The sequence below is a fragment of the Ranitomeya variabilis genome, chromosome 5 (assembly GCF_051348905.1).
Source record: "Ranitomeya variabilis isolate aRanVar5 chromosome 5, aRanVar5.hap1, whole genome shotgun sequence".
In the NCBI taxonomy this organism is placed as follows: Eukaryota; Metazoa; Chordata; class Amphibia; order Anura; family Dendrobatidae; genus Ranitomeya; species Ranitomeya variabilis.
Window position 1 is genome coordinate 464930244 of NC_135236.1, and position 72089 is coordinate 465002332.

The following is a 72089-nucleotide window of genomic DNA, read 5'->3' on the forward strand; positions in this document are numbered from 1 at the left end:
AAAATAAAAAATATTCATATACTCACCTCTCCGACGCAGCCCGATGTAACCGGCAGCTTCGGTACCTCAGAATGAGCGCTTGAAAGACCTTAGATGACGTCGCGGCCTGTGATTGGTCGCGTGGCGGTCACGTGACCGCCACGCGACCAATCAGAAGCCGCGACGTCATCTAAGGTGTTTCAAGCGCTTGAAAGACCTTAGATGACGTCGCGGCTTGTGATTGGTCGCGTGGCGGTCACGTGACCGCCACGCGACCAATCACAGGCCGCGACGTCATCTAAGGTCTTTCAAGCACTCATTCTGAGGTACCGAAGCTGCCGGTTACATCAGGCTGCGTCGGAGAGGTGAGTATATCAATATTTTGTATTTTTATTCTTTATTTTACACTTAAATATGGATCCCAGGGCCTGAAGGAGAGTTTCCTCTCCTTCAGACCCTGGGAACCATAGTATCCCATTGCACTGCATTGGGTTTCGTGTTTCGGCTGACCCCGACCCCGACTGTTTTATAGGATCGGCCGATTTCACTCGACTCGACTTTTGAGAATGTCGGGTTTCGTGAAACCCGACCCGATCCTATAAAAATAAAAGTCTAAAACCCTAGTCACCTGCTTTGCTATCATGAGCCTGAGCATGCTGGTGGTGGTTAGTCTGGTAGTTGTGCTGCCCCTTCTGATGCTGGCATGGCAGATGTTGCAAATAGACTTTTTTGCTTAACTGCACTCAGCATGGTGGGAGGAAGGAGGATCATGGTGAGGCTTATGTGTTCCAGAAGCATGGCTATTGAGACTGAACCGTGCGGAAGACAGGGTAGTGCTGGCAAAGTGACTGTAAGCATTATCTGCTATCATCAACAACCTTTTCATACTGATCTGTCTTCAAGAGAGGTGTTCTGAGCCCCCCTACAAAGTGAGACAGGAAGTTAGGTCAACATGATGTACGTGATTGTTGTGCTCCTGCCGCTGGCACAGTTTTACCTTGCCCGTAGCCTTAGCCTCTGAACTCACCATCAGTACCACATCCATTTCCCTGTCCCTTGCCATGAGCCTTGTCCATTTTAAATTACATATTATATATCGCTGGTGAGAAAACTGTGCAGTTTTGCTATCGCAGGAATATTTCCTCTCCTCAGGTGGACCTCTCACACTGCAGTATCAATATAGTGATGCTATTTCTAACCATCCAAGTCTGTGTTCTTTGTTTTAATGCCCAACTGGAGCAGTATAAATACGTATATTATTTAACTGCTGAAAGAACTTTTCAATGTTACTGTCGCAGGAAAATTTACTCACCTCAGATGGACTTCTTTCACTGCAGCATCAATATAGGGATGCTACTCCTAACCAACCAAGTTTTGCTTTTTTGTTTTCATTCACAACTGGAGCAATGCAAATGCTGACTAATATTTAATTGCTGAAAGAACTTTTCAGTATTACTATCACAGGTAAATTTGCCCACCTCAGATAGACTTCTCAATATTTTTATGCCATTTCTAACCAACCAAGTCTGGCTTTTTGTTTTGATGCAAAAACTGGAGAAGTATAAATGCTGTATAATATTTCCTGTGGAAACAAATTTGCAGCATTACTACTGCAGGAAAATTGGCCCACCCCAGATGGACTTCTTACTCTGCAGTATCAACATAGCAATGCTATTTCTAACCAACTAACTCTGACTTTTTATTTTGATGCACAACTGATGCAGTATAAATGGTGTATAAGATTTTTCTACTGAAAAATATTAGCAAGAATACTAGTACAAGAAAATTTGCCCACCTCACAAGGGCTTGCTACAGTGTCAGAGCAGTATAATGATGTTATTTCAATAAAACATCTCTGTTTTTTATTTTGATACAGAACAGGCAAGTACAAATGGCTTATATTTTTTATCTGCTAACAAAATGACAGTAATACTAGCACAGGAAAATCTGCCCACCTCACATGGACTTGTTACTGTGCCGTAGCAATAAAGCTATTCTTTTTCTAAAAATACAATTCTGGACTTTTTATTTTGATGCCTAACTGGCACAGTATAAACAGAGTATAATATTTGTCTCCTGAAAAAAGTTGTCAGGAATACTAGGACAAACAAATTTGTCCACGTTATATGTTACTTGTTACAGTGCCGGAGCAATACAGCAATGTTATTTCTTACCATCCAAGACTGTCTTTTTTATGCACAACTGATGCAATTTAAATGGCATATAGTATTTGTCTGCTGAAAAACAAATTGGCAGGAATACTAGAACACACAAATTTGTCCACCTTACATTGACTTGCAGTGTCGGAGCAATATACCTGTAGTGATGCTATTTTTTAAAAAAATCAACTCTGGCTTTGTTATTTTGATGCACAGCTGTCACAGTATAAATTATGTATATATTTGTCTGCTAAAAAATGGCAGGAATACTAGAACACGCAAATTTACCCACCTCACATGGATTTGCTACAGTACTGGATCAATATAGCAACTGCTGCAGTATAGATGGTGTATAATATTTGTCAGCTGAAAAAAATTGACATGAGAACTAGCACAGGAAAATTTGCACACCTCAAATATGCTTGATACACTGAAGTATCAATATAGCAATTCTATTGAGATCCAACCAAGTCTGGCTGTATTCTTTTGATGCACAACTGGCAGACTCTAAATGCCGTATGTTTCGCTGTTGAAAAAACTTTGCAGGATTGTGTTGAATAACCTACAGACATTGTCCGGTTGGCACCATTATACTGATTAAAATTATACCTTTGCTAATTAAATCCATCTTGTGATGGTTGTTTAACTTTTATTTTCAATTTTGAGTTAATGATATGCTTGTGCTTTGGGGCAGCCTGGGGGGGGTCTTCATGTGGTCCTCTGCTTAGCTATTCATTTGCCCCATATTTTACATAATGGATATTCTATTTATTGAACAAAAAACACCTTTGGCAGGCAGGCGCCAGTGCTGCTGCTTGATTGCTTGTAAAATGTGCATATACCGTTTTTTTCAGACTATAAGAAGCACTTTTTTTCCAAAAAATTTAAGGGGAGAATGGGGGCGCATCTTATAATCCAAATGTACTTACCAGGAGTGTGGTGGCAGCAGGAGTCGGGCGATTCGACCCTTGGCTGAGAAGAGGGGGTGTTCAAACACTGCAAAGCAATGATCTGACTCCCATCCCAGGCTAGTGTGGCAAGTTCGGCGGTGCTCGATGATGCAGGGGTTCCACCGATATATTGTGAAAGCCTGAAACTCCCGCACTTCCATTGCTGCAATGCAGTGACCTCCAGGAAATTGGCCGCCGAAGGTGGCGCATGTGCAGATTGAGATCTCGGTAATGAGATCTCGTCCGAGATCTTGGTGCCAAAATCTTAATCTGCACATGAGCCACTTTCACAAAATGTCGGCGGAGCCCGCACACCACAGCCAAACCTGCAAAACCAGCCTGGGATGGGTTTCAGATCATAGCTGGACAACTGAACACTTACTGTGACCCCACTCCACCAGTGCTGCCAATTCCCCGCCTCCCCAGTAAGCTGAATTCTTTCTGTAATATGGACCCCGATTTGACACATACATTTTTTGCCCTATTTTCCTTCTGAAAATTTGGTTTGCTTCTTATAGTCTGGTGTGTCTTATAGTCTGAAAATTACAGTAATTATTTTATTTGATGCTATAAATTAATTCATGTAATAAAACTGTCTCAAAATGGCGCCGGTGGCATTAGCAGCTATCGGCGATCAGATAAATGCTACTACACAGGGGACGGCGGCACCAGGAAAACATGAAGCATTCCTGTCTTAGCAGTGGAAACTGCAGACCCTCACACAGCATACTTCCACACAGATCTCCTCTATCCAGATGCCTGATGAAGGCCATGTATTGACTGCAATGTCTCTTAATTTTCTGGAATTTCTTCATTAAATAAATAAAGTTCTTAAATACACCTATATGAGTGCCAAGTAATTCTACATAGCAGCTGATGGATTTGGTTGTACTACTTGAGCACCACCAAAATTCCAGAAGTGCTGTATTTTCCTAATTACTTCAAGTCTGCATTTTAGTGCAGTGAGATTCCCACACTAAGGCATATTGATTGCGCATGTGCTGGTTCATGCATGTAGTTGTCAAATTATTGCAATTTTTGCCTCTACTGAGCTTTTTTTTGCAGATTTGACAAGCAACATGTGATGGGTCATCCTTTGCAGTCTCAAAAAAGACCCAGGCTAGGCAACCCTTGCCACCCTTGTGAACTGCACACTCACTACTGGTGCTGGCCACAGACAGAGTTGGGGCTGAGGATGCAGTACTTGTCATGGTTGCACCACTTTGTGTCTGTGTGGGAAGCTGCAACATAACCTCCTCATCTTCCTCCTCCTCCACCTTCTTTGCTGAGCTATTCAATTGCATACCTCTGGGTTCACACCAAGTGGGATCTACAAACTTATCATCATCCTCTCTGTTCTCATACTCCTTACCCTGAGAGTCCACGTGTGCCTCTGGTCTCTGAGTCTCATGAGGATCACCTCCACCCCTGGTGGTTAACATCTGGTGATGAGTGTCTGAATTCTGCTCAGACCCTATTTGTCCGGCTCTGGATCCAACATGAAAAAATTTTGAAAATCGGCGGAGGTGCTTTCGTTCTATAGATTCTGTGATTGTTTAAAGCAGACATCTGATGCCCATGGAATAGAATATGTGAACATGCAGAATGGCCTAAGTTTCCCCACAGACAGTTGAGCGTTTGGAAATTTTTAACACAGGGGGAACAAGAGTGCCACCTCTGAAGATTCTACTGTGTGTGATGTTAAGATGGAGGAAGAAAAGGAGAGGCATCTTGATGCAGTGCTTGCCATCCACTGTAGCACATTTTTTTTTTTAGCCTCATCTACAAGGCGTACCTCTGTGTGGCTGCCAAAAAAGGTAGTTGAGTTGCCCCGCCAGTAACAGATGTTGTCATTAGTCTTTGGATACAATGAAACAGTGTTTGCTCAGTTGAGCTTTCATTAACATTAACACCTAACCCACGTACACATCGAACACCAAGCCTATTCCCCCTTCCTACCACGACATTGCTTTTTCCCACTCATGTTGTAAGTAGCCTTCCCCCTTATAACCTGCTGTTTCACAACCTTAAGCCCACAGCTGTCAGTCACCTGTCACTAAATTAACAAATACTATTTATTTTCTTAGGTAGTGTGCCTGAACAACACGGTTATGCCTAACGAATTTTAAATGGAAACCTGGCCTTATGATTTGCGACTGAAACACAGTTTTATCACAAATAATTTGGATTAGCTAATTGACCCTCCAGGCTGCATCCAGATATAAAGCCTAATGATTTTGAAGAGCTTATCCGGCCTTATGATTTGTCTCTGAAACACAGTTTTGTCGCAAATGATTTGGAGTACCTAGTTGGGCTTCTTGGCTGCACCCCAATATTAGGCCTAACAATTTTTAAGAGGAAATCTGGCCTTATGATTTGTCTCTGAGACACAGTTTAATCACAAACGATTTGAAGTAGCTAATTGGGCCTCGTGGCTGCACTACAATATTCTTTTAACAGTTTTTAAATGGAGATGATTATGATTTGCCATTGAAACACAGTTTAATCACAAACTATTTGGATTAGTTAATTGGCCCTCCGGCTGCACCCCAATATTTGACGATTTTTAAGTGGAAATCTGGCCTTATGATTTTCTCTTAGACACAGTTTTATCACAAACAATTAAGAGTAACTAATTGGGCCTCGTGGCTGCACCCAATATTAGGCCTACAGCCAAAAAACAAAAATAACCCCTAAAACATAACTTTTATTAGTTAATGATAAAATTACCCATATATCAGGATCATGAATAAATAATAAACCAAACAGTCTTAGCCTTAATAGTAAAGCTTCTCTAGAGGTGGTGGAATGTGTGCTCTCCCTACCTTACCCTGCCTTGCCTTAGAGGCTGGCACCATCATCCCTTTATTTTATCATCAAGCCAGAGTACAGTGGAAGCAGTCATTTGATTGCAGGTAGAAGGCAAATGCACTCCACACTGTCTACGGACAGGTAAGCTTCACCGGAAGTGACGTAATTAAAAGCGGTACCATGATGATGCCACTGAAGTTGTAATGTTTCAGTGGGATGCAAGATGTGTTCCACGAATGCTCATGTGAGATATGGAATGATCTAGGTGAGCATAAGAGGATAGCACTTCACAATAAGTATATATAGAAGGAGTAGAAGGAATACTCTGGTGGGATTATATAAAAGAGAGATGATGGTGTGACCGATCATGCAGCCATTTATCATAAGTGGTCATTATGGGATGTTGCTCATTGTAGTAACTTTCCACTTACAAGCATTTTTGTCCTTTGATGAACCCTGGTCTATTTTCCTGTGGGAAATGCGTCGGGATGGGCTTGTATCACTGTATTGGATGAGTACATTCGCTATTATTTACTGCAATTTTTGATCACTATCATGATTCCTATGGATCATTTTTTTTGCATTGCCTGTATCTATTTAATTGTTTCATTTACATGTTATGTCTTATAATGTATGTCTCTATATGCAATGGCTATTATTAAGGCATTTAATTGATTACCTTATATGCTAAAAAAGTTACTTTCAATTGATGGTGACTCTACTGCTAGATACTTCTGTTCCCTTGTTTGGTCTATTATTGGTGCTTCCTGATCATATAAGCATCAATGGATTTATATTCACTGCTCAAAAAAATAAAGGGAACACTAAAATAAGACAACCTAGATATCACTGAATAAAATATTCCACTTGTAAATCTTTGTTCACTACATAGTGGAAAGCATTTAGAACAATAAAACATAAAAATTATCAATGTAAATTAAAATTAATATCTCACGGAGGCCTGGATTTGGAAAGATACTCAAAATCAAAGTGGAAAATCAAATTACAGGCTTATCCAACTTCGGTGAAAATGCCTCAAAACAAGGAAATGATGCTCAGTAGTGTGTGTGGCCTCCATGTGCCTGTATGACCTCTCTACAATGCCTGGCCATGCTCCTGATGAGGTGGCAGATGGTCTCCTGAGGGATCTCCTCCCAGACCTGGACTAAAGCATCTGCCAACTCCTGGACAGTCTGTGGTGCAATGTGGTGAATGGTGCGAGACATGATGTCCCAGATGTGTTCAACTGGATTCAGGTCTGGGGAATGGGCAGGCCAATCCATAGCTTCAATGCCTTTATCTTGCAGGAACTGCTGACACACTCCAGCCACATGAGGTCTGGCATTGTCCTGCATTAGGAGGAACCCAGGGCCAACCGCACCAGCATATGGTTTCACAAGGGATCTGAGGATCTCATCTTGGTACCTAATGGCAGTCAGACTACCACTGGTGATCACATGGAAGGCTGTGCGTCCCTCCAAAGAAATGCGACCACACACCATTACATACCCACTGCCAAACTGGTCATCCTGAAGGATGTTGCAGGCAGCAGATCACTCTCCATGGCATCTCCATACTCTGTCACGTGCTCAGTGTGAACCTGCTTTCAACTGTGAAGAGCACAGGTTGCTAGTGGCGAATTTGTAAATCCTGGTGTTCTGTGGCAAATGCCAAGCGTCCTGCACGGTATTGGGCTGTGAGCACAACCCCCATCTGTGGACATCAGGCACTCAGACCATCCTCATGGAGTCGGTTTCAAACCATTTGTGCAGACACATGAACATTTGTGCCCTGCTGGAGGTCATTTTGCAGGGCTCTGGCAGGGCTCCTCCTGTTCCTCCTTGCACAAAGGCTGAGATAGCGGTCCAGCTGCTTGGTCATTGCCCTCCTACGGCCCCCTCCATGTCTATTGGTGTACTGGCCTGTCTCCTGGTAGCGCCTCCAGCCTCTGGACACTACGCTGACAGACACAGCAAACCTTCTTGCCACAGCTCGCATTGATGTGATATCCTGGATGAGCTGCACTACCTGAGCCACTTGTGTGGGTTGTAGAGTCCGTCTCATGCTATCACGAGTATGAAAGCACAACTAACATTCAAAAGTGACCAAAACATCAGACAGAAAGCATTGGTACTGAGATGTGGTCTGTGGTCCCCACCTGCAGAACCACTCCTTTATTGAGTGTGTCTTGATAATTGCCAATAATTTCCATCTGTTGTCTATTCCATTTGCACAACAGCATGTGATATTGATTGTCAAACAGTATTGCTTCCTAAGTGGACAGTTGGTTTCATAGAACTTTGATTTACTTGGAGTTATATTCTGTTGTTCAAGTGTTCCCTTCTTTTTTTGAGCAGTGCAGTACCACTGTCTGTCATATACTGAAATTTTTTTTCTAATTGACGAATGCCATAGAAGGCATACCACAGTGAGAACTATTGTCTAATTTATTTCTATATGGTCTCTCTAATAGATATAGGTCATTGCACTATAGCCCTGTTATTGGTGTTGGTGATGGTATTCTGTTAGTTGTACTTTCAGGGTCATAAGGGAGAGTCAACGAACTCCATGGCAAGGCAGGGAAAGTTAGGGAGAGCATACATCCCACCCCCTCTAGAGAATCTTTACTATTAAGGCTAAGACTATTTGGTTTATTATTTCTCCTTGATCCTGATATATGGGTAATTTTACCATTAACTAATAAAAGCTATATTTTAGGGGTTATTTTTGGATTTTTTGGTTATAATCTATACATATACTTCTCTTCCTATATATTTTGGTTCATACAATATTAGGCCTAACAATATTTAAATGGAATTCTGACCTTTTGATTTGTCAGTGAAACACAGTTTCATCACAAAAGAATTGGAGTAGCTAACTGGGCCTCATGGCTGCACCCCAATATGAGGCATAACGATTTTTAAGTGGAAATTTGGCCTTCTGTTTGGCCACTGAAGCACAGTTTTATCCCAAATAATGTGGATTACCTAAGTGGCCCTCCATGCTGCACTCCAATATTAGATCTATCAATTTTGAAGTGGAAATATGCCCTTCTGATTTGTCACTGAAATACAGTTTTATCACAAATGATTTGGAGCAGCATATGGTGCCTCCGGAGACTGCCACACAGTTTTTGCACAATCTACTTCAATGCTGGAAGATCGATTTCAAACAGCACAGGATCCTCTCTATTTAAGTGACAACTTCACTTTTAGAAGCAGCACTAGCGCAGGAGCGACCTTTCTGCACTGTGACACTGAGACAATGGTGCTAGCAAAACAAGATGTCCGCTTTTATATGGACAGGGACATGTGACGTCAGCAGCCAATCACAGCAGACTTTGTGTCATGACATTGTGACCGATTTCTGTGCCCTGATTGGCTGCTGAAATCTATACACATAAAGTTATGGGGAAAAAAAGAGTAACCTCTCAATGTGCACTTCTAACCCTTACATATCCCCTCCACTTATCAAACATGTCCCCCATTCCACCCTGCTCATCATACAGCACCACTATCTTAGGCAAAGTAATCACAAAAGCATTCGTGGAAATGTGATGATTTACCGATCTGTGACCGAATGTTGCCGGCTGAGTAAAAATGCTCGTGAAAGCAAACAGGAAGCCAAATGTGCTACATTTGTGCCGAATTTGAAATTTGAAACGTTTTCCAAGCACATTCTCTCAGTGCTACACACCCACACATCTAGATAAAATCCATGAGGGGTCTAGATTCCACAATGGGGTCACTTGTGGGCGGTTCTACTATTTAGGCACATCAGGGGCTCGTCAAATATGACCTGACACCCACAGACCATCCCATCAAAGTCAAAACATCACTCCTTGCTTCTTTTCCGACCGTGCACCCAAACAGTAGTTTTCTTCCCCCATATTGGGTATCTACTAGTGACGGGTGAGCACTAAAATGCTTGGGTGCTCGTTGCTCGGGTCGAGCATATTGAAATGCTCGGGTGCTCGACCCAAGCAGCGAGCCCAATGTAAGTCTCAGGGAAACTCAATCATTTTTGCGGTGGCCCCACCCTGGGGTCTTTAGAGGGTCTAAAAACTGCAGAAATCAATGGGAACAGTGCTCAAATGACATGGCAATTTAATGGGGAAGACCCCTGGAAGCATTTCTGACTACCAGGTCACTGTTGTGAACAATGTTGTCAGAGTGATACGCCACTTGTACAGACTCACAATAAAACATACAAAAACTAAACCAAAATGGATTTTCCTGGGAAATATGTTAAGGAACATCCTTTCCAGGGTAATGATTTTTGTATAAGGCAAAAAGAAATAACTCCAAGCAAAAATGCTCCTCAACACTTTGGGCTATGTTCACACGTAGCGTTTTTGATGCATTTTTCAACTTTAGCATTGCTTTCAACCAAGAAAAATGCATTCACTGAGAAATGTCATTTTAACGTTTTACAACCTTATTTGGCCATGTGGTGTGTGACACATCATCTGATACATCCTGTTTCATTTATGAAGGAGGGACTCTGAAAGTCACAAATCCTATTTTTATAAGGCCATCAGGCAGCCTTTACTATTCTTAAATGGCCATCAGTCAGCCCTCACGTTTCTTAGAGAGCCATCTGTTGTTCCCATTATTAAACAGTGGGTCTCCTATGATGTTATTGCATATGCAGTGAGCGGCAGGGCTGCCCAAAATTTGGAAGCACCCCAATAACCCTTTGAACACACGTACAGGATGGCCACATGAAACCAAAGTTCCCTTTATTAGTAATCTGCTGAAGCACCGCAAGGGCGGCGGAAGCTATAGCTGACTCTCTAAAATGGACACACAGGCGGCATACTTTCTCAAGCAGATCCGGCAGCTCTGGGTAGCTTTAGAGAAACTGTTGAACAATGAGATTAAGCACATGGGCCAGGCATGGTATGTGTGTGAGCTCTCCTCGCCTCAAAGCCTCCACAAGGTTCTGGCCATTGTCACACATGACGATGGCTGGTTGTAGGTTCAGCGGTGTCAGCCATAGATCTGTCTGCTCTTTCAGAGCTTTCCACAACTCTTCAGCATTGTCATTGTGCAGTTTGTCACCTAAGCAAATCAGCTTCAGCACAGCCTGTTGCTACTTTGCTGAGGCAGTGCTGCAGTCCTTCCAGTGATTGATCTGGTCATTTCAGAGATGGAAGCTGAAGAGGAGGTGGAGGATTAGGTGCAGGAGCAGTAGACTGTGGTGGCAACCCTGATTGACCTAGGGCCTGCAATCCTTGGCATCAGGAGGACATGTTCCATCCCAAGGTTTGACTGGATCCCGGCTTCCACAATGTTAACCCAGTGTGCCATCAGGGAGATGTACCGGCCCTGCCCACAAGCACTTGTCCACATGTCTGTGGTTAGATGGACTTTTCCAGTAACTGCATTGTTGATAGCAAGGCTAATGTTGTGGGACACATGCTTGTGTAATGCGGGAACAGCACACCAGGATAAATAGTGGTGGCTGGGAACCAAGTACCGAGGGACAGCCACCGCCATCAGGTTGCAGAAAGTTTCCATCTCCACGAAAATAAAATGCAACATTTCGAGCACAAGCAGATGAGAAATGTGAAAATTTAGTAGCATGGCCTGTCAGTTGTTGGCTACATTTTTACGCTGGCATTCCAAGGATTGGGGTATGGAAAACTGAACACTGCGCTGGGACAAGGACGCCGTGGATATGCTTGATGATGGTGCTAGTTGAATGTGTGCAACGACAGGTGCAGGGTAGGAGGCATCTTCGACTGCACCATTTACAGGGGATTGGCTTTCATGCACAACAGCAGAAGAAGCAGTGGTGTCACCCGCAGACTCTGTTGGTGGACCCTGTGGTTTGGCTCACAAAGTCGGGTGCTTTGCTGCCATGTGCATGATCATGCTGGTGGTGGTCAAGATGGTAGTTTTGCTACCCCTGCTGATGCTGGCCTGGCAGGTGGTGCAAATGGCCTTTTTGGGGCTATTGGCAGAGTCTTAAAAAACAACCAGACTCAGGAAGAACTAACAGTTGGACTGGCAACATCCGTCGTGTTGGTGTTATGGGTAGTGTTGAGCGATACCTTCCGATATCCAGAAGTATCGTATCGGATTGGATCTGCCAATATCCAAAAAATATCGGATATCGCCGATACCGATACCCGATACCAATGCAAGTTAATGGGACACAAATATTGGAATGTAAATAAGCCCTTTCGGTGCTTCTACATCCTGTTCCAGAGGGGGGAGAGTGTGGGCGGTGCGTGGGCGGACACTGTGCATGTCTGTGTGTGCGGGTGGGGTCAGTGCGAGCCTGCCGGGGCTCTGTGCTCCCTGCTGGGGCTCTGTGCGGGCTGCTGGGGCTCTGTGCGGGCCTGCCGGGGCTCTGTGCTGCCTGCCGGGGCTCTGTGCTGCCTGCCGGGGCTGTGTGTGGGCTGCCAGGGCTCTGTGCGGGCTGCCGGGGCTCTGTGCGGGCTGCCAGGGCTCTGTGCATGTGTGCAGCCATCGTCCGATGGGACTACAAGTCCCATCGGACGATGCCTGCTACAGTGACAGTGATTGACACATTAGCCAATGATGGGACAGTAGTAGTCCCATCATCCGGCTAATGTGTTAAATGTAAAAAAAAATACTACATACATACTACATGCTACATACATGCTACATACATGCTACATACAACATACATACTACATGCTACATACATGCTACATACATGCTACATTCATGTTACATACATAAAACATACATACTACATACATCCTACATACATACTACATACTACATACATACTACATACATGCATACTACATACATACATACAACATACATACTACACACATACATACTACATACATACATACAACATACATACTGCATACGTACATACATACTACATACATACATACTACATGCATACATACTACATACATACTACATACATACTACATACATTACATACATAATGCATACATACATGCTACATACATACATACCACATACATACCTGTTATGACCCCAATGGCGAGGGTCTCAGAGGTACGTGGAAGTCTGCAGAATACAAAAATCCAGCTCATAGGGCAGTGGTAACTGGGTTGACCATATATCTACTCCTAACGCCAACACTAGAAGTAGCCGGGGATCATTCCTACGTTGATTCTAGATGACACGCTCCAGCCGGAGAATCTAGCTACCCCTAGTAGAGGAAAACAAAAGACCTTTCTTGCCTCCAGAGAAGGGGACCCCAAAGCTGGATAGAAGCCCCCCACAAATAATAACGGTGAGGTAAGAGGAAATGACAAACACAGAAATGAACCAGGTTTAGCACAGAGAGGCCCGCTTACTGATAGCAGAATAAAGAAAGGTAACTTATATGGTCAACAAAAACCCTATCAAAATCCACACTGGAAATTCAAGAACCCCCGAACCGTCTAACGGTCCGGGGGGAGAACACCAGCCCCCTAGAGCTTCCAGCAAAGGTCAGGATATAGATTTGGAACAAGCTGGACAAAAATACAAAACCAAAACAAATAGCAAAAAGCAAAAGGCAGACTTAGCTGATATAACTGGAACCAGGATCAGTAGACAAGAGCACAGCAGACTAGCTCTGATAACTACGTTGCCAGGCATTGAACTGAAGGTCTAGGGAGCTTATATAGCAACACCCCTAACTAACGACCCAGGTGCGGATAAAAGGAATGACAGAAAAACCAGAGTCAAAAAACTAGTAACCACTAGAGGGAGCAAAAAGCAAATTCACAACAGTACCCCCCCCTTAGTGAGGGGTCACCGAACCCTCACCACGACCACCAGGGCGATCAGGATGAGCGGCATGAAAGGCACGAACTAAATCGGCCGCATGAACATCAGAGGCGACCACCCAGGAATTATCCTCCTGACCATAGCCCTTCCACTTGACCAGGTACTGAAGCCTCCGCCTGGAGAGGCGAGAATCCAAGATCTTCTCCACCACGTACTCCAACTCGCCCTCAACCAACACCGGAGCAGGAGGCTCAGCAGAAGGAACTACAGGCACAATGTACCGCCGCAACAAGGACCTATGAAATACATTGTGAATAGCAAACGACACAGGAAGATCCAGACGAAAAGATACAGGATTAAGGATTTCCAATATCTTGTAAGGCCCAATAAAACGAGGTTTAAATTTGGGAGAGGAGACCTTCATAGGAACAAAGCGGGAAGAAAGCCATACCAAATCCCCAACGCGTAGTCGGGGACCCACACCGCGGCGGCGGTTGGCAAAGCGCTGAGCCCTCTCCTGTGACAACTTCAAGTTGTCCACCACATGATTCCAGATCCGCTGCAACCTATCTACCACAGAATCCACCCCAGGACAGTCAGAAGGCTCCACATGACCCGAAGAAAAGCGAGGATGGAAACCAGAGTTGCAGAAAAAAGGCGAAACCAAGGTGGCGGAACTAGCCCGATTATTAAGGGCAAACTCAGCCAACGGCAAGAATGTCACCCAATCGTCCTGATCAGCAGAGACAAAACACCTCAAATAAGCCTCCAAAGTCTGATTGGTTCGCTCCGTCTGTCCATTAGTCTGAGGATGGAAAGCAGACGAAAACGACAAATCAATGCCCATCCTACTACAAAAGGATCGCCAGAACCTAGAAACGAACTGGGATCCTCTGTCTGACACAATATTCTCAGGGATGCCGTGCAAACGAACCACGTTCTGGAAAAACACAGGAACCAGATCGGAAGAGGAAGGCAGCTTAGGCAAAGGAACCAAATGGACCATCTTGGAGAAGCGATCACATATCACCCAGATAACGGACATGCCCTGAGATAGCGGAAGATCAGAAATGAAATCCATGGAGATATGTGTCCAAGGTCTCTTCGGGACAGGCAAGGGCAAGAGCAAACCGCTGGCACGAGAACAGCAAGGCTTAGCTCGAGCACAAGTCCCACAGGACTGCACAAATGACCGCACATCCCTTGACAAGGAAGGCCACCAAAAGGACCTGGCCACCAGATCTCTGGTGCCAAAAATTCCCGGGTGACCTGCCAACACCGAGGAATGAACCTCGGAAATGACTCTGCTGGTCCATTTATCCGGGACAAACAGTCTGTCAGGTGGACAAGACTCAGGCCTATCAGCCTGAAATCTCTGCAACACACATCGCAGATCCGGAGAAATAGCTGACAAGATAACTCCATCTTTAAGAATACCAACAGGATCAGCGACTCCAGGAGCATCAGGCACAAAGCTCCTAGAAAGAGCATCGGCCTTCACATTCTTTGAACCTGGTAAATACGAGACAACAAAATCAAAGCGGGAGAAAAACAATGACCAGCGGGCCTGTCTCGGATTAAGGCGTTTAGCAGACTCGAGATACATCAGATTTTTGTGATCAGTCAAGACCACCACACGATGCTTAGCACCCTCGAGCCAATGACGCCACTCCTCAAATGCCCATTTCATGGCCAACAACTCCCGATTGCCCACATCATAATTTCGCTCGGCAGGCGAAAACTTCCTGGAGAAAAAGGCACAAGGTTTCATAACAGAGCAACCAGGGCCTCTCTGCGACAAAACGGCCCCTGCTCCAATCTCTGAAGCATCCACCTCAACCTGAAAGGGAAGTGAGACATCGGGCTGGCACAAAACAGGCGCCGAAGTAAACCGGCGCTTCAACTCCTGGAAAGCCTCCACGGCAGCAGGAGCCCAGTTAGCTACATCGGAGCCCTTCTTGGTCATATCCGTCAACGGTTTCACAATGCTAGAAAAATTAGCGATAAAACGACGGTAGAAGTTAGCGAAACCCAAGAACTTCTGAAGACTCTTAACCGACGAGGGCTGAGTCCAATCAAGAATAGCTCGGACCTTGACTGGGTCCATCTCCACAGCAGAAGGGGAAAAAATGAACCCCAAAAAGGGAACCTTCTGTACACCAAAGAGACACTTTGAGCCCTTGACAAACAAAGAATTTTCACGTAAAATTTTAAAGACCAACCTGACCTGCTCCACATGCGAATCCCAATCATCAGAAAAAACCAAAATATCATCCAGATAAACAATCAAAAATTTATCCAGATACTTCCGGAAAATGTCATGCATAAAGGACTGAAAAACTGAAGGCGCATTGGAGAGCCCAAAAGGCATCACCAAGTACTCAAAATGACCTTCGGGCGTATTGAATGCGGTTTTCCATTCATCACCTTGCTTAATGCGCACAAGGTTGTACGCACCACGAAGGTCTATCTTGGTGAACCACTTGGCACCTTTAATCCGGGCAAACAAGTCAGACAACAGCGGTAAAGGATACTGAAATTTGACAGTGATCTTATTTAAAAGCCGATAATCAATACAAGGTCTCAAAGATCCGTCCTTTTTTGCCACAAAAAAGAATCCCGCACCAAGGGGGGAAGAAGACGGACGAATATGTCCTTTCTCCAGAGACTCCCTGATATATGAACGCATAGCGGTATGTTCAGGTACCGACAGATTAAACAGTCTTCCCTTAGGAAACTTACTGCCTGGGATCAAATCTATAGCACAGTCACAGTCCCTATGAGGAGGCAGTGCACTGGACTCAGACTCACTGAAGACATCCTGATAATCAGACAAATACTCCGGAACTTCCGAAGGCGTAGAAGAAGCAATAGACACAGGCAGGGAATCCCCATGAATACCACGACAGCCCCAACTTGAGACTGACATAGCCTTCCAGTCCAGGACTGGATTATGGGTCTGTAACCATGGCAGCCCTAAAACAACCAAATCATGCATTTTATGTAAAACCAGGAAACGTATCACCTCGCGGTGTTCAGGAGTCATGCACATGATAACCTGTGTCCAATACTGCGGTTTATTTGCTGCCAATGGCGTAGCATCAATACCCCTAAGAGGAATAGGATTTTCTAATGGTTCAAGAGTAAAACCACAGTGCTTAGCAAATGACAGATCCATAAGACTCAGGGCAGCACCTGAATCTACAAACGCCATGACAGGATAAGACGACAGTGAGCAAATCAAAGTTACAGACAGAATAAATTTAGGTTGCAAATTACCAACAGTGACAGGACTAACAACCTTAGCTATACGTTTAGAGCATGCTGAGATAACATGTGTAGAATCACCACAGTAGTAGCACAAGCCATTCCGGCGTCTATGAATTTTCCGCTCATTTCTAGTCAGGATTCTATCACATTGCATTAAATCAGGTGTCTGTTCAGACAACACCATGAGGGAATTTGCGGTTTTTCTATCACATTGCACCGAATTAGGTGTCTGTTCAGACAACACCATGAGGGAATTTGCGGTTTTGCGCTCCCGCAACCGCCGGTCAATTTGAATAGCCAGTGCCATAGTATCATTGAGACCTGTGGGAATGGGAAAACCCACCATAACATTCTTAATGGCTTCAGATAGGCCATTTCTAAAATTAGCGGCCAGTGCACACTCGTTCCAATGTGTCAGCACGGACCATTTCCGAAATTTTTGGCAATACACTTCAGCCTCGTCCTGCCCCTGAGACATAGCCAGCAAGGCCTTTTCTGCCTGAATCTCAAGATTGGGTTCCTCATAAAGTAAACCGAGCGCCAGAAAAAACGCATCAATATCAGCCAATGCCGGATCTCCTGGCGCCAGCGAAAAAGCCCAATCCTGAGGGTCGCCCCGTAAGAACGAAATAACTATTTTTACTTGCTGAGCAGAGTCTCCAGATGAACAGGGTCTCAGGGACAAAAACAATTTACAATTATTCACAAAATTCCTAAACTTAAACCTGTCTCCGGAAAACAGTTCAGGAATCGGTATTTTAGGTTCTGACCTAGGATTTCTGATAACATAGTCTTGTATGCCCTGCACACGAGTAGCCAGCTGGTCCACACTTGTAATCAAGGTCTGGACATTCATGTCTGCAGCAAGCATAGCCACTCTGAGGTAAAGGGGAAGAAGAAAGAAAAAAAAAAAAAAAAACCTCAGAATCTTCTTTCTTATAATCCCTCTTCTGCAACGCATTAAACATTTAATACTGGCCTGGCAAACTGTTATGACCCCAATGGCGAGGGTCTCAGAGGTACGTGGAAGTCTGCAGAATACAAAAATCCAGCTCATAGGGCAGTGGTAACTGGGTTGACCATATATCTACTCCTAACGCCAACACTAGAAGTAGCCGGGGATCATTCCTACGTTGATTCTAGATGACACGCTCCAGCCGGAGAATCTAGCTACCCCTAGTAGAGGAAAACAAAAGACCTTTCTTGCCTCCAGAGAAGGGGACCCCAAAGCTGGATAGAAGCCCCCCACAAATAATAACGGTGAGGTAAGAGGAAATGACAAACACAGAAATGAACCAGGTTTAGCACAGAGAGGCCCGCTTACTGATAGCAGAATAAAGAAAGGTAACTTATATGGTCAACAAAAACCCTATCAAAATCCACACTGGAAATTCAAGAACCCCCGAACCGTCTAACGGTCCGGGGGGAGAACACCAGCCCCCTAGAGCTTCCAGCAAAGGTCAGGATATAGATTTGGAACAAGCTGGACAAAAATACAAAACCAAAACAAATAGCAAAAAGCAAAAGGCAGACTTAGCTGATATAACTGGAACCAGGATCAGTAGACAAGAGCACAGCAGACTAGCTCTGATAACTACGTTGCCAGGCATTGAACTGAAGGTCTAGGGAGCTTATATAGCAACACCCCTAACTAACGACCCAGGTGCGGATAAAAGGAATGACAGAAAAACCAGAGTCAAAAAACTAGTAACCACTAGAGGGAGCAAAAAGCAAATTCACAACACATACCACATACATACTACATACATAAACATACATACATACTACATACATACTACATACATTACATACATACTACATACATACATACTAGATACATACTACATACATTACATACATACTACATGCATACTGCATACATTACATACATACTACATACATACATATTACATACATACATACATACTACATACATACATACTAGATACATACTACAATCAATATATTCATACACTACATACAATACATACATATAGACATACATTACATTAAACATAGAGTTCATACTCACATTACTTGTCATTTTGTTCCCTGAAGCCAGTGTCATCTCTAAAAAAGATTAAAATAGCAAACAACCAATAAACTCCCTGTGCGCAGAAATCCACGAGTGTCCCATGACGATCTCCCGTGGAGAACGGCAGCATCAGCTGATGCGACAGCTCTCCAGGGGCTGCAGGAACACAATGACAGGAGGAAGGTATCCTTCCACACTGTATTCCTCTGCCACTGTAAAAAAAATAGTCCCTAGTCTCACTTTATGCCATTGCTGTGTGAGAAATTTTCCCACGCAGCAAATGCCATAAAGTGAGACTCAGAGGTTACTATAGTTCAGTGATGCACTGCAGGAGCCATTGTCTCCTGTCAGTGTGTCACTGAAGGTCCTATAGAGCAGTGACATCACCTGATGTCACTGTTCTACAGGGGAGATCATCGTGGGACACTTGCTACTAATTGGACTACGGCAGACAGGTAGTATACGGTTTATTATTTTACGTTTTTTGCAGGCACTGAAGTATGGTAAGTATGGTGAAATGAAGAATATTAGATACTTTTTTCCTAATGTGTGTGTGTTTTATTAACCCTTTATTACTATTGGATTAATAATGGATAGGTGTCTTATTGATGCCTCTCCATTATTAACCCGGTTTAATGTCACCTTACAATAGCAAGGTGACATTAACCCCTTATTACTTCATATCCCACAGCTACACGGGAGTGGGAAGAGAGGGGCTAAGTGCCGGAATTGGCGCATCTTACAGATGCGCTATTTCCGGTGTGGCTGTGGACTGGTATTTGTAGCTGGGGGGGCAATATCCATGGCCCCTCTCTAGGCTATGAATATCATCCCGCTGCTGTCTGCGTAGACTTTCTGGCTATAAAATATAGGGGGACCCCACGTCATTTTTTTGGGGGGTCCCCCTATTTTAATAGCCAGTAAAGGCTACGCAGACAGCTGCAGGCTGATATTCATAGCAGGCTACAAATATTGGTCCCCAGCCATCGGCTTTCCCCCTCTGGCGCAGAAAATTGTGTTGGGAGCCCACGCCGTTTTTTTCCATTTTTTTTTTCAATTAAACGCTCATTAAGGCCTATTTCATACTTGCATCGGTACGGGTCGTCGCTATGCGTCGGGCAGACGTACCGATGCATGTTGTGAAATTTGTGCACCACGTGGCAAGCGGATTCTGTTTTTCAACGCATCCGCTGCCCATTCTGAAGTCCAGTGCACGGTAGAAAATGGCAGACGCGACGGACAATAAAATGTTCACTTGAACATTTTTTTGTGCCGACGGTCCGCCAAAACACGACGGATCCATTGCACGATGGACGCGACGTGTGGCCATCCGTCGCGATCCGTCGCTACTACAAGTCTATGGGTAAAAAAACGCATCCTGCGATCACATTTGCAGGATCCGTTCTTTCCGCCGGATCCGTTTTTTTCTCATAGAGTTGTATTATCGCCAAATTGCGCCTGATGGCCGCACATTTCATCGGTTTTTTGCAGGATCCGTAAAAAAAAGCTGTTTCCGCTGGACGGAAAACACATACAAAAAAACGAACAGCGACGGATCCGGCAAAAAACGTATGAAACTGAGATGTGAAATGATGAATCCGGTCTCCGAATCCGTTTTTTCATGCATGTTTCCATTCAAATCATGCACATTTTCCATTTATTTATTTATTTCCAAAAGCTGCATCGAAACCGTGCAAAAACCACACCAAAAACTGCATCAAAACCTGCATAAAAAACTGCACTAAAAACTGCATCAAAAACCGCGCCAAAAACCTGCACCAAAAACTGCATCAAAAACAGCATCAAAAAACGTATCAAAAACCTGCATCAGGCCTTGTTCACACTATCCTTTTTTTGCTGCGGATTTTTCAGCTGCGGATTTGGAAAAACCGCAGTGCAAAACCGCGGTGGTTTTCACTGCGGTTTTTTGTGCGGTTTCTACTGCGGATTCCACTGCGGGTTTCCAACTGCACTTTCCTATTGGTGCAGGTGGAAAACCGCTGCGGAATCCGCAGAAAGAATTGACATGCTACTTCTTTTTTTCCGCAGAAAATCCGCACTGATTTTCAAGCGGAAAAACGCAAAGTGGGCACAGCGGTTTTTGTTTTCCATAGGGTAACATTGTACTGTACCCTGCATGGAAAACGGCTGCGGATCCGCAGCTGCAAATCCGCTGCGGATCCGCAGCAAAAACCGCAAAGTGTGAACATAGCCTCAAAACTAAACCAAAAACTGCATCAAAAACCGCATCAAAAGCCGCACCAAAAACCTGCAACAAAAATTGCATCAAAAACAGCATCAAAAACCGCACCAAAAACCTGCACCAAAAACTGCATCAAAAACAGCATCAAAAATTGCACCAAAAACTGCACCAAAACTGCATCAAAAACGCATCAGAGGCACCAAAAACTGCACCAAAAACTGCATCAAAACCCACATCAAAAACTGGTGCAGTTTTGATGCAGATTTTGATGCAGTTTTTGATGCTGTTTTATATACAGTTTTTGGTGCAGTTTTTGGTGTAGGTTTTTAGTGCGGTTTTTGATGCAGTTTTTGGTGCAGATTTTTATGCAGATTTTGATGCAGTTTTTGGTGCGGTTTTTGATGCTGTTTTTGATGCTGTTTTGATGCATTTTTTGGTGCAGGTTTTTGGTGCGGTTTTTGATGCAGGTTTTTGGTGCAGTTTTTGATGCAGTTTTTGGTGCAGGTTTTTGGTGCGGTTTTTGATGCGGTTTTTGATGCAGTTTTTGGTGCAGTTTTTGATGCAGTTTTTGGTGCAGGTTTTTGGTGCGGTTTTTGATGCAGGTTTTAGGTGCGGTTTTTAAAGCGGTTTTTGATGCAGTTTTTGGTGCGGTTTTTTATGCGGTTTTTTATGCAGTTTTTAGTGCAGTTTTGATGCAGTTTTTGGTGTAGTAATGATGCAGTTTTTGATGCAGTTTTGATGCAGTTTTTGGTGCGGTTTTTGCACGGTTTTGATGCAGTTTTTGGAAATAAATAAATCATCATTTCACATCTCAGTTTCATACATTTTTTGCCGGACAGACAAAGCGTTCCTCTGTATGTGCTTTCCGTCCGGCAGAAACAGCTTTTTTGATGGATCCTGCTAAAAACGGATGAAACGTGTGGCCATCAGGCGCAATCTGGTGCTAATGCAACTCTGAGAAAAAACGGATCCGGCGGTAAAAAACAGATCCGGCAGAAAAAAACGGATCCGGCGGAATAAAAAAAGGATCCGGCGGAAAAAAAACTTATCCAGCGGAAAAAAACGGATCCTGCAAATGTGCTCACAAGATGCGTTTTTTTAACCCATAGACTTGTACTAGCAACGGATCGCGACAGATGGCCACACGTCGCGTCTGTCATGTAATGGATCCGTCATGTTTTGGCAGACCGTCGGCACGAAAAAACGTTCAAGTGAACCTTTTTTGTCCGTCGTGTCCGCCATTTTCTACCACGCATGCGCGGACGAAACTCCGCCCCCTCCTCCCCGGACTTCAGAATGGGCAGCGGATGCATTGAAAAACTATATCCGCTGCCCACGTGGTGCACAAATTTCACAACGTGCATTGGTACGTCAGCCCGACGCATAGCGACGGACCCGTACTGACGCAAGTATGAAAGAGGCCTTAATGAGCATTTAATTGAAAAAAACACGGAAAAAAACGGCATGGGCTCCCGTTCAATTTTCTGCACCAGAGGGGGAAAGCCGATGGCCAGGGGCCAATATTTGTAGCCTGCTATGAATATCAGCCTGCAGCTGTCTGCGTAGTCTTTACTGGCTATTAAAATAAGGGGACCCCCCCAAAAAATGACGTGGGGTCCCCCTATATTTTATAGCCAGAAAGGCTATGCAGACAGCTGCAGGCTGATATTCATAGCCTAGAGAGGGGCCATGTATATTGGCCCCCCCGGCTACAAATACCAGTCCGCAGCCACCCCGGAAATGGCACATCTGTAAGATGCGCCAATTCCGGCACTTAGCCCCTCTCTTCCCACTCCCGTGTAGCGGTGGGATATGGGGTAATAAGGGGTTAATGTCACCTTGCTATCGTAAGGTGACATTAAGCCGGGTTAATAACGGAGAGGTGTCAATAAGTCGCCTATCCATTATTAATCCAATACTAGTAAATGGTTAATAAAACAAACACACATTAGGAAAAAGTATAATAATATTCTTCATTTCACCATACTTACCATATTCAGCGCCTGCAAAAAACATAAAATAATAAACCGTATACTACCTGTCTGCCGTAGTCCAATTAATAACGAGTGTCCTATGACGATCTCCCCTATAGAACACTGATATCTGGTGATGTCACTGCTCTATAGGACCTTCAGTGACACACTGACAGGAGACAATGGCTCCTGCAGTGTGTCACCGAACTATAGTAACCTCTCAGTCTCACTTTATGGCAATTGCTGCTTTGGAAAATTTCTTACACAGCAATGGCATAAAGTGAGACTAGGAACAATTTTTTTTACAGCGGCGGAGGAATACAGTGCGGAAGGATACCTTCCTCCTGTCATTGTGTTCCTGCAGCCCCTGGAGAGCGGTCGTATCAGCTGATGCTGCCGTTCTTTACAGGAGATCGTCGTGGGACACTCGTGGATTTCTGCGCACAGGGAGTACATTGGTTGTTTGTAATTTTAATCTTTTTTACAGATGACACTGGCTTCGGGGAGCAAAGTAATAAGTAATGGTGAGAATGAACTTTATGTTTAATGTACTGTATGTCTATATGTATGTCTTGTATGTAATGTATGAATGTATTGTATGTAGTATGTATGTATGTAGTTTGTATATAGTATGTATGTATGTATGTACAGTAGTATGTATGTTGTATGTATGTATGTAGTATGTATGTAGTGTGTAGTATGTAGTATGTATGTAGTATGTATGCAGCATGTTGCATGTATGTAGCATGTATGTAGCATGTATGATGTAGGTGTAGCATGTATGTAGCATGTATGTGGCATGTAGTATGTATGTAGCATGTATGTAGCATGTAATATGTATGTAGTATGTAGCATGTATGTAACATGTATGTAGCATGTATGTAGTATGCATGTAGTATGTAGCATGTATGTAGCATGTATGTATCATGTAGTATGTATGTAGCATGTATGTAGCACGTATGTAGCATGTATGCAGTATGTATGTAGTGTGTATGTAGCATGTATGTAGCATGTAGTATGTATGTAGCATGTATGTAGCATGTAAGTAGCATGTTTGTAGCATGTAGTATGTATGTAGCATGTCTGTAGTATGTATGTAGCATGTAGGTAGCATGTAGGTAGCATCTATGTAGTATGTATGTAGTATGTAGCATGTATGTAGCATGTATGTAGTATTTTTTCTTTACGTTCAACACATTAGCCGAATGATGGGACTACTACTGTCCCATCATTGGCTAATGTGTCAATCACTGTTATTGTAGCAAGCATAACCCGATGGGACTTGTAGTCCCATCAGACGATGCCTGCACAGACACAAAGACCCCCCGGCAGCCCGCACAGACCCCAGAGAAGCCACACAGACTCCTGGCAGGCCACACAGACCCCCCAGCAGGCCGCACAGACCCCCGAGAGGCCGCACAGACCCCCAGCAGGCCCGTACAGACCCCCGGCAGGCACGCACAGACCCCACCCACACAGAGACACGCAGTCTCTGCCCACGCATTACCCACACTCCATTATAGTGCATTATTTCACTATGGGAACTTCCGATTCGGTATTTGATTTCGCAAAAATATCGGAACTCGGTATTGAAATTCCGATACAGCGAATATCGGCGATACCCGATATTTGCAGTATCGGAATGCTCAACACTAGTTACGTGGAATGGTTGTCTGCCTTATGTTTGCGGCCACCACATTGTTTCTTCTTGCCTGTTGTTGTGCTACTGTTGTGTATCCACTTTTTGGGCTCCCCTGGTGGTTGCTGGTGGTACTGGTGACTTGTTTGCACTTTGCTGCTTCTGTTCACCTGCTTCCATCAGCGTTTGGGAGTTTCCTATTTAGCCTTGCTCTCCAGTCATTTCCTTGCCGGTCATCATTGTAACCAGAGCCTTCGGTTGCATGTTCCTGCTACTAGTCTGCTGATCAGCTAAGTGGACTTTGTCCTTTTGTTTTGTATCTTTAGTCCATTTTGCAGTTTTTGTAATTCTCTGTAGCTGGAAGCTCTTGCGGGCTGAAATTGCCACTCCTGTGTCATGAGTTGACACAGGAGTCTTAAAGTAATTTCAGGATGGTTTTTTGAAAGGGTTTTCAGTTGACCGTGAAGTCCTCTTTTGTATCCTTCTGCTATCTAGTAAGTGGACCTCTCTTTGCTAAATCTACTTTCATACTGTGTATGTCTTTTCCTCTTATTTCACCGTTATTACATGTGGGGGGCTGCTATCATCTTTTGGGGTATTTCCCTAGAGGTAAGCCAGGTCTGTTTCTTCCTCTACCAGGCTTAGTTAGTCCTCCGGCTGGCGCGTGGCATTTAGGAAGCCGTAGGTATGCTCCCTGGCTACTATTAGTTGTGTGGTAGATTTAGCTCACGGTCAACTCGAGTTTCCATCACCCGAGAGCTCGTTCGTTATTTATATGTTTCTTACGTTCCCTTGCCATTGGGAACCATGACAGTATGACCGGCCATGTGTTAAACTTATTGGCAGAAGAAAGGAGAGAAAAAGGAAGTCTGTAAATTTTTTTTTTTTCTTTTTCCCTATGCTTGCTCCATAGTTGGATCAGTTGTATTTCAGCTCTAATTACTGCCTTTGCCTTTCTCTCCTTATAATCCTTGAATGGCTCTGAGCTCACCTGTTTAAAGATGGATCCTCAGAGTTTGGCTGCAGGTTTAAATAATCTTGCTACGAAGGTTCAAAATTTACAAGATTTTGTTATGCATACTCCTATTTCTGAACCTAAAATCCCTACACCAGAGGTGTTTTCCGGAGATAGATCTCGGTTTCTGAATTTCAAATATAATTGTAAATTATTCCTTTCTCTCAGACCTCACTCCTCAGGAGATCCTGTCCAGCAGGTTAAGATTGTAATTTCTTTGCTGCGAGGTGACCCTCAAAATTGGGCATTTTCATTGGCACCAGGGGATCCTGCGTTGCTCAATGTGGATGCGTTTTTCCTGGCTTTAGGGTTGCTTTATGAGGAACCTAATTTGGAGATTCAAGCTGAAAAAGCTTTGATAGCCCTATCTCAAGGGCAAGATGAAGCTGAGATATACTGCCAAAAATTTCGTAAATGGTCTGTGCTTACTCAGTGGAATGAGTGCGCCTTAGCGGCAAATTTCAGAGAGGGCCTTTCTGATGCCATTAAAGATGTTATGGTCGGGTTCCCTGCGCCTACAGGTCTGAATGAGTCCATGACAATGGCAATTCAGATTGATCGGCGTTTGCGGGAGCGCAAACCCGTGCACCATTTGGCGGTATCTTCTGAAGAGACGCCAGAGAAAATGCAATGTGACAGAATTATGTCCAGAAGCGAGCGGCAGAATTATAGGCGTAAAAATGGGTTATGCTTCTATTGTGGTGATTCTGCTCATGTTATATCGGCATGCTCTAAACGTACTAGGAAGGTTGACAAGTCTATTTCAATTGGCACTTTACAGTCCAAATTTATTTTGTCTGTAACCTTGATTTGTTCATTATCAGTTATTACCGTGGATGCCTATGTGGACTCTGGCGCCGCTCTGAGTCTTATGGACTGGTCCTTTGCCAGGCGCTGTGGGTTTGATTTAGAGCCTCTGGAAGTCCCTATACCTCTGAAGGGTATTGATTCTACACCTTTGGCTTGTAATAAACCACAGTTCTGGTCGCAAGTGACTATGCGTATGACTCCAGACCATCAGGAGGTGATTCGCTTCCTTGTGTTGTACAATTTACATGATGTTTTGGTGCTTGGATTACCATGGTTACAGTCTCATAACCCAGTCCTTGACTGGAAAGCTATGTCTGTGTTAAGCTGGGGATGTCGGGGGGCTCATGGGGACACTCCTATGGTGCCCATTTCGTCATCTATTCCATCTGAGATTCCGGCATTTTTGTCTGATTATCGTGATATTTTTGAAGAGCCTAAGATTGGTTCACTCCCTCCTCACAGTGATTGTGATTGCGCCATAGATCTGATTCCTGGCAGTAAATTTCCAAAGGGTCGTTTGTTTAACCTATCTGTACCTGAACATGCTGCTATGCGCGAGTATATTAAGGAGTCCCTGGAAAAGGGACATATTCGTCCTTCTTCATCACCTTTAGGAGCCGGTTTTTTCTTTGTCTCTAAAAAGGATGGCTCTCTGAGGCCTTGTATTGATTATCGACTCCTGAATAAAATTATAGTCAAATATCAGTATCCGTTGCCTTTGCTGACTGATTTGTTTGCTCGCATAAGGGGGGCTAAGTGGTTCTCTAAGATTGATCTTCGTGGGGCGTATAATTTGGTGCGAATTAAGCAGGGGGATGAGTGGAAAACCGCATTTAATACGCCTGAGGGCCATTTTGAGTATTTGGTAATGCCTTTCGGCCTTTCTAATGCACCTTCTGTCTTTCAGTCCTTAATGCATGATATTTTCCGTGAATATTTGGATAAATTTATGATAGTGTACTTGGATGATATTTTGATTTTTTCTGATGACTGGGAGTCTCATGTTCAGCAGGTCAGGAGGGTTTTTCAGGTTTTGCGGGAGAATTCTTTGTGTGTAAAGGGTTCAAAGTGTGTTTTTGGGGTTCAAAAAATTTCCTTTTTGGGGTACATTTTTTCCCCTTCTTCTATTGAGATGGACCCTGTCAAGGTTCGGGCTATTTACGACTGGACGCAGCCTACTTCTCTGAAGAGTCTCCAGAAATTCTTGGGCTTTGCTAATTTTTATCGTCGATTTATAGCTGGTTTTTCTGGCGTTGCTAAACCTCTGACGGATTTGACTAAAAAGGGTGCTGATGTTGCCAATTGGTCCCCTGCTGCCGTGGAGGCCTTTCGGGAGCTTAAGCGCCGCTTTTTGTCTGCCCCTGTGTTGCGCCAGCCTGATGTTTCCCTTCCCTTTCAGGTTGAGGTCGATGCTTCCGAGATTGGAGCGGGGGCGGTTTTGTCGCAGAAAAGTCCCGACTGCTCAGTGATGAGACCTTGTGCGTTCTTTTCGCGAAAATTTTCGGCCGCCGAGCGAAACTATGATGTTGGTAATCGGGAGCTTTTGGCCATGAAGAGGGCATTTGAGGAGTGGCGTCATTGGCTTGAGGGTGCCAAACATCAGGTGGTAGTTTTGACTGATCACAAGAATTTAATTTATTTGGAGTCTTCCAGGCGCCTGAATCCTAGACAGGCACGTTGGTCGCTGTTCTTTTCCTGGTTTAATTTTGTGGTCTCGTACTTACCGGGTTCTAGGAATGTGAAGGCAGATGCTCTTTCTAGGAGTTTTGAGCCTGACTCTCCTGGGAATTCTGAACCTGCTGGTGTCCTTAAGGATGGAGTGGTTTTGTCTGCTGTCTCTCCTGATTTGCGACGTGCTTTGCAAGAATTTCAGGCGGATAGACCTGATCGTTGTCCGTCTGGTAGACTGTTTGTTCCTGACGAGTGGACCACTAGAGTCATCTCAGAAGTTCATTCTTCTACTCTGGCAGGTCATCCGGGAATTTTTGGCACCAGAGATTTGGTGGCTAGATCCTTCTGGTGGCCTTCCCTGTCTCGAGATGTGCGTGTTTTTGTGCAGTCTTGCGATGTGTGTGCTCGGGCCAAGCCTTGTTGTTCTAGGGCTAGTGGGTTGTTGTTGCCCTTGCCTATTCCGAAGAGGCCTTGGACGCACATCTCTATGGACTTTATCTCGGACCTCCCTGTTTCTCAGAAGATGTCTGTCATCTGGGTGGTGTGTGACCGTTTTTCTAAAATGGTTCATTTGGTGCCATTGCCTAAGTTGCCTTCCTCATCTGAGTTGGTCCCTCTGTTTTTTCAAAATGTGGTTCGCCTGCATGGTATTCCGGAAAACATCGTTTCTGACAGGGGTACCCAGTTTGTGTCTAGATTTTGGCGGGCAGTCTGTGCCAGGTTGGGCATTGATTTGTCTTTTTCGTCTGCATTCCATCCTCAGACCAATGGCCAGACGGAACGAACTAATCAAACTTTGGAGACTTATTTGAGGTGTTTTGTGTCTGCGGATCAGGATGATTGGGTTGCCTTTCTGCCGTTGGCGGAGTTTGCTCTTAAAAATCGGGCTAGTTCTGCCACTTTGGTTTCTCCTTTCTTTTGCAATTCAGGGTTTCATCCGCGTTTTTCATCTGGTCAGGTTGAATCTTTGGATTGTCCTGGAGTGGATGCGGTAGTGGATCAGTTGCATCAGATTTGGGGACAAGTGGTGGATAATTTGGAATTGTCCCAGGAGAGGACTCAGCAGTTTGCTAACTGCCGTCGTCGTGTTGGCCCCCACCTTCGTGTTGGGGACTTGGTGTGGTTGTCTTCCCGTTTTGTCCCTATGAGGGTTTCTTCTCCTAAATTTAAGCCTCGGTTCATCGGTCCTTATAGGATTTTGGAGATTCTTAACCCTGTCTCCTTTCGTTTGGACCTCCCGGCATCTTTCGCTATCCATAATGTGTTCCATCGGTCGCTGTTGCGGAGATATGAGGTACTGGTGGTTCCTTCTACTGAACCTCCTGCTCCTGTGCTGGTGGAGGGTGAATTGGAGTACGTGGTAGAAAAGATCTTGGACTCCCGTATTTCCAGACGGAGACTTCAATATCTGGTTAAATGGAAGGGCTATGGTCAGGAAGATAATTCTTGGGTAACTGCCTCTGATGTTCATGCCTCGGATTTGGTTCGTGCCTTTCATAGGGCTCATCCAGATCGCCCTGGCGGTTCTTGTGAGGGTTCGGTGCCCCCTCCTTAAGGGGAGGGTACTGTTGTGTATCCGCTTTTTGGGCTCCCCTGGTGGTTGCTGGTGGTACTGGTGACTTGTTTGCACTTTGCTGCTTCTGTTCACCTGCTTCCATCAGCGTTTGGGAGTTTCCTATTTAGCCTTGCTCTCCAGTCATTTCCTTGCCGGTCATCATTGTAACCAGAGCCTTCGGTTGCATGTTCCTGCTACTAGTCTGCTGATCAGCTAAGTGGACTTTGTCCTTTTGTTTTGTATCTTTAGTCCAGTTTGCAGTTTTTGTAATTCTCTGTAGCTGGAAGCTCTTGCGGGCTGAAATTGCCACTCCTGTGTCATGAGTTGACACAGGAGTCTTAAAGTAATTTCAGGATGGTTTTTTGAAAGGGTTTTCAGTTGACCGTGAAGTCCTCTTTTGTATCCTTCTGCTATCTAGTAAGTGGACCTCTCTTTGCTAAATCTACTTTCATACTGTGTATGTCTTTTCCTCTTATTTCACCGTTATTACATGTGGGGGGCTGCTATCATCTTTTGGGGTATTTCCCTAGAGGTAAGCCAGGTCTGTTTCTTCCTCTACCAGGCTTAGTTAGTCCTCCGGCTGGCGCGTGGCATTTAGGAAGCCGTAGGTATGCTCCCTGGCTACTATTAGTTATGTGGTAGATTTAGCTCACTGTCAACTCGAGTTTCCATCACCCGAGAGCTCGTTCGTTATTTATATGTTTCTTACGTTCCCTTGCCATTGGGAACCATGACAGCTACGTCTCCTTCCCTCTGTGTGCTGCTGTCCTCGCTCTGCATGTCCTCCTGCCAGCTTGGGTCAGTTATTATATCAGCTACCACCTTGTCTTCCACTTCCACACCATGGTCCTCCTCCTGACTTTCTGACAATTGTGTCTCATCATCGTCCACCTCTTGTGACACGTTCCCACCGTCACCTTCGTGTGAGCGTGGCTGCTCAAATTTTGGGGCATCGCTATGTGCTATCTCCTCTTGCCCTGCTTCAAATGGACCAAGCAAGAGTCCCGAATCTATAAATGGAAAAGTGAACAGATCTTCAGCGTGTCCAAGTGTGGGATCAGTTGTCTCTGGGCACTTGGCATGGTGGGAGGAAGGCGGATCAGGGTGAGGAATATGCGGTCCAGACTCACGGCTACTCAGACTTGACCGTGTGGAAGAAGGGTGGTGGTGGTGGTGGCAGCAAAGTGACTGCAAGCATTATCCGCTATCCAACCAACAACCTTTTCACACTGCTTTGGGTTCAACAGTGGTGTGCTTCAGAGGTCCCCTAGTAATTGGGACAGGAAGGTCTTGCGAGAATATGTGGGTGTTTGTTGTGGCACAATTTCAGCATTCCCACAGCCTCAGCCTCTGCATGCACCATCACCATCACGTCCAGTTCCCCGTCCCTTGCCATGCGCCTTGCCGGTTATATTTTTTGAATGGTCACTACAAATGGCTGAGTTTAAAATAGCTGGCCTGTAGGTATTTTTGTTTCAGCAAACAGGTGTCAATAATTAGTATGACACTCCAACAAAATTTTACAGTAGCCCAGAAAAGGCAGAATTTTCAACACACTCAGATGTGAACCATGTGACTGCCAAACCCCTGTTTAAAATAGCTGGCCTGTAAATAACTACCATTTTTTTCAGCAAACTGGTGTCAATAATTTGTATAAGACACTCCAACAAAATGTTACAGTAGCCCAGAAATGACAGAACTTTCTGTGCACTCAGATGTGAACCCTGTGACGGCCAAATCCCTGTTTAAAATAGCTGGCCTGTAGGTAACTTTTTTCAGCAAACTGGTGCCAATAACTTGTATAAGACACTCCAAAAATTTTTTACAGTAGCCCAGAAATGGCAGAATTTTATGCCACTCAGATGTGAACCCTGTGACGGCCAAACCCCTGTTTAAAATAGCTGGCCTGTAGGTAACTATTTTTTTCAGCAAACTGGTGTCAATAACTTGTATAACTAACTCCAACAAAATTTTACAGTAACCCAGAAATGACAGGACTTTCTGCGCACTCAGATGTGAAACCTGTGACGGCCAAACCCCTGTTTAAAATAGCTGGCCTGTAGGTGACTTTTTTCAGCAAACTAGTGTCAATAACTTGTATAAGACACTACCAACAAAATTTTCCAGTAGCACAGAAATGGCAGAATTTTCTGCACACTCAGATGTGAACCCTGTGATGGCCAAACCCCTGTTTAAAATGCCTGGCCTGTAGGTAACTAGTTTTTTTTTTCAGAGAACTGGTGTCAATAACTTGCATAAGACACTACAACATTTTACAGTGGCCCAGAAATGGCAGAATTATCTGAGCACTCAGATGTGAACCCTGTGATGGTCAAACCCCTGTTTAAAATAAATGCCCTGTAGGTAACTATTATTTTTACTCTGTGCTGTAAATAAGTAATAATTGAAAAAAAAGAACGGCTTGTGTTCCCCTGTATTTTTGAAAAGCAGCCAGTCAAAACTCACAGCTGGGGACTGCAAGCCTGAGCTGTCAGTGTTAACAAGGCTGGTTATCAAGATTATATGGGCCCCCACACCATATTTTTTAATTTAAATAATATTATTTAATTAAAAAAACAGCGTGGGGTCCCCCTTATTTTTTGACAACCAACCAAGCTAAAGCAGACAGCTGGGGGCTGGTATTCTCAGGCTACTAAAGGGCCATGGATATTTCCCCCGCAGCCTAAAAATAGCAGCCCACAGCCACCCAGCAAAGGCCCCAAGCATAAATATAGCAGTCCGCAGTTGCCCAGAAAAGGCACATCTATTAGATGCACCAATTCTGGAGCTTTGTCCGTCTCTTCCCAATTGCTCTGTAGCGGGTGCAATTGGAGTTCATATTTGTGGGGTTGATGTCTTCTTTGAATTGTCAGATGACACCAAGCCCACGGATTAGTAATGGAGAGGCATTTATAAGACACCTATCCATAACTAATCCTAAAGTTATAAATAAAGTCACAGCCAGAATAAAGTCTTTTATTTGAAATAAAACAAAACACACTTTTACCTTTTTATTTAAAAATAACAAACACAGTTATACTCACCTAACACCCATTCCACCAAAGTCCTCATCTTCTGAAATAAAACAAACATAAAAAAAACAGCAATTTCCCTCATCTATCCATCGTTATGTCCCACACCGGAATCCATGTCTGGGGATAAACTATTTTCAACCAGAATGGTGCCAAGATGCGAACAGCCAGGCTGAGAACCACTGATAAATGAGCTGCTGCGAGCGCAGCATCAGTGACTAGCGGTCTAGCGGTGACGTCATCGAGGTTACTGCCGGTCACCGAGACTGCGCTCCCAGCGTGGCTGAACTGTGGTGACCTCAATGAGATCCCTGCGAGATTTTCTCATGGTGCACAAGCGAGTTCACATCAGTTCAAATTCACCGCAGTTAAATTTTCCACGTGAACTGCGGTTAATTTCACCTCTGCACTGTGAGACTTTTTCACTGTGCTAATGGGGATCTCATTAAGGTCATGGTAGTTCAGTCCAGCTGGGAACACAGCCCCAGTGACCGGCAGTAACCTTGATGTTGCATCTTGGCACCGTCTAGGTTGAAAACTGTTTATCGCCCAGACATCGATTACGGCGTGGAACAGAATGGCGGATAAGTGAGGAATATCTTTGTTCTTTATTTTGGCTTTATTGCAGGAGACGAGGGATTCATTGGAATCGGTGTTAGGTGAGAAAAAGTGTGTTCCATTTTATTTCAAATAAAATACTTTATTCTGGCTGTAAAATTATTAAAGTTATTTATCATATAACTATAGGATTAGTAGTGTCTTATAGACACCTCTCCTTTAGTAATCCTTTTCTGGGCAACTGCGGGCTGCTATTTTTAAGCTTGGGGCCAATATCCAATATCATGACCACTTATCAGCCTGAGTATACCAGCCCCCAGCTGTCTGTTTTAACTTGGCTGGTTGTCAAACATGGTGGGACCCCGAGCCATTTTTTTAAATTATTTATTTAAATAATTTTAAAAAATACTGCATGGAAACCCTTCTATTCTTGATAACCAAACTTGCTGAAACTTGCAGAACCCCACTGGAAGTTTTGCCTGGCTGCTTATCAAAAATACAGGGGAACACATGCTAGTTATTTTTCTAAGGCCGGCCTCACACTCAGCGTATGTAAATACCGTCCGTTTTTTACGGCAGTAATACGCAGAAAAGTCCCCAAAATAGTGATCCGTATGTCATCCGTAGGCAGGGTGTGTCAGCGTATTTTGCGCATGGCATCCTCCGTATGTAATCCGTATGGCATCCGTACTGCGATATTTTCTCGCAGGCTTGCAAAACCGACATCTAATGGATTTATGTGCTCAAATGTTCGTTAAAACATATATACAGTATATATATATATTTGTCATTGAGACACACATATATATATATATATATATATATATATATATATATATATATATATATATATATATTCTGTATTTATATTTAATTCAGCGCGATATATGTGAAAAGCCGGTAATTCAATTGCCGGCTTTTCATTTCTCCTTCCCAAACCTGACATGATATGAGACATGGTTTACATACAGTAAACCATCTCAATTCTCTTTTTTTTTGCATATTCCACACTAATAATGTTAGTAGTGTGTATGTGCAAAATTTGGGCACTGTAGCTTGTAAAATAAAGGGTTAAATCTCGGAAAAAATTGGCGTGAGCTCCCACGCAATTTTCTCCGCCAGAGTGGTAAAGCCAGTGACTGAGGGCAGATATTAATAGCCTAGAGAGGGTCCGTGGTTATTGGTCCCCCTGGCTACAAACATCTGCCCCCAGCCACCCCAGAAAAGGCACATCTGGAAGATGCGCCAATTCTGGCATTTGGCCACTCTCTTCCCACTCCCGTGTAGCGGTGGGATATGGGGTAATGAAGGGTTAATGTCACCTTGCAATTGTAAGGTGACATTAAGCCAGATTAATAATGGCGAGGCGTCAATTATGACACCTATCCATTATTAATCCAATAGTACTAAATGGTTAATAAAACACACACATTATTTACAAGTATTTTAATGAAATAAAGACACATGTTGTTGTAATATTTTATTAGACTCTTAATCCACCTAAAGACCATCGTCCTGAAACAAAGTTAAAAAAACAAACAACAATATTCCATACCTTCCATCGTTATGTCCCACGATGTAAATCCATCTGAAGGGGGTAAATCATTTTACAGCTAGGAGCTGTGCTAAAACACTCGCTCCTGCCTGTAAAACCCCGGGTACTGAATGGAAAGCAGTTTGATCTGTAGTTACCTTGAGTCGCGGTGATGCGCCCTCTGCTGGATGTCCTCATATGATCTCGAGCGTGGGAACTTTTCCAAGGCTCCAGTTCATGAGGACTTCCAGCAGAGGGCGCATCACCGCAACTCAAGGTAACTGCAGATCACCCTGATTTCCATTCAGTACCCGGGGTTTTACAGGCAGGAATGAGTGCTTTAGCACAGCTCCTGGCTGTAAAATGATTTAACCCCTTCAGATGGATTTACTTCATGGGACGTGACTGATCATCGGAGGGTATGAGATATTGTTGATTTGTTATTTTTACTTTTTCACAGAACGAGGGTCTTCAGCTGGATTAAGAGAATAATAAAATATTACAACACCCTGTGTCTTTATTTCATTAAAGGACTTTGTAATAATGTGTGTGTGTTTTATTAACCATTTAGTACTATTGGATTAATAATGGATAGGTGTCATAATTGACGCCTCTCCGTTATTAATCTGGCTTAATGTCACCTTACAATAGCAAGGTGACATTAACCCTTCTTTACCCCATATCCCACCGCTACACGGGAGTGGGAAGAGAGTGGCCAAGTGCCAGAATAGGCGCATCTTCCAGATGTGCCTTTTCTGGGGTGGCTGGGGGCAGATGTTTGTAGCCAGGGGGGGCCAATAACCATGGACCCTCTCTAGGCTATTAATATCTGCCCTCAGTCACTGGCTTTACCACTCTGGGGGAGAAAATTGCTCGGGAGCCCATGCCAATTTTTTCCGCCATTTAACCCTTTATTTTAGCAGCTACAGCACCCAAATTTTGCACATACACACTACTAACATTAGTAGTGTGGAATATGCAAAAAAAATGGGATAGGAGATGGTTTACTGTATGTAAACCATGTCTCATATCCTGTCGGGTTTGGGAAGGAGAAATGAGAAGCCGGCAATTGAATTACCGGCTTTTCTCACTAACACCGGTGCATATTTCTCGCAGGTCACACTGCTGGTCCGTGTGTAATCCGTATTTTTCTCACCCCATAGACTTTCATTGGCGATTTTTTTGCGCAATACGGTGACAAACGCAGCATGCTGCGATTTTGTACGGCCGTACAAGACCGTATAATATGGATCAGTAAAATACGGCTGATAGGAGCTGGGACATAGGGAATCATTGGGCTGTGTGTTATGCATATTTTACGGACGTAGTTTATGCGCTCATACGTCAAACTCGCTAGTGCGAGGCCGGCCTAAATGATTTATTTTATGAATTATTTATTTACAGCGCAGGAGCCAGCTGATGTACACTCCCATCAGCCGCACCTGCTGTCACTGTTATGAGGGGCAGCAGTTGTCGGCTGATGGGAGAAGTAGTCACATTAGCCGACACCAGTGACCAAAGGTAAAGTTTATACCTCCGATCACAGCTGTGTGACAGCATGGGAACTGCATCTGTCTGACTGGCGGTGATGATTTTACCACCGATCAGAAGCAGTGTCTGCCGTGCTGTCATGCACATCTCTACTCACATCTTATTCAGCCAATCACTACACCATGTTCCAAATTATTATGCAAATTACATTTTTCTCAGATTTTCCTAAATGGTCGGTGCAAATGACAGTCAGTCTAATAAAAGTCATCACCCGCTAGAGTATACATCAAATTTTATTGAAGAAACCTCCCAATGCTAACAGTATAATCTCCAAAATGAATAAAAACTCAAAATGCACTGTTCCAAATTATTAGGCACAGTACAATTTCTAAACGTTTGATATGTTTTAAAAAACTGAAAATGCTCATTTGTGGAACTTGCAGCATTAGGAGGTCACATTCAGTGAACAAGAAAGCTATTTAACTCCAAAACATCCTAACAGGCCAAGTTACATGTTTACATAGGACTAGGGTTGAGCGACCATTAGTTTTTTAGGGTCGAGTCGGGTTTTGTGAAACCCGACTGTCTTAAAAGTCGAGTCGAGTGAAATCGGCCGACCACCGTTAAAAGTCGGGTTTCGGCCGAAACACGAAACCCAATGAAGGAATTTATATATATTTTTTTTCCTCCTCCTCCTCCTCCTCCTCCTCCGTCCCAGCACAGAAAATTTCGTATTGCACATTCCAAATCCCTACTGCGCACAAGTGATAACATGACGATAGGCGTTCACTCCCCTAACACCTATGTCATCACTCTGCCCACGCTCATTCATTGGCTGAAAAAATGGCGCTAATCGCGTCATACGAAACGCGACTTTCGCGCCATGATCGCGTACCGCATGGCCGACCCCGCACAGGGATCGGGTCGGGTTTCATGAGACGCCGACTTTGCCAAAAGTCGGCGACTTATGAAAATGAACGACCCGTTTCGCTCAACCCTACATAGGACCCCTTCTTTGACATCATCTTCACAATTCTTGCATCCATTGAACTTGTGAGTTTTTGGAGAGTTTCTGCTTTCATTTCTTTGCATGAAGTCAGAATAGCCTCCCAGAGCTACTGTTTTGATGTGATCTGCCTCCCACTCTCATAGACCTTTTGCTTGAAGATACTCCAAAGGTTCTCTATAGGGTTGAGGTCAGGGGAAGATGGTGGCCACATCATGATTTTATCTCTTTTATGCCCATAGCTGTCAATGACTCAGAGGTATTCTTTGCAGCAAGACATGGTGCATGAAGATGATTTTGCTAGTGGAGGCACATTTCTGCTTTTTAGACCATGGAAGAAAGTTGTCAGTCAGAAACTCTGTTTACTTTGCAGAGGTCATTTTCACACCTTCAGTGACCTTAAAGGGCCCTACCAGTTGTTTCCCCATGATTCCGGCCCAAAATATGTTTCCTCCACCTCCTTGCTGACGTTGCAGCCTTGTTGGGACATGGTGGCCATCCACCAACCATCCACTACTCCATCTGGACCATCCAGGGTTGCGCGACACTCATCAGTAAACAAGACTGTTTGAAGATTAGTCTTCATCTATGTCTGGGACCACTGCAACCATTTATACTTGTGAACACTGTTTAGAGGTGGCCGAATAGTAGTTTTATGGACCACAGCAAGCCTATGAAGGATCCTACACCTTGAGGTTCAAGGGACTCCAGAGGCACCAGCAGCTTCAAATAACTGTTCGCTGCATTGTAATGGTATTTTGGCAGCTGCTCTCTTAATCCAATGAAATTGTCTGGCAGAAACTTCCTCATTATGCCTTTATCTGCATGAACTCTGTCTGTGCTTTGTTTCAGTCACAAATCTCTTGACAGTATGATGATCACTCTTAAGCTTTCATGAAATATCTAATTTTTTCATACCTTGTCAAAGGCATTGCACTATTTAATGCTTTCCAGCAGCAGAGAGATCCTTTTTATTTCCTATATTGCTTGAAACCTGTGGCCTGCTTAATAATGTGGAACATCATTTTTAAGTAGTTTTCCTTTAATTAGAATCACCTGGAAAAATAATTATCACATGTGTTTAAGATTGATTTAAGTGATCCATTGAGCCCTGAGACACAATACTATCTGCGAGTTTATTTCAAAAACAAAACAATTAAAACTTTATGACACTTAAATCCAATTTGCATAATAATTTGGAACACAGTATATTTCCCTCACTTTTCAATACATATGCATGCTTAATCAGACAAGAATTTACAGAAAATGTTTTTGCCATGGGAAGAGGAGGTTGAGTTGTTGCCAGATGTTTTTTGACATTTTAGGTTGTTTAAATTTATTTTTTTGTCTTTAGCAGGAATAGAGATAACTCATGTGTCTCTTTTTTCGTTCTCTCTATTTGACATGTTTATCAAGTTTTCCAGTCACCATGTGATTGCGGTCTCTACAGCTGCAAATCCCAAATTTCAGTAAGAAAACAAAGGGAAAAAAAGAAAGAGGATGACACCTTGTTTAATGCATTTAGGTTATCTTTCCACAATGACTATTTGGTGAGTTTTTGATGTTTCAGGTTTTCATCAGCATCAGTGCACCTATTAGCTAAATTAGGTTACTTGCATTTCTCTTTCACTATATTTTTTGCAGCGCTTTTTACATGTTTTTTTCACTTTTTTGACTAAGTGTTTGTGGAGTGCCCCCGTAGGGCAGTGGGGTACTCGGTACCGGGTCCTTCGGTTCTCAAAGGGGGATGTCACGGTGGCTGACCCGGTCCTTGGCCCTCGGAGGTCCGTTGTAAATGGGGGAAAGGTCTTTAAAGGGGTAATCTGTGTGACGCCACCTGTGGTATTCGGTCAGGGTGACCGACGCTGCTTATGGGTCCGCTGGGGTGATGTTATGGCAGCTAGATGGTATACCTTCCCACAGGTGAAGTGCATCCCCAGGGCTTCCCAGAGTGTAGATGGTGGATGGTGAGAGGCGCAGTGAAGAACGAGGACACAAGGTTGCAGTCTCTTTACCTTTTTTATTGTAGACTTCAGCATCCACAGTCCAGAGCACCAGATCACAGGGCGGGCAGAGTCCGGCCGGTCTGAAGGCAAATCCAGAGTCCCCTTATCCAGGTGGAAATCAGTAGCCTTCCTCTAGCGCAGTGTTCCCCAAGTTCGGTCCTCAAGAGCCACCAACGGGTCACGTTTTCAGGATTTCCTTACTATTGCCCAGGTGAGAATTCCATCATATAGACAGGCAACAATTCCACCACCTGGGCCATACTAAGGAAATCGTGAAAACACGACCTGTTGGTGGCTCTTGAGGACTGGAGTTGGGGAACACTGCTCTAGCGCTTGGGTGTTGTAGTCCCTTCCTGCTGAGCTTCTTCTCCTCCCAACTGTTGTAGATGTTATAGATGTCATGTCTCTCTCTCTCTGTCCCCCTGATGGTAAGGATAGGACAAGCCCTTATGACTGATGGCCTGAGGCTTTTTTCAGGGACTCTAGCAGGCCCCAACCCCCACAAGTTGCCACCATGCATCCTGGATATAGGTCGGGCAGGTAACATGGAGTTAGCTGTCCTGCCGGTCTCTGGAGCAAGGCTTGGAGACAATTGCTCCCTCGGTGATCCGGCTACCGGATCCTGCGCCTCAGAGGAGGCAGCCTGTCTAGGGCAGAACTCCTTCTGGTTTCCTCTCCTTTTGCTATGACTTTGTTTCTCACCCTCTACAATACAATTCGCTGTTCGTGTCTCTTTCTTAGGATGCTGCAACATCGGTAGGCAGTCGCAGCTCTGTATCCTTCTGTCTAGGTCTCTGACAGGATCCCACCCCTGTCAGCAACCAACTACCTGAGAGGAGCTCAGATAGCAGCTAACTGGGTGAAGCCCAGCCAGCTTCTGTCTAACTTCCTATCCAGACCACCAGTTTTGCCTAATTGTGAAGAGTGCCCTAATAAATAGGAGCATAGCTCCCCCTGGTGGACTGGAGTGTGAAGTATGTTGTGTGGTATGTGATACCTAGTAAAGTGATCTCTTTTATTGCCTTCAAATGTAACATCACTCCCCCTAGTGGAAGAATGACATTACTGCAATGACCAGGACCCTGGGGCGCTGCACTTGTTTGTCTCTTTTTGGTATGTTATATTTTAAATAAAGTTGCTTTATTTTTTATGCTTTCTGATATCTGTCTGTGACAAAATTTATTGATACAGTCATCTAAGGTCTATACGTGTTTTTGTGTGTTTTCGCAGGGGAAATGCACAAAAATGCTTATGCATTTTTGTCTTCCAGATTTTCTGCATTTAGTGCAATTTTGGGGGAATTTTGCCACACATAAAACTTAGCATACCTGGAAGGGAGATTAACATGTTACAGGTTTCAAATATGCATCACAGGTTCATTTACTTAGCGTAAATTAAAAAAAAACTGTTGACTCAAAACTTCTACAAATCCCATTCTTCATAAATGAAACAGGATGTGTCTGATGATGTGTCACACACCACATGGCCAGAAAAGGTTGTAAAATGTTAAAATGACATTTCCCAGTGAATGCATTTGTCTTGGTTGAAAGCAATGCTAAAGTTGAAAAATGCATAAAAAATGGTACGTGTGAACATAGCCCAAGGTGTTGAGGAGCATTTTTGTTTTGGTTATTTATTTTGCCTTATATACAAGTCATTACTCTGGAAGGGATGTTCCTTAACATATTTCCCAGAAAAATCTGTTTTAGTTTCGTTTTTGTATGTTTTATTGTGAGTCTGTAAAAGTGGTGTAAGACTCTGACAACATTGTTCACAGCATTGACCTGGGAGTCAGAAATGCTTCCAGGGGTCTTTCCTATGATGTTCCCATGTCATTTGAGCACTGATACCATCAAATTTTGCAATTTCTAGTCCATCTGCAGACCGTCGGAAAAATGCTCGAGTTTCCCATAGATTTACATTGGGCTCGTTGCTCAGGTTGAGCACCCGAGCACCCCAATTTGCTGCACCTGAGCAACGAGCACCCGAGCATTTTAGTGTTCGCCCATCACTAGTGAATACCTCTCTTCATCGATCACTATTTGAAATCATTAGTGAAAATACTGTCCTCCCATGTCAGAGACACTATGGACGCCCTTAGGAAGATTGATGGTATCACTTCAGATTCTGACATGTTCCCGGCCACAACAGACGTCGAGTCTTTATGCACTTTATTAGGAACTTAGATGGTTTGACAGCGGTTGAATTCTTTCTCATCACAAGCGATCTTGATCCTGTGCTACGCTCAGTGATCCTGGAACTATGACATTTTGTGTTGATGCACAATTTTTAACTTTTAACCCCTTTCTGACATTAGACGTACTATCCCGTTGAGGTCGGGTGGGCCCGTATGACCACCGACGGGATAGTACGTCATATGCGCTCATTGGGGGAGCACGGCCGATCGCGGCCCGGTGTCAGCTGACTATCGCAGCTGACATCCGGCACTATGTGCCAGGAGCAGTCACGGACCGCCCCCGGCACATTAACCCCCAGCACACTGCGATCAAACATGATCACAGTGTTCCGGCGGTATAGGGAAGCATCGCGCAGGGAGGGGGCTCCCTGCATGCTTCCCTGAGACCCCCATAGCAACGCGATGTGATCACGTTGCTTCGAGGGTCTCTTACCTCCTTCTCCCTGCAGCAGGCCCAGATTCAAAATGGCTGCTACATCCGGGTCCTGTAAGCCTGGAGCTGTGCACGTCAGATCGCTGATCTGACAGGGTTCACAGCAAAGTGTCAGATCGGCGATCTTACACTATAACATGATGCCCCCCCCCGGGGCAATGTTGTAGTGTAAGAAAAATAAAATATTAACATGTGTAAATAAAATTAAAAAAAATTCCCCCCAAACAATAAATATATATACAGTTAGGTCCATATATATTTGGACAGAGACAACATTTTTCTAATTTTGGTTACAGACATTACCACAATGAATTTTAAACAAAACAATTCAGATGCAGTTGAAGTTCAGACTTTCAGCTTTCATTTGAGGGTATCCACATTAAAATCGGATGAAGGGTTTAGGAGTTTCAACTCCTTAACATGTGCCACCCTGTTTTTAAAGGGACCAAAAGTAATTGGACAATTGACTCCAAGGCTATTTCATGGGCAGGTGTGGGCAATCCCTTCGTTATGTCATTCTCAATTAAGCAGATAAAGGGCCTGGAGTTGATTTGAGATGTGGTGCTTGCATTTGGAAGGTTTTGCTGTGAAGTAAACATCAAAGTCAAAGGAGCTCTCCTTGCAGGTGAATCAAGCCATCCTTAAGCTGCGATAACAGAAAAAACCCATCCGAGAAATTGCTACAATATTAGAAGTGGCAAAATCTACAGTTTGGTACATCCTGAGAAAGAAAGAAAGCACTGGTGAACTCATCAATGCAAAAAGACCTGGGCACCCACGGAAGACAACAGTGGTGGATGATCGCAGAATAATCTCCATGGTGAGGAGAAATCCATTCACAACAGCCAACCAAGTGACCAACACTCTCCAGGAGGTCGGCGTATCAATATCCAAATCTACCATAAAGAGAAGACTGCATGAAAGTAAATACAGAGGGTTCACTGCACGGTGCAAGCCACTCATAAGCATCAAGAAGAAAAAGGCTAGACTGGACTTTGCTAAAAAACATCTAAAAAAGCCAGCACAGTTCAGGAAGAACATTCTTTGGACAGATGAAACCAAGATCAACCTCTACCAGAATGATGGAAAGAGAAAAGCATGGCAAAGGCGTGGTACAGCTCATGACCCAAAGCATACCACATCATCTGTAAAACACGGCGGAGGCAGTGTGATGGCTTGGGCATGCATGGCTGCCAGTGGCACTGGGTCACTCGTGTTTATTGATGATGTGACACAGGACAGAAGCAGCCAAATGAATTCTGAGGTCTTCAGAGCCATACTGTGTGCTCAGATCCAGCCAAATGCAGCCAAACTGATTGGTCGTCGTTTCATACTACAGATGGACAATGACCCAAAACATAAAGCCAAAGCAACCCAGGAGTTTATTAAATCAAAGAAGTGGAATATTCTTGAATGGCCAAGTCAGTCACCTGATCTCAACCCAATTGAGCATGCATTTCACTTGTTAAAGACTAAACTTCAGACAGAAAGGCCCACAAACAAACAGCAACTGAAAACCACCGCAGTGAAGGCCTGGCAGAGCATCAAAAAGGAGGAAACACAGCGTCTGGTGATGTCCATGAGTTCAAGACTTCAGGCAGTCATTGCCAACAGAGGGTTTTCAACCAAGTACTAGAAATGAACATTTTATTTAAAATTATTGAATCTGTCCAATTACTTTTGGTCCCTTTAAAAACAGGGTGGCACATGTTAAGGAGTTGAAACTCCTAAACTCTTCATCCAATTTTAATGTGGATACCCTCAAATGAAAGCTGAAAGTCTGAACTTCAACTGCATCTGAATTGTTTTGTTTAAAATTCATTGTGGTAATGTTTATAACCAAAATTGGAAAAATGTTGTCTCTGTCCAAATATATATGGACCTAACTGTATATATATATATATTGTTCCTATAAATACATTTCTTTATCTAAATAAAAAAAAACAATAAAAGTACACATATTTAGCATTGCCGCGTCCGTAAGAACCCGACCTATAAAACTGTCAAACTAGTTAACCCCTACAGTGAACACCGTAAAAAAAAAAAAAAAACGAGGCAAAAAACAACGCTTTATTATCATACCACCAAACATAAAGTGGAATAACACGCGATCAAAAAGACAGATATAAATAATCATGGTACCGCTGAAAACGTCATCTTGTCCTGCAAAAAACGAGCACCATACAGCATCATCAAAGAAAAAATAAAAAAGTTATAGACCTTAGAATAAAGCGATGCAAAAATAATTATTTTTTCTATAAAATAGTTTTTATCTTATAAAAGCGCCAAAACATAAAAAAAGATATAAATGAGGTATCGCTGTAATTGTACTGACCTGAAGAATAAAACTGTTTTATCCATTTTACCAAACACGGAACGGTATAAACGCCTCCCCCAAAAGAAATTCATGAATAGCTGGTTTTTGGTCATTCTGCCTCACAAAAATCGGGATAAAAAGCGATCAAAAAATGTCACGTGCCCGAAAATGTTACCAATAAAAATGTCAACTCGTCCCGCAAAAAACAAGACCTCACATGACTCTGTGGACCAAAATATGGAAAAATTATAGCTCTCAAAATGTGCTAACGCAAAAAATATTTTTTTTGCAATAAAAAGCATCTTTTAGTGTGTGACGGCTGCCAATCATAAAAATCTGCTAAAAAACCCGCTATAAAAGTAAATCAAACCCCCCTTCATCACCCCCTTGGTTAGGGAAAAATTAAAAAATTTCAAAAATGGATTTATTTCCATTTTCCCATTAGGGTTAGGGTTAGGGCTAGGGTTAGGGTTAGGGTTAGGGCTAGGGTTAGGGTTAGGGCTAGGGTTAGGGTTAGTGTTAGGGTTAGGGTTAGGGCTAGGATTAGGGTTAGGGTTAGGGCTAGGGTTGGGGCTAAAGTTAGGGTTAGGGTTTGGATTACATTTACATTAGGGAATAAGGTTGGGATTAGGGTTACGGCTGTGTCAGAGCTAGGGGTGTGGTTAGGGTTACCATTGGGATTAGGTTTAGGGATGTATTTGGAATAGGGTTTCAGTTATAATTGGGGCTTTCCACTGTTTAGGCACATCAGGGGCTCTCCAAACGCGACATGGCGTCCGATCTCAATTCCAGCCAATTCTGCGTTGAAAAAGTAAAACAGTGCTCCTTCCCTTCTGAGCTCTCCCGTGCGCCCAAACAGGGGTTTACCCCAACATATGGGGTATCAGCGTACTCAGGACACATTGGACAACAACTTTTGGGGTCCAATTTCTCCTGATACCCTTGGGAAAATAAAAAAATAAATTTTTTGTTGAAAAAAAAAGATTTTTTTTTTCACTGCTCTGCGTTATAAACTGTAGTGAACACTTGGGGGTTCAAAGTTCTCACAACACCTCTAGATAAGTTCCTTCGGGGGTCTAGTTTCCAATATGGGGTCACTTGTGGGGGGTTTCTACTGTTTAGGTAAATTAGGGGCTCTGCAAACGCAATGTGACGCCTGCAGACCAATCTATCTAAATCTGCATTCCAAATGACGCTCCTTCCCTTCTGAGCTCTGCCATGCACTCAAACGGTGGTTTCCCCCCACATATGGCGTATCAGCCTACTCAGGACAAGTTGGACAACAACGTTTGGGGTCCAATTTCAACTGTTACCCTTGGAAAAATACAAAACTGGTGGCTAAAAAACAATTTTTGTGGAAAAGAAAAAGATTTTTTATTTTCACGGCTCTGCGTTATAAACTATAGTGAAACACTTGGGGGTTCAAAATTCTCAAAACACATCTAGATAAGTTCCTTGGGGGGTCTAGTTTCCAATATGGGGTTACTTGTGGGGGGTTTCTACTGTTTAGGTACATTAGGGGCTCTGCAAACGGAATGTGACGCCTGCAGACTAATCCATCTAAGTCTGCATTCCAAATGACGCTCCTTCCCTTCCGAGCTCTGCATGCGCTCAAATGGTGGTTCTCCCCCACATATGGAGTATCAGCGTACTCAGGACAAATTACACAACTTTTGGGGTCCAATTTCAACTGTTACCCTTGGAAAAATACAAAACTGGGGGCTAAAAAATTTTTGTGGAAAAAAAAATAATTTTTATTTTCAAGGCTCTGCGTTATAAACTGTAGTGAAACACTTGGGGATTCAAAGCTCTCACAACACATCTAGATGAGTTCCTTAGGGGGTCTACTTTCCAAAATGGTGTCACTTGTAGGGGGTTTCAATGTTTAGGCACATCAGTGGCTCTCCAAACACAACATGGCGTACCATCTCAATTCCTGTCAATTTTGCATTGAAAAGTCAAACGGCGCTCCTTCGCTTCCAAGCTCTCCCATGTGCCCAAACAGTGGTTTAACCCCACATATTGGGTATCAGCATACTCAGGACAAATTTTACAACAACTTTTGGGGTCCATTTTCTCCTGTTACCTTTGGTAAAATAAAACTAATTGGAGCTGAAGTAAATTTTTTGTGAAAAAAAGTTAAATGTTCATTTTTATTTAAACATTCCAAAAATTCCCGTGAAACACCTGAAGGGTTAATAAGCTTCTTGAATGTGGTTTTGAGCACCTTGAGGCGTGCAGTTTTTAGAATGGTGTCACACTTGGTTATTTTCTATCATATAGACCCCTCAAAATGACTTCAAATGAGATGTGGTCCCTAAAAACAAATGGTGTTGTAAAAATGAGAAATTGCTGGTCAACTTTTAACCCTTATAACTCCCTAACAAAAAAAATTTTGGTTCCAAAATTTGTAAATTAGACATGTGGGAAATGTTACTTATTAAGTATTTTGTGTGACATATCTCTGTGATTTAATTGCATAAAAATTCAAAGTTGGAAAATTGCAAAATTTTCTAAATTTTCGCCAAACTTCAGTTTTTTTCACAAATAAACGCAGGTAATATCAAAGAAATTTTACCACTACCATGAAGTAAAATATGTCACGAGAAAACAGTGTCAGAATCACCGGGATCCGTTGAAGCGTTCCAGAGTCATAACCTCAAAAAAGGGACAGTGGTCAGAATTGTAAAAATTGGCCTGGTCATTAACGTGCAAACCACCCTTGGGTGTAAAGGGTTTAAGATCTTTTTTTTTCAACAACACGGCACTGCGGTGGGTGTGGCGTGCATGCAGTCATATGCAAATCTCTTTCTCAGTTATTGGAAGAGGGAGGTTTTCGGGGGGCGGCTCACTTGCGGCTTCCCAGGCACAGTGCTGGTATAGGTATATTGATGACTTTTTATTATTTGGCAGGGCTCTGAGCCCGATTTTCTGGAGTTCATCCCTGAGTTTAATCAGAATAATCACAATATAAACCTGACTTACAAAATTCCTGCTAAGGAAATTGATTTTTTAGATGTGAAAATCATAGTAGATACGGTGGGGAGAATACAGACTGATGTATTCAGAAAACAGACATCAGTAAATGCATTGTTACATGCTACTTCTGCCCACACTCCAACTACTATACAGGCGGTCCCCCATGGGACAGTTTCCATGAATGAAAAGAGTAAGCTCACTGGATGTATCTTTTGAGAACCAGGCTCGGGACCTTAGTTCCAGGTTTCGTGAGCATGGCTACAGTAATAGATGCATTAGGTGGGGGTATCAATGTGCTCGTAGACTCCCTCATAACCAGTTAGTTTGCGGATCTACGCATGTCACTAATAAGGATCCGCCATTAAGATTTATTGCAGCTTACAATAACCAGTGGCACAATACGCGTCAGATCCAGCAGAGACACTGGTCCGTTTTAAAAATAGAACCGTCTCTGGGTCAGATTCTACCTGACCATCCGCTTTTGACTGCAAGAGGAGGTAGAAACTTAAGGGACCTTCTGGTTAAAAGCCACTGTGTGGCAAACCCCCCTAATCTTTTTGGGACCACAGGACAAAGATGGAGATGCTACCCGTGCAGCTCTTGTCGTGCATGCAGCAATATCATGAGTACAATGTCTTTTATATCAGCGGATGGGAGCAGGGACTATCGGATTCTGTCTTACATCTCATGCAGCACAAGATATGTTGTGTACTACTCTACATGCCCTTGCAATCTTATTTATGTGGGTATTACATCTCGTGAAGTCTGTGTTAGGACAAGGGAGCCATGAGGGACATCATGGTGGCCATGGAATCAACTGATGTTTCGGATCTTAAAACTATACCAAGGCACTTCAGGCTGTGCCATGACTGCAATCCCGCAGCACTAAAAGTGCACGTTATAGATAGAGTCCACTGTGGTATTTGAGGAGGGGACCTCAAGCGTGTTCTGGCACAGCTTGAGTGCTGTTGGATTGTCAATCTTGGCACAATGTCCCCTTATGGCCTCAATGAAAAACTGTCCTTTACACCATTCCTATAGTCGCTTATTTCGCTCTGAGGCCCCCTCAGTTTTCTCTCCTTTTTTAGTTTTTATTATTTTAGGTCTCATTTAATTGTTTTTATCTCCTTTTATTTTGTACTGTGCCTTTATGTTTGGGAAAGTCGCTGAAGGTCAAAAAAGGCTTCTTCATCTTTTTTTGTCACGTTATTATATTCCCAGCTGGAAAATCAAGTCACCAATTTGGGACATAAACAATTGTCATATTAGTTGAAGAGTATATGTCTATTTAGATGTAGGTGTTTGTCTGCTGGTGTCACTGTGTTTCATGTCTGACATAATGGTTTTCTGTTATTGGTACAGTTATATACTCACTACTATATTACGGTGTGGTGCCCATATTCTTCCTTTGAGTAAAATGGTCGCCGAATCGCACACATGCGTGGTGGCAGCGTGCTCTGCTCGCACCCCAAAGGCATCCATTTGAGTCCAGTGCGGGTCAGTGACGTCACAGGAAGTATTCCCTTGACCAGCGTCTAGCCCCGGGATTGCCAGAAGTGGCACGATGGCGGCCGCGCATCCACCGCGCATGTGCTGACAAGATTGCGGCGCCCATGGGATACATCCAGGAGAACCTCAATATAAGATCGGCCAGCATAACTTGATCCACACAGCCCCCCGAGGAAGCCCATCATGCGAAACGTGCATCGGGGCTATAGCAGGAAGGCACTGAGCTCCCCACATGGGTAAGCACCATGCTGTAGCACTATTTGTGACGCTTTACTTATGTCTGACCTTTTGGGCCTGTTCCCTTTCCCAGCCTGATAGGGGTAGTTGGACTAGCATCCCTGGGTATATATTTTCTTACATCTGTGTAAGGGATTGATTTATGGATCCATTATTATTCTATAGATATGTCGCTTTTGCCCTGCAGTGTGTCTTGTGTGCATGCCATTGGACACTGATGCTATCTTTTCCCTGAGGAAGCTGCAACTTCTGCGGCGATACGCGTGGGAGCATATCCCACATCCTCTTTCTTTCCCCCATTGCATATATGGCGATAGGCTGAATTCTGGGACTTTGAGCATAGGGATACACTGGACTCTGGGCATAGGGACTCATTGCTCTTATTATCAGGTCTGTTCATTTGAGCTCTCTTTTCCCTTGTTCCTTCCCCATTACGGGTTTGCTGCATGTATTCTTCTATCACTGGTCTGCTGCATTTATGCTAAATTTGTGAGGTCTTTTTTCTGCAGTTTTTCTGCAGATGGCATAGATTTTGTGCCAGGACAAAACTCTGGTCCTTTTTCTGGGTCTATATGGTACTGTGATATTGGTGTGGCTATATATGTATATTGTTTTCTTGCTCTGTCTTGGATATTTAATGCCATCAAATTGTTTATAGAAGCCATATTATATGATATCCTATTGCATTGTACTATATTGTTGCTTTGATGGATTCTGGATGTGGGATGTAATTGCCCCCATATCAGGGCATGACTTATGCATAGGTCTGCGTCACATGTTGCATTTTTAGTGTTTTTAATCCATTTGAGTGTTATGTGTCCGTCATATATATATTTTGTATTTTGTTGATACTGACCAATAAAATTATATATCTTATATATGTTGAGGTGCTCCCATTCATGTGGGCATGATCTCTTCTTCTTTTTGGTTGTCATGCCATTGGCCACCTGCTGCTGCTCAGTGTTCCTGTGTTTTGTTGTCACCTTATCCACTCATTTCGCTTCAGTTGCGTTATATATCTTTATTTACTTTTTTATGTTATATGTGTATGCGGGCAATAAACTTTTTGATACATTTATAATGAGACAGTATTTGTCCATTTTATATATAGTCAGTCATTTAGGTATACACAGCAATATTTCCTTTAGGGCATTTAATTCAGGTTTTGCTGTAGCTTCTCATTAATCAAGAGTTGCCCCCTCTTATTATTATTTTTGTTAGTAGCAATTTGGTGGTCTCGTTATGATATTCCTTGTTAAACTTGAATACCTCTCTTCCGGGACTATCTTATGCTGTTCCATCCATGGCTCCCTCTTCTGAGCTGGGATTTGGTGACTATATTTGGTACCTTATAGCTATTTAAGCTAGTATTATGCTTTTTCTCGCAAAATTCTACCTTGGGTATCAGGTCACACATTGGGAGTTCTCCTCTTCTTCCTGAAATGGATTCAGACACCAGGAAGGACTTTAGACTTATTGTTCCATTCTGACTATAGATCCTATCAGAAGGAATATATATTGGCAGTGATATAACTCGTGTTTATCTAAATCTGGCTCTCTTGTGGGACACATATTTATGCATGTTTTTGACACTATTCAGCTTTTTTAGGCTACGTTCACATTTGCGTTGTGCACCGCAGCGTCGGCGCCGCAACGCACAACGCAAACAAAAACGCAGCAAAACGCATGCACAACGCCGCGTTTTGCGCCGCATGCGTCCTTTTTTTAATTGATTTTGGACGCAGCAAAAATGCAACTTGCTGCGTCCTCTGCGCCCGGACGCGTGGGCCGCAGGGACGCATGCGGCGCAAAACGCAAGTGCAACGCATGTCCATGTGCCCCCATGTTAAATATAGGGGCGCATGACGCATGCGGCGACGCTGCGGCGCCCGATGCTGCGGCGCAGACCGCAAATGTGAAAGTAGCCTTAATGTTTTCTGATTGTTATGATATATACTATTTATGATTGCTGTGGTGCACGCTGCATATGCTGTGGATTTAGTTCCCCACATTTGTGGTTTTATATGAATATTTGGACTTTACAATAGGTCCATTTAGTCCTCATTTGGGTGTGGAGGTGATGCTTATTGGGTTGTGTGTTGTATTTTAAATGTTTTTAAACTGATTGTCCAGGGTTAAATAAAGGTTGTTTCTATTTTTACAATTGGATGTGCTCATCATTATCAGTCTTGTCTTTTTTTCTCCCCTTTCTTATGATTACTATGGTACGGACTAGATATAGCACTCCAGTCTTATGAATATATTTATCTGACAGTTGTGCACCCTTCCTACAATTTCTCAGTTGTAATATGTGCAACATGTAGGCTTTATCTGCAGGAAAAAAAACAGCCTTAATAATATATTGACCTCTCAAAAGACAAACCGATTTCTTCATATTGACAAAAATATATAAAGCACACACATTTTCCCCTTCTTCTACTATTATAAAAAATGTTCCACCACAAATATGTGAAAATGTGTACTGTCCATGGGGAGAAAATGGGCTGATAAGCTAAAACTCATTTCATTATTCTAGCCAAGGCTCGTTATTGATCCTACTCTATTTATTTGTAATTTGCTGCCAGTGATTGAGTCGGCGTCTAAATCTCAGGACAGCTTACATGTTGTTAGGAAGCAGCATTGTCATACAAAGCACAAGCTGGCAATGTTCCCATCGTAAGATCTAATTTAGTCTGATTTCTGGCAAATTAAGGTGCTAGAAGAAATGTTGTCACTTGCATGTGATGGAACTTTTTTGATGCTTGTAAAGGATATAAGAAAATATGATGGACTAATTTATGAACATGCACAACAACATGTAGTTTCTCCATTCTAAAGAAAGGTTATTAATTCTAATTTAGTCTTACCTATGACAGTCAAGATGACATAACAGTTTATACCATAATTAGTTATTCATATTTGAAAAATTAATATTTCATGTGTCTGCGTAATGAGTATGGGAAACATCATAGCAGCAAGTCTCAACCCACTAGTTCATTGACAACTGAAAATCCGCAAAGTACAATGTCAGGGTTTTTGTCAGAATCACCTCGTAAAAAACATATTCCCATAGGAACCCAGACAGAGCGTTAATGGTGCAATTAACTTCAATAAAGCCAATGGAATCACTTTAGATATCGGCAGGTCTCCATAATGGCAGTATCTGTCTTTTTTCATACTTTCACAGATAGATAATTTGCCAAATTTTTATTTGAATGTGCACCAGGTAGATTCCGATTAAAGGTGTCAAAACCACGAAGGAACATATGACAAAAAGAGTAATGAAACACATGACATAAACTAGAATATGTGTTAAACCTTAAATTCAAAGTACCACCATTTTACTCTGATATCTTTACAACCTTGACATTCACTTAAACAGCTTCATCGGGAAGTCAACTTTAATTACTTTCCAATAGTCTTGAAGGCAGTCTCAAAGGTACTGAGCAATTATTGTGTTATTTGCCTCCTCTCTAAGGTCCAACTCTACTTAGAACATCTGAATTGCTGGAAGTCAGGTGATTGTGGAGGCCATGTTTTCAGGTGTAGCATGCCATCACTCTCGATCTTGGTCACTTGGCACTTACATAGTCTGGAGGTGTGTTTTTTCAACACAATCACCCCTCCTCTTCTATACTTCAACAAGAGCACCATATATTTAGAAACCATATGATTAAAATTTCTGAATCTCACAAAAGTATGGAGTTGGATATGGAGCGCCCACCCAGGGCAGAGGGGTACTTGGTACCGGGTCGGTCTTAAAGGGGATGCCACGGTGGCTGTGACCCGGTCCGTGGCCCTGGGCACCCAATTAAAGGGGAAAGGTCTTTAAGGGATATTGTGAATAAAGTCTATTGTTGGTGACGACACCTGTGGTTCTCGGTCAGTAGGGACCGACGCCGCTTAACCTCTCTCTGACCTCGGACGGGATAGAACATCCGAGGTCAGATCTCCTGCTTTGATGTGGGCTCCGGCGGAGAGCCCGCATCAAAGCCGGGACATGTCAGCTGTTTTGAACAGCTGACATGTGCCCGCAATAGCGAAGGGTGGAATCGCCATCCACCCGCCGCTATTAACTAGTGAAATGCTGCTGTCAAACCCTGACAGCGGCATTTAACTACCGCTTCCAGCCATCGGGCTGGAAATGAGCGCATCGTCGACCCCCGTCACATGATTGGGGGTCAGCGATTCGTCGGCATAGTAACCAGAGGTCTCCTTGAGACCTCTATGGTTGCTGATGCCGGCTTGCTGTGAGCACCACCCTGTGGTCGGCGCTCATAGCAAGCCTGTAATTAAGCTACATAGGAGCGGTCTGATGATCAAAAAATGGAGACGCTACAGGTTTTGGAAAATGGCAAATGGCACAATTTTTTTTTTTAGCAAAGTTTGGAATTTTTTTTCACCACTTAGATAAAAAAGAACCTAGACATATTTGGTGTCTATGAACTCGTGATGACCTGGAGAATAAAATGGGCAGGTCAGTTTTAGCATTTAGTGAACCTAGCAAAAAAGCCAAAAAAAACAAGTGTGGCTTTGCACTTTTTTTGCAATTTCACCGCACTTGGAGTTTTTTCCCATTTTCTAGTACATGACAAGGTAAAACCAATGATGTTGTTCAAAAGTAAAACTAGTCCCGCAAAAAATAAGCCCTCACATAGCCATATTGATGGAAAAATAAAACAGTTATGGCTCTGGGAAGGAGGGGAGTGAAAAATAAACATGGAAAAACGGAAAATCCCAAGGTCATGAAGGGGTTAAAGGGGTCCTCTGGGGTGATGGTAGGGTGGCTAGATGGTGACGCTTCCCGCAGGTGAAACTGGGTCCCCAGGGCTTCCCAAGTGGAAGGCACCGATGATGTGGTGGATGGTATAGTAAAGAACAAGGACACAGGCTTGCAGTCTTTACCTGGTTTACTGATGTAGTAGTAGTCATCAGTCCAGGTAACTAAGTGCAGGGTACCTGTGGTCCAGCCGGCTTGGAGGCAATAGGAGATTTGTCTCCCAGGTGAGGTCCGTAAGCCTTTCCTACTTGCGCTGTTTAGTTGATTAGGTCCCTGCTGCTTGGAGCATATTGCAAGTTCCCTCTCTCATGTCCTAAGACAGATGTCAGTACGATAGGCAGTTCGAGCCTGATAATAGGGTCTCTATCATGACCCGGGCTCTAAAGTTACTGCTTCACCAAAGACTTGATGCAGGCAATTGACATACAGTCCTATGCTAAGTGTCCTAGAGTCCCACTATAGCCTTGGGCTTCCGGTTCCCGGTTCCTGCGCTCTGGTTCCCAGAATGTCCTTCCGCTGTTCCCCTGATGAGCCTGATGAGCCTCTTCCTCCTCTGTGCTTCTTCCCTCTAAGCTCCCCCACAATTCAACTGCTTCAGTAATCCTCTTTCCAGGGGTTGAATATCCCTTGTGGCTGCTCGGCCCCTACATTTGCTCCAGATGTCCTTCTGCTCTCCTCTCCCCTCTCAGACTCCCTCAGACTGACTGGCTCCTCCTCCTGACCAGGATACATAAAGTGTAAGGAAGCTCCCCTCAATCCAGGTCCTGAGCTCCCCCTCCTGGCCTAGATTCAGATCAGTGAATCTGTGAATGTGAGTGCCTTACCTGATAGGGAGAATCTCCCTTGCCTCCAAGTGTGACATCACCCTCCCCAAAAGGATGGCAACACCACTGCAACAACCGGTTACCTGGGGTCTTGCACTCCCCCCGTTAACTCCAGTACTCCCGGACTGGGAAAAGAAAACATAAACAACAGATCACAATAAGACATGAAAAAAGGATTTTTGGTATGCTTAAGAACAGGTAAAACAAATTAATATGAACCTTGACTTCCCTTTTCGGGAGGAATTAATATTTGAACATTTTAACTATTCACAGTCACTTTAACATTCAGAAATTCTCTATTTGCTCTTATGCTTGTCGGGCCAGGAATTGCTGTCTTTCCTGCTCCTCCCGATGTCTACAATTCTCCCTTCAAGTTATCATGGGGATCTCCCCATGGAGCACGATCATATCTGCCCCTGCAGATCCCTCTTCAAACACCACAGGTTCGGTATAATTAACCCAGGGCCCATAGGTTGAAATTAGCAGGGATGCCATCTGAAACAAGCTGTCGTCTCCCTGGTCCCAGTATAGTTGACGGTCTGCTCTTCCAGGCCTGGGTGTCGGTGGGGTAGGTAGGGGGCCCACCAGGGTGTCATCTAGCGCAGGGGTTGCAGCGGGACTGGCGGTCGGGGTACCCTCGGCATACGGTTACATTTCACCGAGGAGCCCAAAACCCTTGACGGGGGTGTACAGGGGTAGTGGTGACTCGGTCCTATCTGTTGGGCCTTCCGCTCGCGGGGTCAGGGTCATGTCCCTTACCTCTGCTTCCGGAGCGCCACATCTTCTTTCTTGCTCCGGGCCAGACAAGGTTGTTGATGGTCATCCGGTATGGCTCCTGATGACGGCCTCCTTCCACCCAGCCACAGCTTCCATCTGCATCCACATGAGCAGCCGGGTAAGTCCTTCTACTTCTCTCCACATAAAGTGTAAGGAAGCTCCCCTAAATCCGGGTCCTGAGCTCCCCCTCCTGGCCTAGATTCAGATCTGTTAAATGTGAGTGCCTTACCTGATAGAGAGAATCTCCCTTGCCTCCAAGCGTGACATCACCCTCCCCAAAAGGAAGGCAACATCGCTGCAACAACTGGTTACCTGGGGTGTTGCAGATACCAAATATGTCAAATTTTATCAGGCCATAGTACAGATTTATTTCCACTGGTATAATATGTAGTCCTTGTGTTGCTTGGCGCAATCATGTCTCTTTGTTTTAGGTCCTCAATACTGGTTGTTTTGCAGCAATTCAACCTTAAAAAACCTAATGCCTGCATTTAGCAATCTTCTAGAAACAGCCTGTCTCCTGTCTTTTTCAGGCATCTTGGTCCATGGTATACTATTGCTCAGCACCGTTGCTGCATTTTTTGGCACTTCTTTTGTGTTCTAACCTATTTCCATGAGTGTACTGGGCTTTATTTGCATCAGATTCTTTCTTTTCACCCTGGGTGACTAGTGCATGCCTGGTTGAGGTCTTTTGATACACGGCCGTAGCCCAGACTAGGACGTCACATTGATACCATCGCTGTCCTGGGTAGTGAGCATGCTCATTTAACACTTTAGACTTCCATACTTAGCATATAGAACTGTAGCAATTTTAATATTTAATTATTGGTCAGCGCATGATTATTGGTTACCATGTTTTTGTTCAGTTCTCTTATATATTCATGTATGTAATATCGAGTTATCATTTGCATAGACAGGATACATTGTATATTTACTATTAAGCACTTTATTCATGTGTTTTTGTTATTTCATGTAACGTGTTCAGGGGTGGTGGTTTATGGTTCTGTATTCAGGCCTTTTTAAATGGTTTTAATATGTACTTGTCGTCTTGAGGTGTCATTAAAGATTTTTGATATTTTTGCATATTTCATGGGTGTGCATACCGTTATGGGTCCAGCCTTTTTTTCTTGTGCTTATTTAGTTTATCTTTCTGGCCAGGTTTTGCACCCCATTTTCATAACTTGTGCAAGGGTGCACCACTTATACATATTACTACCTCATACCTATGCGTTATTTATGAGGGTTGTTATTTGAGGTACTGTCAATTTACGTTTTCCTGAAACACGCAACTCTGATCTCATTCTCTGCAGGTATTTCTGGGGTGGTCTTCATAATAGCCAATTTCTTCTTAGTAATTGATGGTTTTGATGACTGAACTTGATAATACTTTCAAGGTTCTACCAATATTCTGGATTGACTGACGCACTGTCATTTTTCTTTAGTTACTTAGTGGTTCTTTCCATACTTTGGCTTAAAAGACTTGTGGAATAGGGTTCAGCATTGTATGGAACTTTGTACTAACACTGCCTCTGAAAATCATACCTAATGGTCTCAAAGACTTTATGAAAGCAAGTGGTTCAGAAATTAACTGTTGATGAGGTATATTTGTTCATTGGAAGCAATTTAAAATTACTGCATGCTGAAGTTGCCTAAGACTAGAGATGAGCAAACCTTTCAAGGTTCGATTTACCGAATAATTAGATGTTCGCTGAACATGTTCGCCAAACGGTTCGACGATCATACCTGAATCACATTAGATTCAATGAGAGACCAAACCAAATGTATAAACAACACCTTAAGGGGTGACAGAAAGCTCCCCAAACACCTAAAATTAAGGGTAGGCACCATGAAAACTGGCATCATTTGACCCACAGTTGAAATTTGCAAATGACACAGTAGCAGTCAGCCATGGGCCATGCATGAGGTATCAGGGTCTGTCCCAGCATTTAGAGCTTAAAATTGGAGTTTCAATGAGAACCTGGTGGTTAAGGGAGCATTGTAAGCTCTCTCAGTTGGGAGACCTCATATTACATGCAATACTTCCACATTTTTTTTTATTCCTTCCACACTCAGATGACATAAACATCAGTTTTATAGACTACTATTGGTGGAAAAATTTAAGAATAGTAGCACAGGTAGTTGACTGCTCAATTGACCCACAGTAGAATCTTTTATAATTTCCAAGAGGCAATCAGCCATGGCCCATGAATGAGGTATCAGGGTCTTGTCAAGCATTTACAGCTTGGATTTGAAGTTTTAATGAGGACCTGGTGGTTAAGGGAGCAGTGTAAGCCTTCTTAGCTCGGAGCCCAGATACCTTATGCAACAGCTCAATTTTTTTTAGGTACCCAGTGTTAGGGTTGGCGGAATGCACTGAATATATATATATATGAGACAGTTGGTGCATTCGCAACCCATGTCCACCGTGCAGGCGAGAACCCTGCTGCTAGTTATAGGCGGTACTATATGGCTGTATTAGCGAACTCTGTTACTTCACAGATTCGCTAGAATAACAAGATGCTGTGCCCTGTTAACCTCATAGAGGAGCACAGTTACCAAACAGAGCAAAACTGTGGTCATGCAGTTAGAATAGCAGACAAACAACTCCTCACCGGAGGTGCCAGTATTCCAGGGGCTTATTTCAGCCAAGGCCCTGAATCCAAACATACAAACTCCTCACCGGAGGTGCCGGTATTCTAGGGGCTTATTTCAGCCAAACCCTGACCACATTCAAGCATGACCACACTGGCGCTGAGCTCTTTAACATTGGTCTGATACTAGCGCATGGCCATGCGGCCATGCAAACCTTCTATAGTTTTAGCACTCAAGGACCTTCCTAGTGGTCCAACAGGAACCGCTTCAGGACCTGTGCATGTGACCCCCAACCTCCAGTGGGAGGTCATCCTGTGGGCATGCCCAGTATGGGAAAAGCAGGACTTAGTCCCAGAAAGATCTGCTCGCTGCTGATCAGCACTGGCTACAAAGGCAGAGCCTGGAAGAACAGTAGTAACCAGTCACCCAGTATCAGCCTGAATCAGACGCTGGGACCGACCTCTCTGCTGAGCAGGCTCCACTGCGGCTGGAGAAGAATGGGAGACCGCAGCGGAGATGGTTTGAGATTCCCCTTGTGCAGAGGAGGGAACTCGCCACCTAATACCCAGTCACACTCAGGTGGCACAAACATCAGTTTCATAGACTACTCTTGGTAGAAAAATGTAAAAATAGTAACACAGGTAGATGAGTGATCAAATGACCCACAGTAGAACCTTTTCTATCAGCACAGCAGCAGTCAGCAATAGGTCATTCAATTTGTATCAGAGTCTGGGCCAGCATTTAGAGCTTTGAATTTAAGTTTAAATTCAGACAAGTACGGTGAGGGACCAGTGTAGGTTGACTGGGCTGGGAGCCCTGATACCTCATGCAACAGCTCAATTTTTTTTTTCCCAGCCAGACTTAGGTGGCACAAATTTCAGCTTGGTAGTGCACTAATGTTAGAAAAATGTGAGGATAGTAACACTGGTAGTTGACTAAAACTTATTGCAGGCCTTCCAGTCTGGGAGTTATACTGCAACAGGCACCACACATGAAAAAGACCCAACTTGGAATACAAATATTTCTCAAAATTAGGTACAGAACACAGGAAACGTGGAATCAATTTAACTACAGTAGAATTTTGATAATGGCACAGCAGAAGTTTGCCATGTGCCACGAATGAGGTATCAGGGTCTGGACCAGCATTTAGAGCTTTGAATTGAAGTTTCAATTAAGACGTGGTCGATATAGGAGAGGTGTAAGTCTTCTTATCTGGGAGACCTGATATCTCAGGCAACATCTCCAATTTTTCCAGCCACGCTCAGATGGCACAAACATCAGTTTAATTCAGTATTATTGGTAGAAAAATGTAAAAGTAACTCAGTTAGTTGAGTGAAAGTAAGTGCAGGCCTGCCTGCACTTACACCGGCAACTCACCAGATGGAGACCCAACTTGGAATCTCCACATTTCCAAAAAATAATTGTCACACAGCACTAAAGTGGCATCAATTTCCACAGAGAAGAAGCAGTAAAATAGGCCTCTGAAACACCTACTACAGGCAATCCACCAGATGCAGAGTCAAATTGGAGTCTCCACATTTCAAAAAATTATTGTTACACACCACTGAAGTGGCATCAATTTCCACAGAGTAGAAATAGTATAATGGCCCTCTGACTTACTCCCACTACAGACAACTCAATAGATAGAGAACCAACGTGGATTCTTCACATTTCAAAAAATTGTTTGCAGCATCAGCAGCAGTAGAAACAGCAGGCACAGAAGCCACGACAAAGGTGACACAGACTGCAATAATGCAAGATCAATGCATGGCACTAAAAATTACACCATCTCCTAGTCTGCCCAGTCTGTGACTGTGGTGAAAAAAACATTGTAGATACATGACTTCTAAATATTAATGAAAGTTAGGGGGTCTGCACTTTTAGGGGACAGCTGGATGCTCTTATCTATCAGGACACCACCAGCACTGCTGAAGACACATTCAGAGAGAATGGGCATGACAAAACCTGCACCTTCACTAACAGTTTGACTGGTACCATGAGCCCCCTCGATCGCTGTAATTCACTCTCCCATTGCACCCACCTGTGTGATTACATTACGCAACTAAGAGATATTGTTATCCCTTCAGCATCCTACTATGCTTCTACCTCTTCTTCTGGCACCACCATTGCTTCATGCAGACTATTTAAAGTGTGCTCCTGCATGTAGATGACCGGAATAGTGATGCTGATGATGGGATCGTCAGTGCTAACCATATTAGTAGCCATTGTGAAACTGTGTAGAAGGGTGCAGAGATTCTTCATCTGTGCCCACTCCACAAGCGTGATTTGCACCTCGTCCATATTGCGTTGGCCAGGCTATGAAAAAGAACATACTGCACCAGGGCTCATCACTGCTGCCACTGTCGCTGCAACATATGCAGAGTGGAATTCCACTATGTCGGCACATCGCATATCAAGAGGTTAACCAGTAGGCCAAAAGACCTCTGTAGTGATGCAAGTGGATTACCTGCAGGGTGCAAACAGCAGAAGTCAGCACACAGCAACCGTGCTTTCTGCAGCAGCGCATTTAGGCCAAAAATAATGGCAGAGAAATTGCTGTACAATCAGGATGAGGATGTGAGCCATGCATGGTTCATGTGTGAGGTTGCCCCGGCATAGAGCCGCCACCTGGTTTGCATCATTATCGCACACGGGCTCACTAACTCCAGATTCAGTGGAAACTGCCATTGCTCAAACTCTACCTGGATAGCTGTCCACAACACTTAAGCTGTGTGAGTGCATTCTCCAAGGCATATTAATTTAAACACTGCTGTCTAGTGACACCTTGGTGTCTATTACTTTAGTTCACCATCACTTGATGTGTAGTGGTTTAGTTCTCCAAGACTAGTTGTTTAGTAGTTTACTTCTCCAAGCCCTGTTGTCTAGGAGTTTAGTTTTCCTTGTTATGGTGTGTAGTGGTTTAGTTGTCCATCCCCAAGTACTCTGCAAGCTTTGGGGATTCAAAGACTGGTGGAGCAGCCCCTGACACGTCTACCCCCACAGCCACAAGAGTCTCTCAGTGACCAGTCAGCGAGATGTAACACCCCTGGCTATGCTTGCTTGTACAGGTGTCAGTGGAGAAGTTCACCATGTCAGACCTAGATGTTCCCCCAAGGAATGGGTGATGTTGTCTGAAACATGCTGGTGCAGCCCAGACACATCTTTCTTAGAGAAGTAATGGCGACTGGGCAACTATTACTGGGGGGCTGTGAAGGCCATCAGCTTTCGGAACCCATCTGTATCAATAAGATAGAAAGGCTGCATTTCCATTGCCAACAGATTGGATTGGCCAACCAATTTGTCAAGGATTTCATCCCATAATCACAGAGATCACAGGCCGGAAGTAACGCAGGACCACCCCCTGTCATCTTTGGAATGAAGAATTCTCAGCTGGCCCCTATTGTCCAGACAATTACACAATCTGGTGACGATCAATCAAGGAGGCTGCAAGGCTGTTCTCAATAATTAGTTATCAGAAAGCTAACAGTGAGTGTGCATCATATACACCTCCAGATTACAACATGATACATGTATCTATCAAATTACATCTTTCAAAGTATGCTTTATATCTACTCAGCTTTCCCTGGCATCTGACTGTCTATGTGAAGCGCATATAATCTTTTTCTGGTACTCTTTATATTTACTCAGCTTTCCCTGGCATCTGACTGTCTATGTGCAGCGCATATAACCTTTTTCTGGTACGCTTTATATCTACTGAGCTTTCCCTGGCATCTGACTGCCTATGTACAGCGCATATAATCTTTTTCTGATACGCTTTATATCTACTCAGCTTTCCATGGAATCTGACTGTCTATGTGCAGTGAATATAACCTTTTTCTGGTACGCTTTACATCTACTCAGCTTTGCCTGCATCTGACTGTCTATGTGCAGCACATATAATCTTTTTTCTGGTATGCTTTATATCTACTCAGCTTTCCCTTCATCTGACTATGTGCAGCACATATAATCTTTCTCTGGTACGCTTTATATCTACTCAGCTTTCCCTGGTATCAGACTGTCTATGTGCAGCGCATATAATCTCTTTCTGGTATGCTTTATATCTACTCAGCTTTCCACGACATCTGACTGTCTATGTGCAGCGCATATAATATTTTTCTGTTACGCTTTATATCAACTCAGCTTTCCCTGCATCAGACTGTCTATGTGCAGCGCAAATAATCTTTTTCTGGTATGCTTTATATCTACTCAGCTTTCCCTGCATCTGACTGTCTATGTGCAATGTATATATTCTTTTTCTGGTATGCTTTCATCTACTCAGCTTTCTCTGGCATCTGACTGTCTATGTGCAGCGTATATAATCTTTTTCTGGCACCCTTTATATCTACTCAGCTTTCTCTGGCATCTGAGTGTCTATGTGCAGCGCATATAATCTTTTCTGGTATGCTTTACATCTACTCAGCTTTCCCTGGCATCTGACTGTCTATGTGCAGCGCATATAATCTTTTTCTGAGACGCTTTATATCTACTCAGCTTTCCCTAGTATCAGACTGTCTATGTGCAGCGCAAATAATCTTTTTCTGGTTTGATTTATATCTACTTAGCTTTCCCTAGCATCTGACTGCCTATGTACAGCGCATGTAATCTTTTTCTGGTACGCTTTACATCTAGTCAGCTTTGCCTGCATCAGACTGTCTATGTGCAATGCATATAATCTTTTTCTGACACCCTTTATATCTACTCAGGTTTATCTGACATCTGACAGTCTATGTGCAGCGCATATAATCTTTTCGGGTACACTTTATTTCTACTCAGCTTTCCCTGGCATCTGACTATATATGTGCAGCGCATGTAATCTTTTTCTGGTATGCTTTATATCTACTCAGCTTTTCCTGGCATCTGACTGTCTATATGCAGCACATATAATCTTTTTCTGGTTTGCTTTATATCTGCTCAGCTTTCCCTTGCATCTGACTGCCTATGTACAGCGCATATAATCATTTTCTGGTACGCTTTATATCTACTTAGCTTTCCCTAGCATCTGACTGCCTATGTACAGTGCATATAATCTTTTTCTGGTATGCTTTACATCTACTCAGCTTTCCCTGGCATCTGACTGTTTATGTGCTGCGCATATAATCTTTTTCTGGTACGCTTTATATCTGCTCAGCTTTCCCTAGTATCAGACTGTCTATGTGCAGCGCATATAATCTTTTTCTAGTATGCTTTATATCTACTCAGCTTTCCCTGCATCTGACTGTCTATGTGCAACGCATATAATCTTTTTCTGGTATGCTTTCATCTACTCAGCTTTCCCTGGCATCTGACTGTCTATGTGCAGCGTATATAATCTTTTTCTGGCACCCTTTATATCTACTCAGCTTTCTCTGGCATCTGACTGTCTATGTGCAGCGCATATAATCTTTTTCTGGTATGCTTTATATCTACTCAGCTTTCCCTGGCATCTGACTGTCTATGTGCAGCGCATATAATCTTTTTCTTGTTTGCTTTATATCTACTCAGCTTTCCCTTGCATCTGACTGCCTATGTACAGCACATATAATCTTTTTCTGGTACGCTTTACATCTACTTAGCTTTCCCTAGCATCTGACTGCCTATGTACAGCGCATATAATCTTTTTCTGGTACTCTTTATATCTACTCAGCTTTCCCTAACATCTGACTATCCATGTGCAGTGCAATATATGCCGGTATCTACACGTATTAGAAACTACTCAGAATTGGAACCAGTTAATTCTGTGAAAGAAGGGGAATTTCCACACACTTCCCATAGCCAAGAAGTGGCCCCTGTGGTACCAAATTTGAATCAGGTTAACACTACTATGATTCCCACTGCAAACAAATACTCTCATTTATCCCAATTAGTCGAAGAACCGGATAACACAGAAGGTTGGGAAGAATCCACCCCCAGGAGCAGTACTAGTAATAATTTAATCATTAGAAACACATTAATCAGACAAGGGCAACTATGTTCAAATGTAGCCAGGCAACCGGTTTCTATGATCAAACAGACACAGGCCAATACCTATAGGAAACTTACCGTATATACTCGAGTATAAGCCGACCCGAGTATAAGCTGACCCCCCTAATTTTGCCACAAAAAAATGGGAAAACTTATTGACTCAAGTATAAGACTAGGGTGGAAAATACAGCAGCTACCGGTGAATTTCAAAAATAAAAATAGATGCTCCATACCATTCATTATTGCCCCAAAGGAGGTTCCATATAAAGCTGTGCCATATATAATGCTCCATACCGTTGATTATTGCCCCATTGATGCTCCATATATAGCTGTGCCATATAGAATGCTCTGCACCGTTCATTATGGCCCCATAGATGCTCCTTATAAAGCTGTGCCATATATGCTCTGCACCGTTCATTATGGCCCCATAGATGCTCCTTATAAAGCTGTGCCATATATAATGCTCTGCACCATTCATTATGGCCCCATAGATGCCCCATATATAATGCTCTGCACCGTTCATTATGGCCCCATAGATGCTCCATATAAAGCAGTGCCATATATGCTCTGCACTGTTCATTATGGCCCCATAGATGCTCCTTATTAAGCTGTGCCTTATATGCTCTGCACTGTTCATTATTGCCCCATAGATGCTCCTTATAAAGCAGTGCCATATATGCTCTGCACTGTTCATTATGGCCCCATAGATGCTCCTTATTAAGCTGTGCCATATATGCTCTGCACTGTTCATTATTGCCCCATAGATGCTCCTTATACAGCTGTGCCTTATATGCTCTGCACTGTTCATTATTGCCCCATAGATGCTCCTTATACAGCTGTGCCATATATGCTCTGCACTGTTCATTATTGCCCCATAGATGCTCCTTATTAAGCTGTGCCTTATATGCTCTGCACTGTTCATTATTGCCCCATAGATGCTCCTTATACAGCTGTGCCTTATATGCTCTGCACTGTTCATTATTGCCCCATAGATGCTCCTTATACAGCTGTGCCATATAGAATGCTCTGCACTGTTCATTATGGCCCCATAGATGCTCCATATAAAGCAGTGCCATATATGCTCTGCACTGTTCATTATGGCCCCATAGATGCTCCATATAAAGCTGTGCCATATATGCTCTGCACTGTTCATTGTTGCCCCATAGATGTGCCATATAAATCTGTGCCATATATAATGCTCTGCACCATTGCCCCATAGATGTGCCATATAAATCTGTGCCATATATAGTGCTCTGCACCGTTGCCCCATAGATGTGCCATATAAATCTGTGCCATATATAGTGCTCTGCACCGTTGCCCCATAGATGTGCCATATAAATCTGTGCCATATATAGTGCTCTGCACCGTTGCCCCATAGATGTGCCATATAAATCTGTGCCATATATAGTGCTCTGCACCGTTGCCCCATAGATACTCCACATAAATCTGTGCCATATATAGTGCTCTGCACCGTTGCCCCATAGATGTGCCATATAAATCTGTGCCATATATAATGCTCTGCACCGTTGCCCCATAGATGTGCCATATAAATCTGTGCCATATATAGTGCTCTGCACCGTTGCCCCATAGATGTGCCATATAAATCTGTGCCATATATAGTGCTCTGCACCGTTGCCCCATAGATGTGCCATATAAATCTGTGCCATATATAATGCTCTGCACCGTTGCCCCATAGATACTCCACATAAATCTGTGCCATATATAACGCTGCTGCTGCAATAAAAAAAAAAAAACACATACTCACCTCTCTTGCTTGCAGCTCCCCAGCATCCCATCCCGGCGTCTCTCCGCACTGACTGATCAGGCAGAGGGCGCCACGCACACTATATGCATCATCGCGCCCTCTGACCTGAACAGTCAGAACAAGAGGACGCGAAGACAGAGCGGCGCCCGGCGGGTGTATCGTGGACAGGTGAATATAAAATACTCACCTAGTCCCGGCGATCCTGGCGCTCCCCCTGCCTGTTACACTGTCTTCGGGTGCCGCAGCTCTTCCTCTGTCAGCGGTCACCGGCACCACTGATTAGAGAAATGAATATGCGGCTCCACCCCTATGGGAGTGGAGTCCATAATCATTTCTCTAATGAGCGGTCCCACGTGACCGCTGAACAGGGGAAGAGCTGCGGCACCCGAAGACAGTGTGACAGGCAGGGGGAGCGCCAGGAGCGCCGGGACTAGGTGAGTATGCGACACGCTCTCTCCCCCTCACCCGCTGACCGTGACTCGAGTATAAGCCGAGAGGGGCACTTTCAGCCCAAAAATTTGGGCTGAAAATCTCGGCTTATACTCGAGTATATACGGTATGAATAAAACTAGCAGCACCACCACAAATAACAAAAAGAAAATAGGTCATAAAGCATACCCATCCATCAATAAGGATTTTTTTCAGCAAAAAGGCCTAAAACCAAATGAGGTAAAAGGGGTGGGGCACTCACCAAAAAGAAAGTAAAAACTAATTTAGAATCCATAGTTACAACAAAAATTTTTTTTTATTTAAGTACTTATCAACTTTCTCAAAATGAAGAATTACTTCTGAAAAGAGGCCTTAAATTCGCACCAACAACAATGGTTAGACCCTTCAATCTATATATGAGTGTTCAAAAAATACCTATGTAATCTAGCATTAAAAAAGTACTTCCTAAAAAAATGCGGCGGTAACCCCATGACCCAGTATACGATTCTAAATGCAACAAACTCAGAACATATTCATACCAATCTTTCCCAACCATCCACCTTTAATCCAATAAATTAATATTCTAATGCATTTCGGGCCTTCGAAACACTAGTGACTACAGACATCAAAAAAATACAAAGTAAAAAATCTAAATTTGTCCGTCATAACCTTAATCAAGGTGAAAGAAATTCTGTCATCAAACTTCAAGAAAACAACCATATTATCATTCGCCCTGCTAATTAAGGTGGCGGCATTGTAGTGCTTGACCGCTCAATGTACCACAATGAATCATTAAGGCTCCTGGGAGATACTATCACCTACAAAAAAATATCTATGGATCCCACTATTAAATACACTAGGGAACTTAATATATTAGCTTTAAAAGGCAAAGCCCAAGGTATCCTCACCAAGAAGGAATTCCTATTCATCAATAATTAGACCCCGTCCGTAGCAATTTTCTATCACATTCCAAAAATTCATAAAGACAAAACAAACCCTCCTGGGATACCCATTATCTCGGGCATTAACTGCCTGACAGCGAATCTATCCCATTATGTAGACCCCCACTTACAAAAATGCATGCCCCTATTACCTGCCTATCTAAAGGACACCACCCATACCCTACAAATCCTTGATCAGTTTGAATGGAATGACAATTTTATCCTGGGTATGTTAGACATCAAATCATTGTACACGGTGATTGACCCGCAATTAGGCTGCCAGGCAGCAAATTACTTCCTCCATAATTTGGGTTCATATAAGGAAACACAAATCAAATTCATTGTAGACAGTATTGATTTTATTTTAACCCATAATTATTTCATGTATGAAAACCAGTACTATTTACAAATGCACGGGACCGCAATGGGTACTCGCTTTGCAACAAACTATGCTAATTTATACGTAGGGAGGTGGGAACATGAGAATATTTATAAAAATGACACTCTTTGTAAGGGCCTTAAACTTTGGTGGCGCTTTATAGATGATATTCTATTTATTTGGCAGGGTACACTTGATGAACTAAAAACATTCCTCTCTAGCCTGAACACAAATTATTTCGGCTTAGAGTTCACCCCTACTTACAGTCGAACTAGTGTAAATTTCCTGGCCCTCACTATTTGTGTAGACAATAAAAGACTAACTACAAGGTGTTTCCACAAAGAGGTGGACTCTAACAGCTATATTCACATCGATAGCTGCCATTTACCGGTATGGCTCACTAACATTCCTAAGGGACAATTTATGAGAGTAAGACGGAATTGTACCAACATTGAGGATTATCACATGGAAACTGATAATTTAGTGGCACAATTTAAAGAGAAAGGGTACAACTTACCAGCTCTACACAAAGCCCGACAAAAGGTAGAGAGTATTCCTAGGGAAACTCTAACTTATAAATCTAAGAACAATGGGGACCCTCCTACTCTTCACGAACAGAGTTATCAACTCCCCATACTTACACAATTTTTTTCTGGCCATAAGAGTTTTATTAATATTATTCAAAAACATTGGACGGTTCTACAAGGAGACAAATGTATTGGTGATCTCCTACCAAAACAACCTAAGCTTGTCTACACAAAAGCTCAAAACCTAGGCCTTATGCTAGCACCTACAACAAAAGCCGTTATGCCAACTATCAATAAGAAGAGGGAACCATCATGGTTAAATCCCTCAACTCAAACATCTAGTTTTATGCCATGCGGCAAATACTCCTGCTGCAAACGTACAGCTATGAAGAAGGAACTGTACACTACCTTCATGGATTCAAATAAAATTAACCAATATAAAATTAAATTTAAAAAATAAACTGTCAATCAACAGGGGTGATCTATATTCTTAATTGCCCATGTGACAAGTTGTATGTGGGTAGAACAAAAAGTCGCTTAATGGACAGAATAAAGGAGCATCTCGATAATATCAACAAAAGATTTAAGGGACACCCACTATCATGCCATTTTGCAGAAGTACTTAACAATTCCTGTTCAGGAGTCTCCTTCTATGGGATTCAGAGGGTCCACCAAAACCCCAGGGGGGGTGATTATCTGAAGGCAATGTCCAGAGTGGAATCCAGATGGATTTTTGCTCTCGATAGCCTAGCTCCAAAAGGATTGAATCATGAGATAGAACTCTATGCATTTTAAAGCCACCTTTTTTATACCAATTTTTATAATCACACGTTGGGCAAATTTTAACGTACCTGTACATAGGGTCAGATATCCCAAAATTGTCTCCCCCTTTCCCCCCCTGTTCTTTTTTATTTTATCTTTATTATATAATATTTTATAATTCCCAACAGCAGATTTTTCACACACACACAAAAAAAAATTCTTAGCCAACATCATTTTGTGCATATATGCATATTTTTGCATTTTTACTAGTTATTTATCTCTTATAAGTGTAATGAAACATTGTTTTTATAAATACGTAAATAAAAGTTAATTTTTAATTATTAGTTTTTAAAGCCAAAATTTATTTAATCAGATGAGGTGTATTCTTGGTCAGCCAGGTAACACAAGATAACATACACAGATATGTGCAGCAGCAAATTTTATTAATAAAACACCCTAAGCTCCAGAATGTGAACACCTGCAATAAATTTCACCTTTGAGAACTATTGTCTGTGCATTCATTCACATGAGAAAGCCACAAAACACCTTTTTTTTTCTTTTGCTGGGGCTCACACCTTGATTGGCTGGAAAACAAAAGAGGGGCAAGCTACTATAAAAGGACGGGTTAATCACCAGAGACACAACCCTGATGAAGAGGGGAGAATCCCATTGAAACGCGTTGGTAGTGATCTCTATGTGCACCTGTCCCGGCAGCTCTGTGACGTCACAAACAAGCTCTGCCCCTTCCTAAACTCGCCGAATCCCTCAGCGTCGCTACCGGCCGGAGCGCGCGAGGTAACTGCCGGCTATTCTGCAATCTATTGCGGACCATCCAGCAGCACCATTCTAATAGGTGAGAACCTCCCCAGCATCCTTCCTGTGCATCCAGCACAGCGATCACTGTGAGCCAAACAGCTCAAATCTTCTCCCTACTACGTGCAGCGCAGCTGCACCACCAATGGCAACACAAGTAAGTGTCTTATAGTAGTTACACGCTCCTCACTGGGTACACCGTGGTGATATACCTTAATCAGCACAAAACAGCAATATCATCTGTAATTGTATAGATTTTATTCAGTGACTCAGGTGTAAAGTGCAAACCCACTCCACTGCAAGCAGGCAGGTGGGAGATATTTGTCAAATCCTCTATACAAATTGTGTATTTGATTTATACTGCACCTCGGGGCACTTAACAGCAAATCCCAAGGATCTGACTGCTCCGACAAGGATCTACCCTTACTAGTCATATTTCTAGTGAGTATTTCTATGGACTTTATCAATAGGACCATAGCACACTGATCATTGAGAGATATATATCACCTGTTTTTTCAGCAACCCTTACTAACAAGCACTAAAATCTCCTGCTGACCCCACAGAGATCAAACATATCTCTTTCCACTACTAGTGAGTACAACTATAGCCCAGTCGGGTGTCATCTTAAAGCTGTAAAAATATTAAAATATATATATATATATATATATATATATATATATATATACCACCTTTTTCTCATTCTTTTTCTAGCTATCTCACTTGTTTATAGATACACTTAATCCACCTCTCTGGTCTTTCACAGACAAGAGCATCATTCCCAGTACAAGTGAGTACTCTTATCTATTAAAAGCTACAAGTATATAGCGGTTGGCGCAGAAGCGGCAATATTAGGGGAGAAAAATGCAGCTGCAAAACAGGACAAAAACCACAAATGTTGTCAACAATTAAATATATAAAACCTTAGGTTGTTTCGCGCTATGCATACAATCTCCACCTTAGAACGACACGACTCCCTACATCCAATAAGACCTACTACTTTAATATAAATAACATACAACAAATAACAGGAGATCCACCGTCATAAAATTCAATCCAGTAAGTATAATGGCTACGCATATAAAAAAGAAAACAATCCGCAAACTTTCTAAGAATATAGACAAATTGGTTCAAGTGCCGCAAGTGTCAGCAGTTCAACAAATAAGTATAATGGCTGCACATATAAAACAATCCACCCACTTTCTAAAAATATAAACCTATTGGTTCAAGTACCGCAAGTTTGTCAGCAGTTCAATATGATAAAATGCATAGTGCCAGCAGGTACCTCATTGGGCGGTGATGTCAGTCTCACAGACGGAGGTGCAGTCTCAAATAATATCCAGATGGAGTCCGAGGTAAAAAGAATACGAAGATCTCTTCAGGAGTGTAGTCCCGGCCGGTGACATACACCCCCTAGACGTCTTTACTATTGGTACGCAACAGAAGCCGATACACGCTTGAAGCCTGTGGTGCTGCAGACGCCGAACAGGACCTTGCGTGACGTAGGTAGTCAACCGGAGTAAGGAACGCTGTGTGGACCAGTTCCTTTTCTAGCTATCTCACTTGTCTATAGATACACTTAATCCACCTCTCTGGTTTTTCACAGACAAGAACATCATTCCCAGTACAAGTGAGTACTCTATCTATTAAAAGCTGTACATAATATTTATTTATCTATCCCCCATTTTTTAGCCACTTAATCTCAGTTTAGCGCAGGTGTTAATCTTTTATTGCATTTTCCAAATCTCATTAATCACAGGGACCAACACAGAACCTGTTTAAACATCAGCTTCTTCTGAGTATTCGCTCCCCTCCCTACTCGTGTGAAGCACCAGTGTAAATCCTCTCTCATTATGCTTTATATCTACTCAGCTTTCCCTGGCATCTGACTGTCTATGTGCAGCGCATATAATCTTTTTCTGGTACTCTTTATATCTACTCAGCTTTTCCTGGCATCTGACTGTCTATGTGCAGCGCATATAATCTTTTTCTGGTACTCTTTATATCTACTCAGCTTTTCCTGGCATCTGACTGTCTATGTGCAGGGCATATAATCTTTTTCTGGTACGCTTTATATCTACTCAGCTTTCCCTGGCATCTGACTGTCTATGTGCAGCGCATATAATCTTTTTTTGGTACGCTTTACAGCTACTCAGTTTTCCCTGGCATCTGACTGTCTATGTGCAGCGCATATAATCTTTTTCTGTTTACGCTTTATATCTACTCAGCTTTCCTTGGCATCTGACCGTCTATGTGCAGTGCATATAATCTTTTTCTGGTACACTTTATTTATACTCACCTTTCCCTGGCATCTGACTGTCTATGTGCAGTGCATATAATCTTTTTCTGGTACGCTTTTCTTACCTATCATCTTGTTTCCATGATCTGTTTCATTTCTCTTATTATCGTTATAATAGATGAATGTGGATAAAATCCGCGCTGCTGTGACAAATAATGGATC